This window comes from Anolis sagrei, chromosome 4 (genome assembly GCF_037176765.1).
Source record: "Anolis sagrei isolate rAnoSag1 chromosome 4, rAnoSag1.mat, whole genome shotgun sequence".
NCBI classification, from domain to species: domain Eukaryota; kingdom Metazoa; phylum Chordata; class Lepidosauria; order Squamata; family Dactyloidae; genus Anolis; species Anolis sagrei.
In genome coordinates this window covers 46,372-116,756 of record NC_090024.1, presented here as the reverse complement: position 1 = coordinate 116,756, position 70,385 = coordinate 46,372, and the positions used below count along the sequence as shown (strand labels likewise).

The following is a 70,385-nucleotide window of genomic DNA, read 5'->3' as shown; positions in this document are numbered from 1 at the left end:
GTAAATAAATAAATAATAGCTTTTCCCAAACGGAGCAGAGAGGGTTTGAGGACTGGGCCATCTCTCCGTAGGGAGACCAAGGGGCTTGTTTGTAAATTATTATTATTATTATTATTATTATTAACTTTATTTGTCCCCCGCTAGCATCTCCCGAAGGACTCGATGCGGCTCACACAGGCCGAAGCCTCAGAAACACAGTACAGCAAAACATAACACAACAGCAAAACAGAAGCAAATCAAAATAGTTAAGCAGAATAACAACAACAGTGACAATACATCAGGACGCTTTAAAACTGGGCCGGCCAGAGCAGTGGGTACAGGAATTAGAAGTGCTGAAGTGGCAGGAGGGACGTAGGATTATAGAATAAGTGCGGTGTGCAGCGATCTTAATTCTACTAAAGTGCTTCTAGGGCTTGGGGTGGGGAATTCCTAATCTGAGAAGGCACAATCGGAACAGCCAAGTGTTTAGATTCTTTCTGAAAACTGCCAAAGTAGGGGCCTGTCGAAGGTCTTTTGGGAGGGCGTTCCAAAGTCGGGGGGCCGCCACAGAAAAGGCCCTGTCCCGTGTCCCCACCAAGCGTGCTGGCGACGTGGGTGGGATCACGAGCAGGGTCTCCCCAGATGATCGGAGTGAGCGTGTGGGTTCGTAGACGGAGATGCGGTCACGCAGGTAGGGTGGTCCCAAACCGTTCAGGGCTTTGTAGGTGAGCACCTGCACCTTGAATTGGGCTCGGAAAATAAATGGCAGCCAGTGGAGCTCCTTAAACAGAGGGGTAGACCTCTCTTGATAATGAGCCCTGGTTAGCATCCTGGCTGCTGCCCGTTGGGCCAGTTGGAATTTCCAAGCCGTCTTCAAGGGCAGCCCCACGTAGAGCGCATTGCAGTAATCCATTCTAGAGGTGACCAAGGCGTGGACCACCCCGGCCAGATCATTCCCCTCCCAACCCTGCCTGCCTATGAGACGTGGACTCTCGTTGTCCCAATGCCCAAAGATCACCAGTGTCTCCCAAAGCAGTGACTCTACTCCCAACTCAAGGATGGGAAACGTAATGTTGGTGGATGATGGGGAAAGAGACTGAAAGGTGGGCTCAAAGCCAACCTTAAAAACTGCAGCAGAGACAGCAAGAGAGAACTGGAAAGCCCTGGCCCTCGAGCGCTCCAGCTGGAGGTCAGCTGTGACCAGCAGTGCTGCGGAATTCGAAGAGGCAGGAATGGAGGGCGGAAGGGAGAAGCGTGCCAAGAGGAAGGAGGCGCGTGAAGCCAGCCAACCCCGACCGGGACCGCCTTCGGCCTGGAAACCGATCTCCTCACTGCGGAAGGGGGCACATGCAGGTCACGAACGGGGCTCCACGGCCACCCACGGAGCCACCACCCTCAAGGCCCTGCCCGTGGAGGGCCCGCATCCTCGAGCTACGAGGGATGGCCTCAGGAAGGAAGGAAGCGAGGGAGCTTGGAGCCTCCTCCTCCTCCTCCTGAAGGAGAGAAATGGCTGGGCCTGAGCTCGAAGGAGGGCTTGCCCGTCTCCGCCCGGAAAGTCTGGCCAACTGGGGCCTTCCCCCCCCCCCCGGGTGTTTTGGACTCCAACTCCCAGCATTCCTGGCCTCAGGAAAAGGAAAGGGCCTGAGGCCGTGAGGAATGCTGGGAGTTGGAGTCCAAAACGCCTGAGGGAGAGAGACTGTCAATCAAAGGCACAGAGCGGCGGGCGGGCAGCCAATGGGGGCCTCCGGTGGGCGGGGCGTCCCGGCCTCGGCCAATGGGAGGGCGGAGGCCGGTCCGGAAGAGGAAGAGGCGTGGCTTCTCCTTCTCCGCCTTCCCTCAGCAGAGCCGCCATTTTGTTCTTTGTGAAGCCGGAAAGCGGCGGCGGCAGCAGCGGGTGAAGCAGACCGAGAGAGAGAAGGAAGGCAGGCAGGCGGGCAGGCGGTATGTCTCCCTCGGTCTCCCTTTCGGGTGGTCCTGGGGCCTGGCTCCACCCGGGAAGAGACGGAGCCTCCGTGTCCCCCCTCCCCCTCATGGAGGTGGCTGTGGCCCTGACTAGGCCCGGCCTTCCTCCGCCCTTCGAGGCCCACCAGTATGGCACATAACAAAGCCAGAACAAAACCAAGGCAAGCATGGCTCACCTGGGTCTCTTCCTTCCTTCCTTCCTTCCTTCGCTCCCTCCCGAGGACACGAATCCGGGGAGAGGCGGGTGAGCTCCCCCTGTCAGCTCCAGCTCCTCATACGGGGACATGAGACATGAAGCCCCCCACAAGGATTATTTATTGGTCGTGTCAGAGCGACCAGTCCATTATGTTACATCCCTAACAGAACAAAGCAAAACAAGCAGATTACTACATTTGTGGGTCTGGTAGTTGATTAAATGCCCTTTGACCAGGACCTCGCCCCTTGGAGTGCTTCCGGTGTTACTATAAGAAGGTCCTCCCTGGTGCATCATGTGGCAGAAGGGCTCAGGGTGCATTGCAGCAGGGGGTCTCTGGTTGGCTCTCCTTCTCCACACTCGCATGTCAGCCAACTCCGCTTTGTGGAATCCCCATTTCAGAAGGTTGGCTCTGCATCTCGTGGGGCCAGAGCGCAGTCTGTTCAGCACCTTCCAAGTCGCCCAGTCCTTCCAAGTCCCCCAGGAAGGGGGAGTCTCTCATTTCGTATCAGTTCTGGGTTTGAGCCTGCCACTTTTGGACTCTCGCTTGCTGAGGTGTTCCAGCAAGTGTCTCTGTAGATCTTAGAAAACTATGTCTTGATTTAAGTCGTTGACGTGCTGGCTGATACCCAAACAGGGGATTAGCTGGAGGTGTCTCTTCCTTGGTCCTTTCACTATTGGCTGCTACTTCCCGGCAGATGTCAGGTGGTGCAATACCGGCTAGACAGTGTAATTTTTCCAGTGATAATGCGGCATGTCTCATTCAGAGCCACATCCACTGTTTTAGCATAATGAGATGTGTTCCACACTGGGCATGCATACTCAGCAGCAGAGTAGCATAGCGCAAGGGCAGATGTCTTCACTGTATCTGGTTGTGATCCCCAGGTTGTGCCAGTCAGCTTTCGTATGATATTGTTTCTAGCACCCACTTTTTGCTTGATGTTCAGGCAGTGCTTCTTGTAGGTCAGAGCACGGTCCAGAGTGACTCCCAGATATTTGGGTGCGCTGCAGTGCTCCAGTGGGATTCCTTCCCAGGTGATCCTCAGAGCTCGGGATGCTTCTTGAAATGAAAGGCACATGTCTGTGTTTTAGATGGGTTGGGGATCAGCTGGTTTTCCCTGTAATAGGCAGTAAGAGCACCTAGAGGTTCGGAAAGCTTCTGTTCTACCATCTCAAAGCTCCCTGCTTGGGCGGTGATGGCACGATCATCAGCATAGATGAAGCTCTCTGTCCCTTCTGGCAATGGCTCGCCATTTGTGTAAATGTTGAACATGGATGGGGCAAGCACGCTCCCCTGAGGCAGGCCGTTCTTCTGTTTCCGCCATCTGCTTCTCTGGCCCTGGAACTCAACAAAAAAGCTCCTGTTTTGTAGCAGGTTTCCTATGAGGCGGGTGAGGTGGTCGTCCTTTGCGATATTAAACATTTTTCTCAGGAGGAGGCAGCAGTGGATCACAGTATCATAGGCTGCGGACAGGTCTATGAAGACAGCTCCTGTGATCTGCTGCCTTTCAAAGCCATCTTCTATGTGCTGTGTCAGGTTCAACACTTGCGATGTGCAGCTTTGGCCTTTCCTGAAGCCAGCTTGCTGTGGGATCAGACATGGGTCTAATTTTTCCGTAATTCTATGCAAAATAAGTCTCTCCAGGACTTTGTAGAGGTGGCACAGCAGGGAGATTGGTCTGTAGCTTTTTGGGTCATTGCGGTCCTTGCCTGGCTTCAAGATGGCGATGACTCTTGCTTTCCTCCAGATTTTGGGGATCTGACAGGATGCAGTGCAGTTGTTCATCAGCTCCAGCAGCCAGCGCCTTGCTTTGGGACCAAAGTTCTTGATTTGTTCCATCCGTAGATCATCCAAGCCAGCTGCTTTGCCATTCTTACATTTGTTGAGAGCCATGTCCAATTCAGTAGATGTAAAGGGTTCATGGAGGTTGTTGTTCTCAATCTCTGGTTGCCTGGCTATTGGTTTCTTTCCTACTTTGGTGGCAAGGTTGGGTTTCCCGTTCTTCAAGAGTTGGTGTGCTGTCTGATCTGCCTTTATGTTGGCATGGGTATGGGTTTGTGAGGGGTCGTTGCTCAACCGTCTCAGCAGCTTCCACGCCTTCTGGCTGCTCCTGCCCATGTCGACCTCTGTGATCAGCTTGATCCACTGGATCAAGCTGGATCAACAACAAAATGCAGCAATACAATTAAATCAATAAAAACATAAGAATATAACATAAGAATAAAACAGCACAAACTAAATACAGTGTAAAATCAATCCCAAGGGCGGGCCAGATGTGTAAATTAAAATAATAAAACTCAGGATGAGATAGAGATGAAAAAGAAGTAGGCGGAAGAGTGGAGACAGGCCTTCTGCTGCTGGAATGTGGCTATACAGCTCGAAAAACTCACCGCAACCCCATTGTTCCTTCCTGCCTGCCTGCCTTCCATTCCTTTAGCCACTTTTGGGATCGACCCAATGAAATCAACGTGATGTTTCAGAATTGGAAGCAGTTCCCCTTTCTTCCTCTTCTAACATTCATTCTTTTCTCTCTCCCCCCACTCCATCCCTTCTTTTCTTCCTTCTCTCTGGATTCATTCCCTTTTTTGAGAATCCATGTTTGTATTTACTGGTTTTTATGTATGTGCTTGAGACCCTGATGCCTACATTACTTGGTATTCCCATTTTCAACATGGCCCATGAATGATAAGTGGGGGGGGGGGGGGGGGGGTTGGAGGTAAATAAGGTTTCTGGCTTTCATTCTTAATCCCTTGCTTCTTTTTTCACCAGGGAAATAAGGATTTTGTGGAGCCACCTCTTGGATACAGTAAGGAAACCAATACTATAAGAAGACATAATCCTCTGGTGATATTCTTGCTGAAATCTTGACCTTACCTCCAGATAAGAAATTTAAGAAGAAGAGTCAAATATCTGTTTTGTAATTAAACACCCATATCACTCTTGACATGCAGGATAAAACATCAAAATGCTTGGAGTGTGGAAAGAGCTTCACTAGCAGGAGAGGTTTACGTTTACATCAAACAACTCACACTGGGGAGAAACCCTATACATGCCTGGAGTGTGGAAAGAGGTTCTCTCGTCCTTCAGGTTTACGATCGCATCACAGGACTCACACTGGGGAAAAACCCTTTACGTGCCTGGAGTGTGGACGGAGCTTCGCTGAGATTGGACATCTACGGTCCCATCAAAGGATTCATACTGGGGAGAAACCTTTTGAATGCCAGGAGTGTGGACGGAGCTTCACTCAGAGGGCACACCTAAATTCACATCAAAGGACTCACACTGGGGAGAAACCCTATAAATGCCTGGAGTGTGGAAAGAGCTTCACTCACCATTCAAATTTATATTCACATCAAAGGATTCACACTGGGGAGAAACCCTATACATGCCTGGAGTGTGGACAGAGCTTCACCGACGGTTCAGGTCTATGGTCACATCAAAAGATTCATAGTGGGGAGAAACCTTATAAATGCCTGGAATGTGGAAAGAGCTTCATTAATAATTCAGGTTTACGTAAGCATCAAAGGACTCATGCTGGGAAGAAACCCTATACATGCCTGGAATGTGGAAAGAGCTTCGTTGATAATTCAAGTTTACGCCTGCATCAAAGGACTCACACTGGGGAGAAACCCTATAAATGCCTGGAGTGTGGACAGAGCTTTGCTACAAGTACAGGATTGCGTTACCATCAGTGGACTCACACTGGAGTGAAACCCTATACATGCCTGGAGTGTGGACAGAGCTTCACTGATCATACAGGTATACGTAGACATCAAAGAATTCACACTGGGGTGAAACCTTATACATGCCTGGAGTGTGGAAAGAGCTTCACTCGTAATACAATTTTACGTTCGCATCAAAGGACACACACTGGGGAGAAACCCTATACATGCCTCGAGTGTGGACGGAGCTTCTCTCTTATAGGAAATCTACGTTTACATCAAAGGACTCACACTGGGGAGAAACCCTACACATGCCTCGAGTGTGGACGGAGCTTCTCTTTTACTGGAAAGCTACGTTTACATCAAAGAATTCACACTGGGGAGAAACCCTATAAATGCCTGGAGTGTGGACAGACCTTTACTCTGAGGGGACATCTAAAGTCACATCAAAGGACTCACACTGGAGAGAAACCCTATAAGTGCCTGGAGTGTGGACAGAGCTTCACTGATAGTTCAGGTCTACGTTCACATCAAAGGATTCATACTGGCGAGAAACCCTATAAATGCCTGGAGTGTGGAAATAGCTTTGCTCAAAGTGGAGTTCTACATAGGCATCAAAGGACTCACTCTGGGGAGAAACCCTATAAATGCATGGAGTGTGGACAGAGCTTTGCTCGGAGTGGAGTTCTACTTAAGCATCATCAGCGGACTCATGCTGGGGAGACACCCTATAAATGCCTGGAGTGCAATCAGAGCTTCACGTGTTGTTCAAGTCTGAATAGTCATCGAAGGACTCACACTGGGTAGAAACCTTGTACATGCCTTGAGTGTGGAAAGAGCTTCACTCACAGTAGAAATCTACATAAACATCAACATGGAGGAGAACACTGGGGAGAAAACCTATAAACACATGGCATGCGGAAAGAGCTTCTCTGAGAGATCAAATCTACATATACATAGAATTTACATTGGAGAGAACAGTGGTATTTAACCCCATAGGGACTCTCCAAGGCAGAGCTTTCCAGACTTCTCATGTTGGCAACACTCTTTTTAGGCTTGCAGCCTTTTGTGGCACAATAATTCAGTTTAACTAGCAAAACAGAGGTTAAAACAAGCCCTTATAACATTTTCAGTATATATATATTATAATATCATAATATAGGTAAGTTTCATTTAGCCTTTACTGTATAAGCTATTCTTGGGTCATTTCCTCTATAGCTCCTCATGGTGGTCATGACAAACATTGTTCTCTACAATGGCTCCCAGTATTAAAAAACTCTAAAATTACAACAGCAAAACAGCAGAGAGGAAACAACCAAGCACAGCTTAACACCTCTCAACAAAAGATTTTCCCAGGCTCAGCCAGGCCTTCAAATGCTAATGAAGGTGGTCAGTTGAAACATTCACACCTGGCTCCAGCAGAGAAGAGCTCTTGGCCCCACCCCAGCCATTCCACAGATACATAAACCCATTGCCCCAGTTCCAACAGACCTCACTCCCTCTGAGGATGCTTGCCATAGATGCAGGCGAAACGTCAGGAGAAATGCCTCTAGAACATGGCCATATAGCCCGAAAAAACCCACAAGAACCTATTGATTCCCGCCATGAAAGCCTTCGACAATACATTGTTCTCTACAGATTTTATTTTCTCAATTAGAAAGTAATCCATTTTAGTGGTAACTAGCCATGCTCTGCCACACGTTGCTGTGGCCCAGTCTAGTGATTCTGATGTTATCCTCTATTACAGTGTCCTTTTTCCTCTATTACAACCTGGGGGTTGGGACCCCTGGGGAGGTCATGAGGGGGTGTCAGAAGGGTTACTAAAGACAACAGTATTTTCTGTTGGTCATGGGGGTTCTGTGTGGGAAGTGTGGCCCAATTGTATCACTGCTGGGGTTCAAAATGCTCTGATTGCAGGTGAACTATAAATCCAAGTAACTACAACTCCCAAATGTCAAGGTCTATCCCTCCCCCCCCCCCCCCCCAACGCCATCTGTGTTTATATTTGAGCATATGGAGCATTCGTGCCAAGTTTGGTCTAGATCTTTCATTGTTTGATTCCGCAGTGCTCTCTTGATTTAGGTGAACTACAACTCCAAAACTCAAGGTCAATCCCCACCAAACCCTTCCAGTATTTTCTGTTGGTCTTGGGAGTTCTGTGCACCAAGTTTGGTTCAATTCCATTGTTGGTGGAGTTCAGAATGCTCTTTGATTATAGGTGAACTATAAATCCCAACAACTACAACTCCCAAATGACAAAATCATAATTTTTGAGTGATGGTCACTCCTTGTGTTGTGAGACATTTTGTTGCCAAATTTGGTGTGATTTCGTTTATTGGTTCTTTTGTTTTTAAGGTACTCATGACGCACAGAGCATTTTTTTATATATAGATTACCTCAATTCATTCAACACTTGGTGCATTTAATGAACGTTGTGACAGTCCCTGCGCTTGAATGCGCCAGCACTCCACTTCCGCAGCGATGGGTGTTTTCATTCCGGGGCTGGACGGCCTTCCTGACTGGCCGAAGGGGGCCGCGCTAGATTTCCTTCGTATACTCTAGAGGTGCCACCCAGAGGACTTGGATGTGTTTAGAGCGGCCAGGTATTCCTGGGTGACTTGTTCATCCATTCCACGTTGCTGAGGTTGGAGATGACTTTCTTTTTGTGGAATCTATTAACAGCTTAAATGATCTGTAGAATTTTCTTTTTAGGTTAGATGTGTTCTAGAGGATATACAGAATCTCCAATACCTTGTGTAATGTGTGTCAATGGAATAGAGATGTAGATTGAGTTGTCACAACAATAATTTTGCATAACTTCTCCCCCCTTCCATCCCCACAAACCTCATGTTTTGTTTTTTCTTTTGTCCTTTCTTTGCAACTTATTAGATATTTTTAAAAGCTTAACCGAATAAGAACAACCTTATCCTGTATCTCTATGACACCCCTTCCCCCGCCTTTCCCCAATTTCCTCCGTGTGAAATTTTTTTTACTTTGTAAATTCTTAATAAAATATTTACCACCCAAAAAAGGTTGCATTTCCAATGGGGCCAGAGTTGTGTTCCATAGGAAGGCTGGACAGTCATCTAGAAACAAAATTTGGAAGATGCGTAGACTAGATGGTCAACACCACAAGCCTAGTTTATTCTCAGAGAGAGGAGGAAGTCATTGCCCCGCTCAAGAGGAATGGCTGATGAAGATCTGCAAATGAGCAGAAATGGACAACGGGAAAGTTAGACCCCCGGACACAAGCAGAACGGAATAGACGTGTCACCAGTAAGGAAATTGAAGAGGTTGTTCATAATCTTAAGCCAGACTCCTCCCCCGGACCTGATGGTTTTATGTCTAAGTTTTACAAAATATTTCATTCAGAAATCATCCCTCAATTAGAAATTTTATTCAATGAGATATTAAAAAATAAAACCATCCCGGAAACATGGAAGAAATCTGAAATGATTACAATTTTAAAACCCGGTAAAGATGAGACCAACCCAAACTCCTATAGGCCAATTACCTTGTGTAATGTAGATTATAAAGTCTTCACAAAATGTTTTGCAAACAGGTTGACAGATATAATCCCAAATTTAATAGGGAAAGACCAAGATGGCTTTATCAAAAACAAGATTAGTAGACCTCACTACCTCTGAGGATGCTTGCCATAGATGGAGGCAAAACGTCAGGAGAAAATGCCTCTAGAACATGGCCATATAGCCCCAAAAAACCCACAACAACCCAAGATTAGTAGACCCTATAAGGAATATATTTAATGTAATTAAGCCACAAGGGAAAAAGAGAAACTTTTTACTAAAATTGGACATTTACAAAACATTCAACATGGTCGGCCACCAATATCTATATCAAGACTGTGAAGACTTGAACTTGGGGAGACAGTTTTGTGAAGTAATTAAGGAACTTTGCAAAGATAACCAGGCTCAAATACTGATTAATGGAACCAAAACAAGAACGAATAAGATTAAAAGTGAAGCAAGGTTGCCCTGCCTGCCCCATCCTTTTTGCTCTGGCAAATTTAATCAGAAACAATGTCAAAATTAAAGGCAAAAAAATTGTGACAGAAGAATTGAAAATAAATTTATTTGCGGATGACGCCATGGTGTTATTGGGGTCACCAGAGGAATCTATAAAAGAAGTTATCAATACTATACAGAAATTAGAGAACTTATCAGGGCTGGCTATCAATATTCAAAAATCAGAAATACTACATAAGAACCTGACTCTGAAAGAGTTAAAAGAAATTCAAACCATCATGGGGATAAAATTAGGGGAGAAGAAGCTAAAATATCTAGGCATTTATATTCCCCAAAACCTAAATAACATAACTCAATCTAATTACAATAATTTATGGCAAAAAGTAAACAAATGCGTAATTGGAAAAAACGAAATTGGGATATGTCAAGTAAAATTAAAATTGTCAAAATGATGATTCTCCCAAAAAATTTATTCTTGTTTCAAGCGCTCCCATATCATATTCCCAGAAAAAATATTTAAAAATTGGATACTTCAATAAAAACTTGGATAGAAGGAACAAATAAAAATAGAATTCCCAAATCAATATTTTCATAGAATCAAAGAGTTGGAAGAGACCTCCTGGGCCATCCAGTCCAACCCCATTCTGCCAAGAAGCAGGAATATTGCATTCAAATCTCCCCTGACAGATGGCCATCCAGCCTCTGTTTAAAAGCCTCCAAAGAAGGAGCCTCCACCACACTCCCTCCAGGGCAGAGAGTTCCACTGCTGAACGGCTCTCACAGTCAGGAAGTTCCTCCTCATGTTCAGATGGAATCTCCTCTCTTGTAGTTTGAAGCCATTGTCCCATTGCGTCCTAGTCTCCAGGGAAGCAGAAAGGAAGCTTCCTCCCTCCTCCTCCTCCCTGTGGCTTCCTCTCACATATTTATACATGGCCCTCATCATATCTCCTCTCAGCCTTCTCTTTTTCAGGCTAAACATGCCCAGCTCCTTAAGCCGCTCCTCATAGGGCTTGTTCTCCAGACCCTTGATCATTTTAGTCGCCTTCCTCTGGACACATTCCAGCTTGTCAATATCTCTCTTGAATTGTGCTGCCCAGAACTGGACACAATATTCCAGATGTGGTCTAACCAAAGCAGAATAGAGCATGGGTAGCATTACTTCCCTAGATCTAGACACTATGCTCCTCTTGATGCAGGCCAAAATCCCATTGGCTTTTTTTTGCTGCCACATCACATTGTTGGCTCATGTTCAACTTGTTGTCCACGAGGACTCCAAGATCTTTTTCACACGTACTGCTCTTGAGCCAGTACATGTTTGGGTATCAGCCAGCACTTCAACGACTTAAATCTAGAAATAGTTTTCTAAGATCTACAGAGACACTTGCTGGAACATCTCAGCAAGCGAGAGTCCAAAAGTGGCAGGCTCAAACCCAGAACCTCAATCCATGGGTGATACCAAATGAGAGACTCCCCGCTGGGCACACAGAAGACGGGGCGACTTGGAAGGCGCTGAACAGACTGCGCTCTGGCACCACGAGATGCAGAGCCAGCCACAAGAAATGGGGCCACAAAGTGGAATCCATGACATGCGAGTGCGGAGAGGAGCCAACCACTGACCCCCTGCTGCAATGCCACCTGAGCCCTTCTTCCACATGATGCACAAGGGAGGACCTTCTTACGGCAACACCAGAGGCACTCCAAGGGGCCAGATACTGGTTAAAGGACATTTAATCAACTACCAAACTACCAAACTCACACATTTTGTATTTTGTCTGTTTGTTTGCTTTGTTCTGTGAGAAATGTAATATAATTGACTGGTTGCCCTGACACGACAAATAAAAAATAAATAAATAAATAAATAAATTGCATAAGTTAGTATAAAACTGATAAAAATAGAAGGTGTGGCTAAATTTCTTTTGGCCAAACAGCAATGGCATTGTCTGTAGCCTCCAACAATTCCTTCTCTGTACATGAGGCAGGGCACAATGGACAAGCATACAGATCACAGAATCATAGAATCAAAGAGTTGGAAGAGACCTCCTGGGCCATCCTCCAGTCCAACCCCATTCTGCCAAGAAGCAGGAATATTGCATTCAAAGCACCCCTGACAGATGGCCATACAGCCTCTGCTTAAAAGCTTCCAAAGAAGGAGCCTCCACCACTCTCTGGGGCAGAGAGTTCCACTGCTAAACGGCTCTCACAGTCAGGAAGTTCTTCCTTGTGTTCAGATGAATTCTCCTCTCTTGTAGTTTGAAGCCATTGTTCCACATCCTAGTCTCCGTGGAAGCAGAAAACAAGCTTGCTCCCTCCTCCTCCCTGTGGCTTCCTCTCACATATTTATACATGGCTATCATGTCTCCTCTCAGCCTTCTCTTCTTCAGGCTAAACATGCCCAGCTCTTTAAGCCAGTCTTCATAGGGCTTGTTCTCCAGACCCTTGATCATTTTAGTCACCCTCCTCGTAGAATCCTAGAGTTGGAAGAGACCTGTGGGCCATCTAGCCCAGCCCCATTCTGTCAAGAAACAGGACTATCGCCTTCAAAGCACCCTCGACAGATGGCCATCCAGCCTCTCTTTCAAAGCCTCCCCAGAAGGAGCCTCACTCAACGATACTCCCTCCGATCAGAGAGAGAGAGAGAGAGAGAGAGAGAGAGAGAGAGATAATTCTGCTACTGAACAGCTCCCAGAGTGAGGAAGTTCTTCCTGATGTTCAGGTGGAATCTCCTTCCTTTCCTGTAGTTTGAAGCCATTGTTCCATGGCGTCCTAGTCTCCAGGGCAGCAGAAAGGAAGCCTGCTCCTTCCTCCCTAGGACACATTCCCCTCGCCTCTTGATCCATGGCCCTCATCATCCTGTCTCCTCTCCTCCTTCTCTCTCTTCTGCAGGCTCAACAGGCCCAGCATCTCTTGAAGCCTTCTGTCTTCCCAGGGATTGTTCCCCAGACCGCCCTGGATCCTGTGAGTCTCCCTCTTCCTCTGAACTCATTCCAACTTAGAGTCATCCTCTCCCTTCAGTTGTGGTGCCCAGAATGGGACACAACAGTGGGATTCCCTGCTCTCGATCCCGCCTGCTTCTCAAGCTCGGCTGGTGGGGACGAGAGATAGGGCCTTCTCGGTGGTGGCTCCTCGGCTGTGGAACGCCCTTCCTACGGACATTAGACTAGCACCCTCTCTAATGGTATTCCGCAAAAAGGTGAAGACCTGGATGTTTGTGCAGGCGTTTGAGTAATTAGTGCAATCTGGGAATGGAACATAGGAATGGAACAATGGACGACGAACCTGGACTACGCTTGGATGAGGAGAAGATTGGGTACGGTTGTTTTTGGTAATAATTGTGCATTGTAATTGCTTATTGGTAATTTATGGATAATGTGTTAAGTCAATTGTTCTATGTTGTATGGAACCACTGCTGTTTCTACTGTTTTTACTGTTTGTGAACCGCCGTGAGTCGCCTTCGGGCTTGAGATACAGCCGTATAGAAGCAAAGTCAATAAATAATAATTAAATAATAAATAATTCCAGGTAACGTGGTCTGACCAAAGCAGAAGAGAACAGAGGGTGGGCATGACTTGACTGGATCTAGGCACTAGGCTCCTCTTGATGCAGGGTGAGGTGATACCAAGGAATATGTGGTGATGAAGGGGAGAGGTCTTCAAGGGAAGCCCCACGTAGAGTGCATTGCAATAGTCTAGTCTAGAGGTAACTAAGGTGATGATGATGGAGGGGAGATGAGGAATAAACCTCACACAAACTCAGCACCTTAGTTATATTTGCTTGTTGCAGGTTTTAATTTTAAATATCTCTATATATGACTCTTTGCTGTGTAACCCAATACTGTAGACAGTATTTAGCTTCAATATAATATTCAGCCACCTTTCTGGAATATCACTTCAATTCTGTAACTTGACACGAGCCATTAATATATTAGTTGAAACAAATAAATGTTTATTTATGAATTCTTGTGCACATGAAGCGTATTTGTTACACAGTACTTTTCTTCAGTTCCACCTGGATAATGTTACATTCGTCTTTTGCTCTTGTGGATACATAAAGCGGTTACTACTATATAACTTTCAGAACAGCTTATCTTATGCCGACTTGGTTAGATGACTTTCTTCTCTTTCAAATGTAATTCTTCCTCAGCCTTCTGACTCTATAACTTGTACCTTATGGTCTCTTCTTCTTATCAATAGTTTCACAGCAAACTTTTTCTCAGAGAACTCTCTGCTTCTCAGTTCCACCCAGCTGAGGACTTTGACTCAAATTAATCTCTTATCTCTTCAGTACTACAACTGAAAGTATAATCCTACACAAGGATTTTCTTCCTTCTAGCTCACAGGCTAGATCTTGATTCAAAATGGTTCCTTTCTTACTTTAGTTTCACAGCTCAAGACTCAAACTTCTGAACACATCTCCACCTATGAACCGACTAGGACATTAAGATCATCTGGGGAGGCCCTGCTCTCGGTCCCGCCTGCATCGCAGGCGCGTTTGGCGGGGACGAGGGACAGGGCCTTCTTGGTGGTGGCCCCTCGGCTGTGGAATGCCCTACCTGTGGACATCAGACAGGCCCCTTCACTGCTGGCATTCTGGAGGAAGGTCAAGACTTGACTTTACGAACAAGCATTTGGCTAAATATTTATTTATTTATTTATTATTTGCTTTATTTTTATACCGCATTTTTCAGCCTAAATCGGCGACTCAATGCGGTTTACAATGCAATTTATATAACAATAACAATAGATTAAAACACAACATACACGACAGACAAAACAAGACAAAACAACGTGGTAATCAACGCCTCAGTAAAAATCAGATTCCGTTCTCATAATCCTTCTACCATTCCTTTGTTCATTTATACCGTCTTCATGAGTTCAGTTGCCTTGTTGACCGAACGCCTGTTCATAGAGCCACGTCTTGACCTTCCTCCGGAACTCCAGCAACGAAGGGGCCTGCCTGATGTCTGAGGGTAGGGCATTCCATAGCCGAGGGGCCACCACCGAGAAGGCCCTGTCCCTCGTCCCCGCCAGCCGCGCCTGCGACGCAGGCGGGACCGAGAGCAGGGCCTCCCCGGACGATCTTAACGTCCTCGTCGGTTCATAGGTGGAGGTGCGTTCGGAGAGGTAAGCAGGGCCAGAACCGTAAATAGTGCAATGGAATATAGGAAGATGGTACAACTGAACATAGGAATTGGTATAAAGGATTATGATTATGGATTCTGATTCTGATTTGTTGCTGAGGCACTGCAATTATGATAATGATTGTTTTTTGACCTTGTATGTTGTGTATAATGTGTTTTAATTACCTTTTTCGATATTGTTGTGATAACCTTTATTATGTAAACCGCCTTGAGTTGCCATTTCGGCTGAGAAAGGCGGTATAGAAGTAAAGCAAATAAATAATAATAATAATAATAAAACTTAAGCTAGGAACCTCTTCACTCCAGCTATCCTGGCCAGAGACTGCCTCATTTTTTTAAAATGTCCCTCCTTCTCCTTTTTCAGTTAGCTCCGCCCTTCTTCCTCCTAGCCACTCTAAAATGGATACGTTTCTACTGCAGAGGCTACACAACCATGGCAACGCATCGCCCAATCAGATGTAGCCAACTGCTACCTGCACTTGTCACATATTTATTTATTTGGCTTGTATACCGCCACTCCCAATTTGGCTCGGAGCGGTTTACAACAGTAGATTAAAACAATACAACCAACTTTAAAATACAATAAAAATGAGAACAGACGTATCAACACAGGCAAAACCTCCATTATAATTAGTTATTCCGTTACACAGGCCAACATCCCATTGGCTTTTTGAGCTACCGCATGACATTCCTGGCTCCTGTTCTCCTTCCTCCCTCTCCACGAGGAGAGGTCCAAGGTCACCTTTTCCACGCGTCCTGCGGCCGCTTTGCATTTCCTTTTTTCTGCCCAAGTGGAGCATCTTGCACTTGCTCCGGTTGAGCTTCATTGTGTGTGTTTTGGCCTATCGCCCATCTCTCACCTGTTGAGATCCCTTTGAGTTCTGCTCCCGTCTCCCGGGGTCTTGGCTCTCCCTTCCCAAGTAACCTGCCTGCAAACCTGGTGGTCTTACCTTTCTCTAAGTCATGAATCAAGATCCTGGGCAGGACTGGGCCCACGAAGCAACCCTGTTTCGGGCCCTCTGCTTGCCACTTCTTCCCAGGACGAAGAGGAGGAGGAGGAGGAAGCCACCTTGGCGAGATCAGGTGAGCCTGGCATGACTCGCTTTTGCTATGTTGACTGTTAGCGATGGCCACCTGGCTATTGACCAATATGAGCCATTGTAATAATCATAACACCTCTGGTGGTGCACTGGCTGAAACCGTTGAGCGGCTGAAGTTGGTGACCAAAAGGTTGGTGGTTTGAATCCAGAGTGCGGGGTGAGCTCCTGCAGTCAGCCCCAGCTCCTGCCAACCTAGCAGTTGGAAAACATGCAAATGGGAATAGCTGCATAGGTACCGCTCCAGCAGGAAGGTAAGGGCGCCCCGTGCAGTTATGCCCGCAGCCATGTGACCTTGGAGGTATCTGCGGATAACGCCGGCTCTGGCTTAAACATGGAGAGGCGCACCAGGGTTGAGCGGGACGAGGCTTCCAGTCAGCAAGGGGAAACCTAGACCTTTTTGAATCATGACGGTGCTCGCACCAGGGAGGGAGGGAGGGTGCCAGGGGAGGGAAGGGAGCGGGAGTGGCAGCAGTGCGGTAATAGTAGGAAAGCTGGGTCCGGAAGCTCTGAGCGTGACGCTGTTTCTGCTTCGCTCCTTCGGGAGTGCTATTTGTGACATCGAGGGCCCCTGCCCCAAGTTGGTTTGAACTGCAGCAGAGAGTTCCGCACTTCCTGGAAGCCACAATTGGGACAAACTGATGAAATGTGCCCCAGCAGACAGCTCAAACTAGGACTGCACTCAGCCTCTATGCCTTCCTATTACTTTCCCTAAGCCCTGACTTTGTATCTAATCCCTAATAAAAGTACTTGAGATTTGCAATTTTCAACTTTCCTGCTTGTTACTTTGTGTGTTTCACTTGCCTGAACTATCTAATGCATGAAATAAACCTTTTTCTAGGCTCCGGGGAACTGTGAGCCAGCCTGGGATGCCTTCCTGGAGTCCTGGGGACGCTGGATCTGTGTCAATTGGGACCGCGGATACGGGAATCCCCCCTTTGGATCTCGGTATCCACAAAAATCATAAAATGGCGGATCGGCTCCATTTTAATGCCATATTTTTCTGTATTAAATTCTAAATTAGACTTGTTCTGGAACAGCTGTTCCAGGAGCTCCAGATTTATTTGCTGTGTTTAAATGTTTGTGTGCAATCCCATGCTTGGGATTTTGGCAGCAGGGGGTTTCCTGTTATAATTTGCATTTATAGGGTAAGCCACCTGCCAGTTATAGTTAGGTTCCCTGGTCCCGCCCCTTTGGAGGGAACAGGAGCCTTTTTGAGTTCAGTTCTCACAGGACATAGAACGAAGTGGCTCCTGTAGAAAAGCTTCGTCTTTTACAGCTTGGCCGGGGTTATACAGCCCTACAGCTTGGCCGGGAGACATACAGCCACAGCTTGGCTGAGGGACTTCGGCCGGCCATCACAGCAACCTGAACTCCTTCTTTCTCCCTGGAGGTCTACAAAGCTCTGTTGGGGCAAGGGTCGCTCGCGGAAGCCAGACGCAGTTGGTACCGGGTGCAGGGACTCCACGCCAACAGAGGCATGCACAGACTGCCCAGATTAGAAGCTAGGATTTCCCCATTAGTTGATTACAGTTAAGAAGATAGTGCCTGTTCCCAGTGAACAAGATTGCAAGAGCCAATAGACAGTTAAGAAACCTTTAAAGTTGTTAAAACTCGTGCGCCAACTGCGACCGTACCTTGGGAAGTCTGACTTGGCCACGGTAGTCCACGCTCTGGTTACATCCCGTCTTGACTACTGCAACGCTCTCTACATGGGGTTGCCTTTGAAGACGGCCCGGAAGCTCCAATTAGTCCAACGGGCGGCAGCCATGATACTAACAGGAGAGGAGCGCAGGGAGCATACAACTCCTCTGCTGTACCAGCTCCACTGGCTGCCGATTTGCTACCGGGCTCAATTCAAAGTGCTGGTGTTGGCCTTTAAAGCCCTAAACGGTTCTGGCCCAAGCTACCTATCTGAACGTATCTCGGCCTATCAGCCCACCAGGACCCTAAGATCTTCTGGGGAGTCCCTGCTCTCTATCCCGCCAGCTTCACAGGTGCGGCTGGCGGGGACGAGAGACAGGGCCTTTTCTGTGGTGGCCCCTCGGCTTTGGAACGCCCTCCCTATAGAGGTAAGATCAGCCCCCTCACTGATGGTGTTTCGAAAAAGATTGAAGACATGGATGTTTGAACAAGCATTCGGTTAACCCGGTGCAATGAATTCTGATGATCAAAGGACTGGTAATCATGGACGATGAGATTGGATTGCGATTTTAGTTACGAGATGCAATTGGATTGTTATTGGTGGCCCAATAATTTGTATTGTATATGTGTTTTTATGCTTTTAAACTGAATATTGCGATTTTTGTGGTGTTGTAAACCGCATTGAGTTGCCGATTCAGGCTGAGAAATAGCGCAGTAATAAATAAATAATAAATAAATAATTAAAGTACCTGTTTGTTTTCATCAATAAAGAACTTTGTTGGGTTTACTTTAAGCATTCTAAAGACTCTGTTTGGGGGAATCTAAGGGCCTTTAATCTGAGGCAGCCCCGGCGTCCCGTTGGGCACACTGAATTTATGTCCTGTCTACAGTTTAATGCACAGGCCCAGCGTGCGACAGCACAAGACTGCTATCTTGCTTTTCTCATTTTGGATCCCTATGCCCGGGAAATAACCTCTTTATTTTAGAGAATATAAGTTGACAGAAAACAGCTGGTTGCCAAAATCGCCAGTTCCGTGCAAACCACCAACTCTTCCTCGCTGCCGTTCGCTCCTGCCTGGCCCCGACCTGGAGACTTGATGCGGCTCCCCCAATGAGGCTACGGAGAGGAGCCAGGGCAGGAAGCCCAGTCCTTGGGAGGGAGTTATAGTTTCCCAAGGACCAAGCTGTAGATTCGTAGCAAATCAACTAGGAGTCCATCTGTTAACCTTTACAAGACAAAAAGAACTTTCTGTTGCCTGCCTTGGACTACAGGACGCATCTATTTTCACGAACTTTCTCAAGAAAACTCGAACTCAAAGTCTTCAAATAAAAATCAATTCTTTTATTAAATATGTGTGGGATGTGGGATGCGGACAAGATCTTTCTCTGTACTATGTAAGGCTTATGTATTAATTGTATATGTATGAAATGTTATTCGCCCTTCTGTTTCACCCCTCGCTCTTTGCCCCAGAAAAATGTGATCAGGATCTAGTCAGTGCCTGAGGGAGGGCTATAGTCCCCCTGGAAACCAACCTAATCATCAAACATTTTTGCATGGACAATAGCAAACTGGAAATCCTTTGTTTTCTGAGTGGTCTGACAGACGAGGAATTTTCTTTGGACATTTTGATTTAATTACAAAGGGACGAGGCCGCCCCAGGCTCTGTTTGCTTCTTTCACAAGACCCACCAAAAGGCACACCTTATCAGATCCGGGACAGGAAAACCTTTCTTAATGCAATCAAGCTTTTTCTGGCCAGACAATGCCTCAATGCCCCAGCTGGCCGATAACATCATAATCCCCCATTGCCTTCCATTGTCCGCGCTCGTCCCGCCTCCTCTTCCCTGATTCGTCCATCCTTGGAAGCGAGAGGAGCGCCCTGATTGGCTTCCCAGAGGCGGGGAAGCCTGCTGATTGGCCCAGAGCGAGGTGGGCCACCAAGCCTCCTCCCAGCTGTTCGACCTGTCAGCCAATCAGCGAGAAGCCGGGCGGGGAAGGGCGGGAGATTTGAAATGTTTTTCTGTATTTTGCCTATCAAAATGCTCGTAAACTCTATGTTGGCATGCCTGTGGTGGAAATATTCCCACAATTGCATCCGATCTCAGCTGAATCGCTAATAAAGAGCCTCGGTCACCATCTTTTCCCGCTTTGGTGAGAATTAATTTTAATATTTTTAATCGCTGGAATTCGCTTCTCTGATCTCGCCAAGGTTAGGGACCCTCTTTGGTGCGGTCCTAGGGGTCTCCCTTACTGGGGAGACCCTCTCAAAATCAACCTCGATATATTTGTGCAACGCATTATGGAACACAAGTATTATAGAGGGAATGTCAGAGTTCTTTAATGGTAAAACCCTAACCCTTACCCTAACCCTTAAACCTAATCGTAACCCAAACCCTAATCCTAGCTCTAACCCTCCCCTCCTTTCTATCCTTCCACCAATTCAACTACAACGTATATTCCCGTCCTCAGTGTGCCGCTCTCCTCTTCCCTTATTCACAACCACCGTTGCGGAATGTGCGTAATGCTCGGAGCTGTCATACTATCACCAGTGGCACCAATCAGGGAGCAGGAGGACAGCCCAGCCACACCCCCTCCCCCCTCTTCCTCCCTGTTGCCACGCAGACTCCTTCCCTGGGCAGGCTCCCTGTCTTCTGTCCCCTCCCTCCCTCCCTCCCTCTTCTCCAAGGAGGCACCACGCCTTTCCCACCCAGGAAGGAAGGAAGGAAGGAAGAGAGAGGCCCGTTCACCCTCCCGCCTGCGACGCTCTGCAGCCCCAGGTCAAGTGAGGTGAGGAGAGCGGGGGAGGAAAGGGGGATCTCTGGAGTTTCCCTCCATTGTTGTCAATGAGCCTCCCTTGAAAGGAAACAAAACTTTCAAATCAGAAGCAGATTTTTTTTCAAATTTTGTAACATAATGTTATTATATATTTTGCAATCTTACACATTTTCTCTCTAGATTATCATCCAGCATTATTAAGAAACAAAACTCTGGTGTCATTGTAAATGTAAACTTAACAATTTCCTTCCAGGCATGTATAGAGTTTCCACTCAGTGTGAATCCTCTGGTGTGAACGTAGATTTCCACTCTGAGTGAAGCTCTTTCCACACTCCAGGCATTTATAAGGTTCCTCCCCAGTGTGAGTCTTTTGATGTGAATGTAGATGTGCACTCTGAGTGAAGCTCTGTCCACACTCCAGGCAGGAATAGGGTTTCTCCCCAGTGTGAGTCCTTTGATGTGAACGTAGACTTCCACTCTGAGTGAAGCTCTTTCCGCACTGTGTGCATGTATAGGGTTTCTCCCCAGTGTGAGTCCTATGATGTAAACGTAGATGTCCACTATGAGTGAAGCTCTGTCCACACTCCAAGCATATATAGGGTTTCTCCCCAGTGTGAGTCCTTTGATGTGAACGTAGACTTCCACTTTCAGTGAAGCTCTTTCCACATTCCAGGCATGTATAGGGTTTCTCACCAGTGTGAGTCCTTTGATGTAAACGTAGATGTCCACTCTGAATGAAGCTCTTTCCACACTCCAGGCATTTATAAGGTTTCTCCCCAATGTGAGTCCATTGATGCAAACGTAGATGTCCACTCTGAGTGAAGCTCTGTCCACACTCCAAGCATGTATAGGGTTTCACCCCAGTGTGAGTTATCTGATGTGAACGTAGACCTGAACGATGAGTGAAGCTCTGTCCACACTCCAGGCATGTATAGGGTTTCTCCCCAGTGTGAGTCCTTTGATGTGAATGCAGACCTGAACTCTGAGTGAAGCTCTGTCCACACTCCAAGCATGTATAAGGTTTCTCCCCAGTGTGAGTCCTTTGATGCAAACTTAGATGTCCACTCTGAGTGAAGCTCTGTCCACACTCCAAGCATGTATAGGGTTTCTCCCCAGTGTGAGTCCTATGATGTGAACGTAGATTTCCACTATGAGTGAAACTCTGTCCACACTCCAAGCATGTATAAGGTTTCTCCCCAGTGTGAGTCCTTTGATGTGAATGCAGATGTGCACTCTGAGTGAAGCTCTTTCCACACTCCAGGCAGTTATAGGGTTTCTCCCCAGTGTGAGTCCTTTGATGTGTCTTCAGATCTCTATACTGGTTAAAGCTCTTGCCACATTCAATACATTTATATGCTTTCTCCTCCATGGTGACAGTGTTGTTATTGTTCATTCGTTCAGACGCTTCCAACTCTCATGGACCAGCCCACGCCAGAGCTCCCTGTCGGCCATCACCACCCCCAGGGTCTCCTTCAAGGTCAAGCCAGTCACTTCAAGGATGCCAGTGTTATGTTCATATAATTGCAATATTGACACTTGACTCTTGTTTTTCCCTTTCTGATCTAAAGTGAGTTTAAGAATTCAGCAAGATTGGCCCCTTGAGATGATTTCCTTTTTCAATAGGACTGGTTTCCTTACTACACTCTGGTTTCCAAATTGTTCAATATCCACTGGAAGCTGGTTTGTTTCTCATCACGCCAGGGGTAGCTCCACAGAACCTCCATGTCCCTGGTCAAGAAAGAAGAAGCGAAAGGTTAAACATGAAGCCCCAAAGCTCCTTTGCCTCCAACATTTCCCTCTTTTCTTCACTTCACTTCACTTTATTTCTTAATTAGTCGCTCTCCACCAAGGTGCTCCGAGCGACTTACAGTCTAAAAAACATTTACACAATATTAGAACATTAAACATAAAAACATTCCACAGTGACTATTTGGCAAATTAGATCTGATGACTTAAATACACAACCAAACAGCCAAGTCTTGAGTGCCTTTACAAAAGGTCGCAACTCCGACATTGCTCTAATGTATGGAGGCCATGAGTTCCACAGAATTGGAGCATTGATTGAAAAAGCTCTACGATGCCTTGTAGCTTCCAAATGTGCCTCCCTCCCTCCCTAGGGCCTGGGATGTATAGGGGATTTTCCTGGGTGGATCAAGGTGACCACTGATGGGGAAAAGGAATGAGGCGGTCCCTAAGGTATAAAGGTCCTTGGCCATTCTGAGCTCTCAATGTCAGGATCAGGATCTTGTAAGAGATCCGATGTTCTATTGGTAGCCAAGGCAGTTGCTGCAGAATTGGTGTAATACGGGAGCTTACAGATGATCCCGCTAGCAGCCTGGCCGCTGCATTTTGGACCGTCCGAATCTTCTGGGTTGTTGACTTCGGAAGGCCAGCATATAAGGCGTTGTGATAGTCCAATTTCGTGGTGACTGTTGCGTGGATTACCATTGCCAATGCTTTTATTTATTTATTTATTTATTTGCTATACTTGTATACCGCCGTTTCTCAGCCTAGCCGGCGACTCAACGCGGTTTACAACAACTTATAACAAACAACAGTATACAGTTTAAAAGCATAAAAACACGATCCACAATACATATATCAATAAACCATCCAATTCATCTCTTGACTAAAATCGCGATCCAGTTTCGTCGTCCAAATTGCCAGTCCTTCAATCATTAAACTTATTGCACTGAGTTAACCGAACGCCTGCTCGAACATCCAGGTTTTTAGTCTTTTCCGGAAAACCATCAATGAGGGGGCTGATCTTACCTCCATGGGGAGGGCGTTCCATAGCCGCGGGGCCACCACAGAAAAGGCCCTGTCTCTCGTCCCCGCCAGCCGCACCTGTGAAGCAAGCGGGATAGAGAGCAGGGCCCCCCCAGAAGATCTTAGGGTTCTGGTGGGCTGATAGGCCGAGATACGTTCGGATAGATAAGTTGGGCCAGAACCGTTTAGGGCTTTAAAGGCCAGCGCCAGCACTTTGAACTGGGCCCGGTAGCAGATCGGCAGCCAGTGGAGCTGGTGCAGCAGAGGAGTTGTATGCTCCCTGCGCTCCGCTCCAGTTAGTATCATGGCTGCCAAGCGTTGGACTAGCTGGAGCTTCCGAGCCGTCTTCAAAGGCAACCCCACGTAGAGAGCGTTGCAGTAGTCCAAACGGGATGTAACCAGAGCGTGAACTACCGTGGCCAAGTCAGACTTCCCAAGGTACGGTCGCAGTTGGCGCACGAGTCTTAACTGTGCGAATGCTCCCCTGGTCACCGCCGAAACCTGGGGTTCCAGGCTCAGCGATGAGTCCAGGGTCACACCCAAACTGCGAACCTGCGTCTTCAGGGGGAGTGCGACCCCATCCAACACAGGCTGTAACCCTATGCCCTGTTCGGCCTTGCGACTGACCAGGAGTACCTCTGTCTTGTCTGGATTCAATTTCAATTTGTTCGCCCCCATCCAGACGGTCACAGCTGCCAAGCACCGGTTCAGGACCTGAACAGCCTCCTTAGTAGCAGGTGGGAAGGAGTGACAGAGTTGGACATCATCTGCGTACAGATGACACCGCACCCCGAAACTCCGGATGATCTCACCCAGCGGCTTCATGTAGATGTTAAACAACATGGGAAACAGTATTGAACCCTGAGGAACCCCACAAAACAAAGGTTGTGGGGTAGAACTGGAGTCCCCCAGTGACACCTTCTGAGACCGGCCCTCGAGGAATGAGCGGAGCCACTGTAAACAGTCCCTCCAAGACCCATTTCTGCGAGGCGCCCCAGAAGGATACCGTGGTCGACGGTATCGAAGGCCGCTGAGAGGTCGAGCAGCACCAACAGGGACACACTCCCCCTGTCGAGCTCCCGCCGCAGATCATCCACTAAGGCGACCAAGGCTTCTACCGAAAGGTCGGATACCAATTTCCTTGCCTGGCGAAGATGAAAAAAGGCCTGCTTACTTATGGCCGGGATCTGGGCCTCCCTCGTCAGCGATGAGTCCAACACAACCCCTTTAAGGCTTTTTCCCTTCATGATCATGTTGAGAATGGAAGTTCCAAGAAATAGAGGCATGAAGTGTCTCAAGGATGCACACAGAAACCTTTAAAAACCACCGCAGGAAGGAAGGAAGGAAGGGAAGGGGGACCGCCTTCTGTGTTAGAGGGCCACACTGAATTCATTGGGTCAATCCCAAATGTGGTTTAAAGAAGAGAGGCAATTATTCATTCTGGATAATGTGTTTCGGTGAAGAGCCAGCATGTGCTAAATGCTCGTTTCATTATAACTGCATTTAGGTGAATCTAAACCCACTTTTTGACTAAACGACCATGCCAAAATTGGGGTGCACATTCCATTCACGTGATACAGTAAATGCGCACCGGTCTCCCTGCTTGCCCCAAGTCACCCCCCCTCCTCCGCTTAATGGGGTCTGCCGTCCCGCCCAGTTGTAGGCGACGGGGGCAAGGAGAGGGGGCTAGAGCAGGAGGAAGGGGGGCACTCATGACCCTCACCCCCACACAAGAGGAAGGAGCTGAAGAGGAGCCCTGGCCAAGTGCGTGAGGGCCGAATGGCCGTGCTACAGGGGGAGGCAAGGAGGGGGGCCCATGCCCAAGGCCGCCCCCCCTCCCCCCACTTTCTCCTGCTCCTCCTCCTCCTCGGATGGAGAAGGAAGAGGAGGGATGAGGAGAGACCGGCACCCCTGCTTCTGCATCGCTTTTGCTTCTCTTGCATTCTGACCCTTCCCACTTTCCATAGCGATCTCTCCAAAACGAAACCTCCCAGATCCTAATGCAAAGCTCTGCCTTTAATGCTGTTCCTGCCACTGCTAGGCTGACACTTGCAAGAGGAAAAAGACAAAGATCAGCCCTGGCCGAGAGAGCTGGAGAGAGAGAAGGAGGGAGGTCTCCCGCCCAAAGTCAGCCCCCCCCCTCCTACTCAGATGGGGAGGGAAGAGGAGGGATGAGCAGGGAGCACCACCACCTGCTTCTGCACCACTTCTGCTTCCTTGTCTTCTTGTATTTTTTTTACTAACTTGAGGACCCGGTGCTGCCCGGGTTATTTGAGAAAGGAATGGTGTGTCAAGGCTGGTCTTTATCAGTTATTTATCAGTGGTCTCAGGAAGTTAGTGAAGGTACTGCGAGTCCCATCATCTGTGGTCCATCGTCCTCCAAACTGCACCAGGATGGAGAGTGGGTCATGGGGGCTCTGTGTGCCAAGTTTGGTCTTGATCACTGATTGGATGAGGGTTGCAGTGCTCTCAGAAAGTGAGTTATGGTACTGCAAGTCCCATCATCCATAGTATGTTCTCCCCTAAACCTCACCAGAATGTTGAGTTGGCCATGGGGGCTCTCTGTGCCAAGTTTGGTCTTTCTTGGTATTTGGATAAGTGTCGCTGTGTTTTCAGGAAGTGAGTGAAGGTACTGCAAGTCCCATCATCCATCGTCCATCCTCCTCCAAACAGCATCGGGATGTAGAGTGGGTCATGGGGGCTCTGTGTGCCAAGTTTGGTCTTGATCACTGATTGGATGAGGGTTGCAGTGCTCTCAGAAAGTGAGTTATGGTACTGCAAGTCCCATCATCCATAGTATGTTCTCCCCTAAACCTCACCAGAATGTTGAGTTGGCCATGGGGGCTCTCTGTGCCAAGTTTGGTCTTTCTTGGTATTTGGATAAGTGTCGCTGTGTTTTCAGGAAGTGAGTGAAGGTACTGCAAGTCCCATCATCCATCGTCCATCCTCCTCCAAACAGCATCGGGATGTAGAGTGGGTCATGGGGGCTCTGTGTGCCAAATTTGGTCTTGATCACTGATTGGATGAGGGTTGCAGTGCTCTCAGAAAGTGAGTTATGGTACTGCAAGTCCCATCATCCATAGTATGTTCTCCCCTAAACCTCACCAGAATGTTGAGTTGGCCATGGGGGCTCTCTGTGCCAAGTTTGGTCTTTCTTGGTATTTGGATAAGTGTCGCTGTGTTTTCAGGAAGTGAGTGAAGGTACTGCAAGTCCCATCATCCATCGTCCATCCTCCTCCAAACAGCATCGGGATGTAGAGTGGGTCATGGGGGCTCTGTGTGCCAAGTTTGGTCTTGATCACTGATTGGATGAGGGTTGCAGTGCTCTCAGAAAGTGAGTTATGGTACTGCAAGTCCCATCATCCATAGTATGTTCTCCCCTAAACCTCACCAGAATGTTGAGTTGGCCATGGGGGCTCTCTGTGCCAAGTTTGGTCTTTCTTGGTATTTGGATAAGTGTCGCTGTGTTTTCAGGAAGTGAGTGAAGGTACTGCAAGTCCCATCATCCATCGTCCATCCTCCTCCAAACAGCATCGGGATGTAGAGTGGGTCATGGGGGCTCTGTGTGCCAAATTTGGTCTTGATCACTGATTGGATGAGGGTTGCAGTGCTCTCAGAAAGTGAGTTATGGTACTGCAAGTCCCATCATCCATAGTATGTTCTCCCCTAAACCTCACCAGAATGTTGAGTTGGCCATGGGGGCTCTCTGTGCCAAGTTTGGTCTTTCTTGGTATTTGGATAAGTGTCGCTGTGGTTTCAGGAAGTGAATGAAGGTACTGCCATCATCCATCATCCATCCTCCTCCAAACAGCATCAGGACGTAGAGTGGGTCATGGGGGCTCTGTGTGCCAAGTTTGGTCATTAGATGAGGGTTGCAGCAGTCTTGGGAAGGGAGTGGAGGTACTTGAAGCCCCATCATCCATGGTCTGTCCTCCTTGAGAGTGCACCAGGATGTAGAGTGGGTCATGGGGACTCTGTGCCAAGTTTGGTCTTGATCAGTCATTGGCGAGGGTCTCAGTGGTCTCACTTTTCTATTTCCTATCTCACCCAGGGTTTTAGCGTTTTAACATTATCTTGTGATGGATTTTATTATGTTATTTTGCATTGTCTATTTTATTGTGTTAAATTATGGATTTTGTTATGTTTAACTTTCTGTTTTTTTGTATCTTACTTCATTGTACTATTTTTGGGCTTGGCCTCATGTTAGCCGCGCCCCAAGTCGCCATTGGGGAGATGGTGGCAGGGTATAAATAAAGATGATGATGATGATGATTATTATTATTATTCTGCATAACATGATTCATTACAGAGAGAAATAGCAGGGCCAGTTTTTCCAATAGGCTTGGTTTTAACACAGCTGGCTAATCACCAGCAGCATTGGATCTTTACCAACTGACAGGTTGGCAGTTCGAGCCTCGATCAGGGTGAGCACCCAACCTTCAGCCCAGCTCTCTGTCCACCTAAGTAGTTCAAAAACAGCTGTGAGTAGAGAAAGTAGGCACCGCTTAAGCAGGGTGGTATTTTACGGTTTTACAAAGAAGAGGAGGAAAAGTCTATGATCAAAAGGCTCATCGTCATAGAGGATAGAGTAACAGCACCCCCTTGTGGCTGAATCGAGCACAACCTCCAGGATGCCAAAGTTGGAGAAATGCCGACAAAATACCTCAAATATCTGTTGTCTGTCCTGTATGTATAATGGCATTGAGTGTTTGCCGTGTATATGTTCTATGATCTACTTTCAGGGTGAGAAGGGCGGAATATAAATGCTGTAAATAAATTAAGAAACACGGGTATGACTTAGAGTACTACCCTATCCTATCCTATTTGTCATCAATCCACTCCTTTGGGCTTCACGCAAATCTATCTGTTTACCTCTCCGAACGTATTCTCCCCTATGAACCATCAAGACCACTAAGATCGTCTGGAGGGGCCCTGCTCTCAGTCCCTCCGCCTGCACAAGCACGGCTGGTGGGGACGAGGGACAGGGCCTTCTCGATGGTGGCCCCTCGACTTTGGAACTCCCTGCCATTAGAGATCAGAACTGCCCCCTCCCTCATGACGTTCAGGAAACTAACAAAGACCTGGTTGTGGAACGCGGCATTTGACAACTGATTTAATTCTTTACCTTTTGCCAAAATATACAATCCTGTGTTTTTCTTTTCTATTTCTTGCCGAATACCTTAACCATTGCAAGGTCTGCTCAAAGGGTGCTTGGGGTGTCTTCTTGGTATCCAGTTCCTTAGTCGACACGTCCACCAGTTGTCTTTTGTTTGTACTCTATGCCCTGCCTTTCTTCTTTTTGCCTCATACATTTTATTGACCACGTCCCATATCCCGTTTTTGGGACGCAGCTCTTTATAGCTGACTTCATCTCATATGTGTCACTCCACGCGTCCTTCTTCCCATCGCTCTCTGAGTCACCGCCAGTTTTTCCTCCTCTCACTGTGTTGTTGCCCACGTTTCAGATCCATATAGCATTGTCGGTAAAACTGTAGTGTTGAAGGTATCTGCTCTGATCTTCACTGGCAGCTTATCATCTGCGTTTATACATTATAACTGTAGTCTCAATTCGTTTCCAACACAATAAATAAGGAATCTGTTACTATTATTCTATTAGTATTATTGTTATTACAAAGGCTGGGTGGCCATCTGTTGGGAGGATTTGATTGTGCCTTCTCTGCTTGGAGGCGGAAAGAAGGGGGTTGGGCTGGGAGATCCTGGGGTGGCTTCTATTACTACTACTATTACAATTACAACGGCGGAGTGGCCATCTGTTGGTGGTGCCTTGATTCTGCCTTCCCTGCATGGAGACAGAAAAAAGGGGGTGGGGCTGGGGGGCCCTGGGGGTTGCTCCTGTTACTATTACTATTATTATTACAAAGGCTGGGCAGATTTCATATATATATATATATATATATATATATATATATATATATATAATTAATTAATTTAGAGCACTTCTACCCGGCCCTTCTCAGCCTCGGAGGAAGATCAGGACGGCTTCCAACAGGCAACTATTTGATGTTGACACAATATAATAACATAACATAAACATAGAATCAAAGAGGGGGAAGAGACCTCCTGGGCCTTCATCCAGTCCAATCCCATTCTGCCAAGAAGCAGGAATATTGCATTCAAAACACCCCTGGCAGATGGCCACCCAGCCTCTGTTTAAAAGCTTCTACAGAAGGAGCCTCCACCACACTCCAGGGCAGTGAGTTCCACTGCTGAACGGCTCTCACAGTCAGGAAGTTCTTCCTCGTGTTCAGATGGAATCTCCTCTCTTGTAGTTTGAAGCCATTGTTCCATTGCGTCCTAGTCTCCAAGGAAGCAGAAAACAAGCTTGCTCCCTCCTCCTCCCTGTGGCTTCCTCTCACATATTTATACATGGCCCTCATCATATCTCCTCTCAGCCTTCTCTTCTTCAGGCTAAACATGCCCAGCTCCTTAAGCCGCTCCTCATAGGGCTTGTTCTCCAGACCGTTGATCATTTTAGTCGCCCTCCTCTGGACACATTCCAGCTTGTCAATATCTCTCTTGAATTGTGGCGCCCAGAATGGGACACAATATTCCAGGTAAAGTGGTATAACCAGAGCAGAATAGAGCATGGGGAGCATGACTTCCCTGGATCTAGACACTAGGCTCCTCTTGATGCAGGACAAATTCCCATCGGTTTTTTTTGCCGCCATGTGGCATTCCTGGCTCATGTTCCCCTTCTTCCTGTCCACGAGGACTCCAAGATCCTTTCCACACGTACTGCTCTCGAGCCAGGCCTCATTGTCCCCCATTCTGTATCTTTGCATTTTGTTTTACAACTAGCATACATTAAAAACAGTTATAAATGTACATTAACACAGTTTTCCAGTTGAAATCGTCATCCAAATCAGTCCGTGGCGTTCCACTCAAACCTGACCGTCACCTGTCAATCCGTCCAGTCTGGAATCGCCAGATCCCTCCGCCAGGATCTGAGTCTCTTCTGGAAGGTCAGGAGGGTGGGAGTGGGATCTGGTCTCCTTAGGGAGGGGGGGGCACCACAGGAAATATTTTACGATTATTATTTCCCCCCTCACCCCCTCCCCTCCCCAACCCAATTCTCTCCCTATTTTTATACACTTATTTTCTTTCTCTTTTTTCTTTTCTTTCAACTTCTCCTCTCCTCGTTTCATTAATTTTTTTATTAATTTTTTATTATTACAATAGTAAGAACAGAGAAGAAAAGAAAGACGAGAACACACTCAACGAAAAGGACAAGACGAGATAAAGACAAGTACGACATACATTAACGCACAGCAACGAATCTCTAAACTAGTGACATTCTGACATAGCACATAGACTACATATATAAAGTTTCGTTGAAAAGGCTCGCCAGCCTCGGCATCCCACCTCCCCTCCCTTCTACCCTGGCATTTTGGGGAGTGTCTCCTCCCTCTTTTTTCTGCTCCCTTGATTCTTTACTTGCCTTTTTCTTCTACTAATACTAATGTATCCTACGCATCTACAGGTTCATACCTAATAGTGTTTAAATATTAGTCTTTTCGTACCCAAGTATAACTTTATTCTCCCAGGTATCTACATTTAATATTTTCTTATTTGTCCTTTCTCTTGTTTCATTATTTACCTTGAAAAAATATCAATACAAATTAATAAAAAAGAATATGTTGTTGTTGTTCATTCGTTCAGTCGTCTCCGACTCTTCGTGACCTCATGGACCAGCCCACGCCAGAGCTCCCTGTCGGCCGTCACCACCCCCAGGGTCTCCTTCAAGGTCAGTCCAGTCACTTCCAGGATGCCATCCATCCATCTTGCCCTTGGTCGGCCCCTCTTCCTTTTGCCTTCCACTTTCCCCAGCATGATTGTCTTCTCTAGGCTTTCCTGTCTCCTCATGATGTGGCCAAAGGACTTCAGCTTTGTCTCTCGTCTCCTTCCCTCCAGTGAGCTTTAGTCGGGCTTTCTTTCCTGGAGGATGGACTGGTTGGATCTTCTCGCAGTCCAAGGCACTCTCAGCACTTTCCTCCAACACCACAGCTCAAAAGCACCTCTCTTCCTTCGCTCAGCCTTCCCTAAGGTCCAGCTCTCACCTCCGTAGGTGACTACTATGGGGAAGACCATGGCTTGGACTAGGCAATGGGTCTTTGTTCTGAGGATATTTTTGTGAGTATGTCTATCAGTATATATTTAAGGAACGTTTTGCAACTATTTTTATGAGCAGGAGGAGGACACCAGGGGCACAACCCCCCCTCTCTCCCTCTCCCCTCCCCCAAAAAAGAGAGGAGACCCCTCCCCCCTTTACCTCTCCTCCTTCTCTCTCTCTCTCTCTCTCTCTCCGGAGACATTGCGGCTCTCCGTTCCCCCTCCTCCGGAAGTGACCTCAGAGTGAGCCGCGTCGCCCGAGCACTTTTCGGTCTCTCTAGGAAGCCGAGGCCGCCCCCTCGCTGTACTTCCGCCCGGCCCAAACATGGCGGCCACGGGCAGGCGCCCAAAGAGAGGCGGGGCTTCGCGTTAGGAAGCTGGAACTGGAGCCCCTCGGCTCTCATCATGTCTCCTCTCAGCCTTCTCTTCTTCAGGCTAAACCTGCCCAGCTCCTTAAGCCGCTCCTCATAGGGCTTATTCTCCAGACCCTGGATCATTTGAGCCACCCTCCTCTGGACACATTCCAGCTTAGAGTCAATATCTCTCTTGAATTCTGGTGCCCAGAATTGGACACAATATTCCAGATGTGATCTAACCAAAGCGGAATAGAGCATGGGGAGCAGGACTTCCCTAGATCTAGACACTATGCTCCTCTTGATGCCTGAGGCCAAAATCCCATTGGCTTTTTTTGCTGCCACATCACATTCCTGGCTCATGTTCACCTTCCTTCCTCCCCACGAGGACTCCAAGATCTTTTCCACACGTCCTGCTCTCGAGCCAGGCCTCATCGTCCCCCATTCTGTATCTTTGCATTTCGTTTTTCCTGCCAAAGTGGAGTATCTTGCATTTGTCCCTGTTGAACTTCATTTTGTGAGTTTTGGCCCTTCATCTCTCTAATCTGTCAAGATTGTTTTGAATCCTGCTCCTGTCCTCTGGACTATTGGCTATCCCTCCCAATCTGGTCCCGTCTGCAAACTTGATGATCCTCCTTCTAGCCCTTGCTTGTCCAAAGCAGGCGGGGGAGGGTTTGTGAGGCCAACATGACACGCGAGTGCTGCACACTGTCCTTGAGGACTAGCGGAACCTTTGGACTTGCTAATCGTTCTTCTTCGCAAAGAACACTTCCTCCCTGCGAGGAGAAGGGAGTGTCACCGCTTCCCAGGCAATGGCATTCCCCCTTCCCAGTAAAATGGACCAGCAGGCCCCATCAAGACACCACCCTGGGATGATGGGCTGGCTCCGAGGGGCCAGGCGGAAATGTTTCAACTCCTCATGTCAGTAGCCAGGCTGGGCTTGAGGGCTCCCAGCAGTCGCCCAGATCATCCATCAACAGGTTCCGGAAAGGGCCAGTCATAATCCCACCATTCAGCATGTCATACAGGACGTGGGTCTCTGCGGCTGCAGGCCTGAACCGGGGGGGGGGGGTGCCAGGCCCCCCTTTGGGGTGGCAGAAGAGAAACCCCCCCCCTTTGTCAGGGCCCTTGGCTCCCTCTTTCTCAGGCCCCAGCCCCCACCCACTCCTCTGAGGCGGGCCATGGAGAGGGGATCAGCTTCGTCTTGGGTGGAGGGGGGCGTCCTTCCTCACTTGCAGGGGGTGGGGGAGCCCCCGGGAGAGTCCAAAAGTGGCAGGCTCAAACCCAGAACTGATACCCAATGAGAGACTCCCCCTTCCTGGGCACACAGAAGAAGACGGGGCGACTTGGAAGGCGCTGAACAGACTGCACTCTTGCCCCACGAGATGCAGAGCCAACCTCCAGAAATGGGGATTCCACAAAGGGGAATAATCCACGACATGTGAGGGTGGAGAAGAGCAAACCAGAGACCACCTGCTGCAATGCACCCTGAGCCCTTCTGTCCCATGATGCACAAGGGAGGACCTTCTTCTTGCGGCAACACCAGAGGCAGCACTCCAAGGGGACAGCTACTGCTCAAAGGACATTTAATCAACTGCCAAGCTTGCAAACTTTGTGCTTTGTCTGTTTGTTTGTTTTGTTAAAAATGTAATACAACTGTCTGGTTGCCCCGGACACGATAAATAAATAAATCAATCAATCAATCCCGAGACGAGCAAGGCAGGGCTCGTGCGCCTGGACCCCCCCCCCCCCGCTCTTCCTCCTCCTCCTCCTCCTTCCTTCTTCGGAGCCAAGAAATCAGCGCAGAAGAGGAGTCCCCCCCTCTCCCTCTCCCGGCCCTCCCCTTCTTTCCCGGGGGAGGGAGGGAGGCGAGGAGGGGCGGGGTCTTTTCCTCGGGAGGGAGAGAGAGAGAGAGAGAGAGAGAGAGAGAGAGAGAAGAGGGCGCGATGCGAGCGGCGTGGGTCCTGCTGCTGCTGGGCTTGGCCCTCGTGCCCTGGGCCCCGGTCCCCTCGGGGGCCTCCGCCGGCGAAGAGGGTAATGCCTGCTCCCTGCTTCTTCCCCGCCTTGCGCCCCCCTCCTCCCCCTTTGTGCCCCCCCCCCGCTCTCTCTCTCGTTGCCTTCCTCTTCTTCGGAAACCTTCAGCTTGAAAGGCTTCTCCGCCCTCAGTTCAGAGGGGCAGGATGAGGGTCAGGGAGGGGCGCAGAAGGGGCGCCTGCGGGGAGGGGCTGTGGGGGGGGGGCAGGGTCTTGGCCACCCGTGGGGCACCGGGCCGAGCAGTGAATGGGCCCCTCCCTTGCCAGGACCCGGCGCCCTTCTGCCTTCCGCCCAGGTCCCCCCCCCCCCCCCCCCGCAGAGACCCCTCTTCCTCGGGAGCCTCCAGGGTGGCGCAACGGGTTCAACCCTGCGCCGGCTGAACTGCTGACCTGGAGGTCGGCGGTTCGAGTCCCGCCTGTCAGCCCCAGCTCCCCATGCGGTAACAGGAGAGAAGCCTCCCTCAGGTGGCAACACACCCTGACCACGTCCCCTGGGCCACGTCCTGGTGGAGGCTCCTTCTTTGGAAGCTTTTAAACAGAGGCTGGATGACCATCTGTCAGGGGTGCTTTGAATGCAATATTCCTGCTTCTTGGCAGAATGGGGCTGGACTGGATGGCCCATGAGGTCTCTTCCAACTCTTTGATTCTATGATTCTATGATTCCTTGCAGTCGACCAATTCTCTCTCACCAGAAGCGACTTGCAGTATGTTCTCAATTCGCTTCTGACAGGATAAAAAAGCCCCCCCCCCTTCGGCGGGGGCTGCTTGGGACTGGCCTCCCTCCCACACCAGGGGGGGGGGCGCAACTGGGCAGGGCAGGAGGACCCAAAGCCCAGCGTGGAAATGGAGCACGTGGAACACATTTGCGGGGCGGGGGGGGGGGGGGCTGTATCTGCTTCTAAAGCAAGGCCCTCTTCATTACTTCTCGCCGCTGTGTAGAGGGGTTCAGAAGCCAGCCTTTGGGGGGCCTCAGGATGGGCCTGGTGGAACAATAGGGGCAGCAGGAGAGCGGGGCCAAGCCGGGCCAAGGCAATGTGGCCGGTTGTGGTCAGCAGCCCCGCCTGCCACTCCGGCCAGAGGGTGTCACCTTGAGAGGCAGCGCTGGGGTTTGGCCTGGACCAGCCATTGTGCTGCGCTGCCTTGAGAGGCCGGTTTGTTTATGCTTGTATTTATTTATTTATTTATTTATTTATTTGGAGCCTTTGAATCCCGCCCCCCCCTCAACCCCCCAACCCCGAAGGGAGACTCGGGGCGGCCTTCCATTCGCAGCCATTAGATGCGGACAAGGAAACAGGGCACAACAATTAACATGAGCAAATCAACAGCAATAAAACACATGAAGACATTGGCCCTTAGAAGATTAGCACGACCAAGCCTGAGTCCGCAAATCCAAACCAGAGTCCAGAGTTCCATTCCAAGGTCTCTTCATTAACCATTCTCACGAGTCATTACAGACGTTGCTTGGCCGGCTGCCCGAACGCTCGGTCCCAAAGCAAGGCCTGAGTTTCTTCCTGAAGGAGAGGAGAGAAGAAGTCGCCCTGAAGGGAGGCACCACCGAGAAGGCCCTGTCTCTCGTCCCCTCCAGTCGCGCTTGCGAGGGAGGCGGGGTCGAGAGCAGGGCCTCCCCCAATGATCGTAAACCCCAAGGTGGGTCGTAGAGGGAGACAGGTTCGGACAAGTAAACTGAGCCGGAACCGTGTCGGGCTTTTCTCCCTCCCTCCCGGGTGACTCAAAGCATTGTTGTTCATCCGTTCAGTCGTCTCCCACTCTTCGTGACCTCATGGACCAGCCCACGCCAGAGCTCCCTGTCGGCCGTCACCACCCCCAGCTCCTTCAAGGTCAGTCAAAGCATACTCCAGGGCAGGGGTCAGGAACCTTCAGCCCTCCAGGTGTGGTGGACTTCAACTCCCACAATTCCTTGAGGCTCGGCATTCGCCCCAAAGGCTTACCTTGGCCTCAAGGAATTGTGGGAGTTGAAGTCCACCACACCTGGAGGGCCGAAGGTTCCCCATGCCTGCTCCAGGTCAAAATTCAATGCCTCACGTGTATAAATCATCACAGTAGATTGAAACCATTAAAACTATAACAACAATCACCGACCCAAAGGAAAACCTTCACACCTTGCCTCGATCCCGGAGGGTCTTCAGCTACTTCCAGACTGCATTGTATTCTTCCAAAGACTTCCCATTGCACCCAGCATGTTGCGTGCATGTGGGGGTCAGGCTGGACCCAGGAGTTGGTCTGAGGCCAGAGGCCCTCCTCGTCCGCCCCGGAGCCCAGGACAGGAGGGCAGTTGCCCTTCCCCGCCGCTGCCCCGCCCCCCTCTGGTCGTGGCCCCTTCTGCTCCGAGGTTGAAGCCCCCAGTTCTGTGGGGAGGACCCTCACGGCTCTCCTGTCTCTGCGTCCAGGTCCCGGAAGCGCCCGCCCGACCGTCTCCACCCGACTGGGGCGCCTGCGGGGGACCCTGATGAGCGTGGAGGGCGCTGCTGGCCCCGTCCAGGCCTTCCTGGGGGTCCCTTTCGCCAAGCCCCCCCTGGGCGCCCTCCGCTTCGCGCCGCCTGAGCCGCCTGAGCCCTGGACCCAGCTGAGGGAGGCCGCCTCCCAGCCCCCCATGTAAGGAAGGAGCGCACGGGTGGCCCTCTCCAGGCCGGGCCGGGGCCACCCCCCCTGGACCCGAAGGGGCTTGAGGTGCGGCGGGGGGGGGGGGGACGGGACAGCAGGGCCAGGGATTCACACGTGTGCTAGGGACAGAGGAGACATTTTGAGGGTGATGGGGGGGGGGCGGTTGGGGTCAAGCCAGCCCCCAAAGTGATGCAATGGGTGAAAAAGCAGCAGGGAAGCCGCAGTTGGGACCCAAAGAGCCCAGCAGGCTGCCTTTCCAGACTGGAGGAGTCCCGTTGTGGGCGTCCTAAAATAGACTCGTAAATATCGATCCTTGTGCTGAATTGGGAAAGGACACAACATCAAGTACTCTGAAGTATTATCCTGATCTCGTGCTGCTGGACATCATGGAGATGCGTGCTTGGTTTGATTTCGTTGTTTCCCTTCAAATGGACTCCCTTCCTTCCCCTGCTCGGCTGCCAGACTGGGAAGAGGGGCCCCTGGGGGTCTCACCAGACCATCGTGCCTTGGGGGCCCCTTCCTGTTGTGCAGGCCAGGGAGGCGGGGGTACTGGCCCCCGTGTTCAGCTCTGGGGGCCCTTTGGAGGGATCCCTTCACAGGCTGCCGCCTCGAGGGAAGGAGAACCGGACAGGCAAGGGAAGCCTGGGGAGCGGGGCTGGTTCCTCACAGGGGTGGAAAGGGGCCTCTCTTTGGGGGCTGCTGCCCCACAGGAGAGACTGAGCCTGTTGTCTCCGGCCCCAAAGGCACAATGGCTTCACGTGGCAGGCAAGGGTCAGCAGAGGGGGCACAGAGAGGCCTTGGGCCCCCTCCTTCAGGAAGAGCCTGGCCCGCTCTGTGGGGGGGGGGGGGGGGGATGGCTTGGCTGCCTCACCCGGCCCCTCCCTGCCCTGTCTGCAAGGTGCCTGCAGGACCTGAGCTGGATGCAGGAGATGAGCCAAGCGCTGAACGTGACGCTGCCCGACATGGCCGTCTCCGAGGACTGCCTCTACCTCAACGTCTTCACGCCGGACACAGAGGCCAAACTGCCGGTGAGACAGGCGCTGCCCCCCTGGCCATTGCTGTGGCTTTTTGGCAATGGGTGGCCCCTGGTCCTTGGGGCCCGGTGCTGGGGGTCTTCTCTTCTGATTTGCACTTTGGCCCCAAAGAGCTGCCCCCTGGTCAGTTTAGGGACCCTGTAGCCTTAGGGCTGGAGGCGGTCCAGAGGGAAGCAAGGCAACCGGCATGCCCCCCCCCCAATGTTTGGCCATGAGCCCCGCCCTCCTCTGTGTCCCTCTGCAGGTGCTGGTCTGGATCCACGGCGGGGCCCTGGTTGTGGGGTCCGCCTCCCCATACAACGCGCCCAGCCTCTCTGCCTTTGAGGACGTGGTGGTGGTGGTCCTTCAGTACCGGGTGGGGATCCCGGGCTTCTTCAGGTGAGGAAGGAAGGCCTTTGACCGTCTCACACGACAGCGGCCCCTTGTCCTCTTGACCCTTCTCTTCCCTCAAATGTCTCCGAGGCCCCTTCCTTCCGTACTGCCCCATATCCCAGGATCGGATTCCAGATTATATGGCAGTGAAAACTCATATAATCCAGTTCAAAGCAGATAACCTGGGATCACATCCTGGGGTATAGGGACAGTATGGAAGGGCTGGAGCAGGGGTCCTCAAACTAAGGCCCGGGGGCCGGATACGGCCCTCCAAGGTCATTTAGCCGGCCCTTGCTCAGGGTCAGCTTAAGTCTGAAATGACTTGAAAGCAAACAATAACAACAACAATGCTATCTCATCAGCCAAAAGCAGGCCCACTCTTCCCATTGAAATACTCACACATTTATATTTGTTAAAAATGTTCTTTATTTTAATTATTGTATTGTTTTTAAGTGTTTTTCCCTACAAATAAGGTATGTGCAGTGTGCATAGGAATTCATTCATGCTTTTCAAAGTATCAACCGGCCCTCCAACAGTTTGAGGGACTGTGACCCTCTGTTTAAGAAGTTTGTGGGCCCCTGGTCTAGAGAAAGGCCTTCTTGTTGCGCTTTGCTTGACCGGCCAGTCTCGGCCCATTCGGACCTTTTGTTTATCCTGTTGTGACATGCTGCCACACCCAAGGAAGGAGGCTGACAGCGCATGTAGTTTTTCAGAAAGAGCTTTTAATGGTGACATACCACAATTTTAAAAAAAATCTTTGGATGCTTTACTTTCTGAATGATGAAGATGTCGGCAGAAGGTTTGGATTGATTTCTCTTATCAGCATTTCTAAACCATCTTTTTATTTTATGTCACTAGTCATTGGCCTGTCAATATTTTTCCTTTTGGCTTTTATTTAGAAGTTTTATCCCCAAACTCTGCTTCGATCTATTTAGAAGTATTCATTTTGAGTTTTCGTGCTTATTGGCTGTTGCAACAAAACTGTTGAGGCAAAGCTTGTTTATTTATTGTCGAAGGCTTTCATGGCTGGAATCACTAGGTTCTTGTGGGTTTTTTCGGGCTATAGAGCCATGTTCTAGAGGCATTTCTCCTGACGTTTCGCCTGCATCTATGGCAAGCTTCCTCAGAGGTTGAGAAGGTCTGTTGGAAGTAGGAAAAATGGGTTTATATATCTGTGGAATGGCTGGGGTGGGGCAAGGAGCTCTTCCCTGCTGCAGTTAGGTGTGAATGTTTAGCTGATCACCTTCATTAGCATTTGAAGGCCTGCCTGAGCCTGGGAAAATCTGTTGCTGGGAGGTGTTAATCTGTGCCTGGTTGTTTCCTCTCTGTTGTTTTGCTGTTATAATTTTAGAGTTTTTTTAATACTGGTAGCCAGATTTTGTTCATTTTCATGGTCTCTTCCTTTCTGTTGAAATTGTCCACATGCTTCTTGTGGATTTCAATGGCTTCTCTGTGTAGCAACAGATTTTCCCAGGCTCAGGCAGGCCTTCAAATGCTAATGAAGGTGATCAGCTAAACATTCACACCTAGCTGCAGCAGAGAAGAGCTCTTTGCCCCACCCCAGCCATTACACAGATATATAAACCCATTTTTCCTACTTCCAACAGACCTTCTCAACCTCTGAGGATGCTTGCCATAGATGCAGGCGAAACGTCAGGAGAAATGCCTCTAGAACATGGCTCTATAGCCCGAAAAAACCCACAAGAACCTTGTTTATTTATTTACTTTATTTATTTACTTTATTTATATACCGCTTTTCTCAGCCCTCAGGCAACTCAAAGCTGAAAGACCTGGGTGTTCTGCTTCGCCTTCGACTAGGCAGTGCCTTGGAGAGCTGGTCCTAGTCAGGACACACACACACACACACACACACACACACACACACACACACATCTGTCCTTAAGCACTTCAGCACTGTTATGTTTCAACCTTGACTGATAACTTTTCCTAACCTTAATGCTGCTATATGATACACGCACTTTACTCACTAGCTCTGTCCTTTATGGTTGTGGCACCAGTCTGCCCACCCACGACAAGACGCTGAATTTTACCTTTGGTTGTTGGCCTTCACGTTTTGTATTATATGTTGCTTAATGTTATTGGTTTTTTATTTTGTTACATTGCTTCTGTTATTATGTTGCTGATGAGATTGTAATGTGTTTTGTTTTAACTGTACCATCGTTGGGCATGGCCCCATGTAAGCCGCCCCAAGTCTGACTACTGCAACGCACTCTACGTGGGGTTGCCTTTGAAGACTGTTCGGAAACTTCAATTAGTCCAACGGGCGGCAGGCAGATTAATCACCGGAGCGTCATACAGGGAGCACACCACTCCTCTGTTACGTCAGCTCCACTGGCTGCCGATCCAGTTTCGAGCACAATTCAAAGTGCTGGTTTTGACCTTTAAAACCCTCTACGGCTCCGGCCCAGTGGACTTGTCCGAACGTATCTCCTCCTATGTCCCACCACGGAGTTTAAGATCTTCTGGGGAGGCCCTGCTCTCGGCCCCACCTTTATCACAAGTGAGGCTGGTGGGGACGAGAGACAGGGCCTTCTCAGTGGTGGCCCCTCGCCTGTGGAATTCACTCCCCGGGGAAATTAGGTTGTCAGCATCCCTCCTCTCCTTCAGGAGAAAGCTGAGGACGTGGATATGGGACCAGGCTTTTGGGTAGTCTGGCAGGGTAACATGGTAATGATGACTAGAGCTGGAAATGACTATGGCAATGCTAAACGGATTGACGGATTTTAGAACACGATGAACGCAAGTTTTTAAAGTGGTTTTTAGTTGATATTGTATTGTGTTATGTTGTACTGTATTAATTGTCTGTTTTTAATCTATTGTGTTTTACTATTGTATTCTATTGTAATTGTGGGCATCGAACTGTGCCGGATGTAAGCCGCCTTGAGTCCCCCCTGGGGGGTGAGAAAGGCGGGGTAGAAATGACCGAAATAAATAAATAAATAAGTCCCTTCGGGGAGGTGGAGGCGGGGTATAAAAATAAAGTTATATATAAAGTTATAACTCTCCAGGCTCTACCATTGCCGTTTATTATTTATTTATTTTGGGCTTTTCTACCCCGCCTTTCTCCAATGGACCCAAGGCGGCTTACAGCAATTACTGCATTCCTTATCCTTTCCCCAATCGAGTATTGTAATAAGGTGGTCACTCAGTTATGGGAGTCAAATGCTGCTGGGTCGCTTGACCAGCTCTGCTTCGTGCTGTGGCTCTCTCTTCCAGCACCGGGTCCAAGGAGGCGCCTGGCAACTGGGGCTTGCTGGACCAGGTGGCAGCCCTCAGGTGGGTCCAGGAGAACATCCAGGCCTTTGGAGGAGACCCCGCTTTGGTGACCATCATGGGAGAGTCGGCCGGAGGGTTCAGCGTGGGGGTCCAGGTGGGTCATGGTCGGCCAGCCCACGGAAGTTGCAAGGGCCCACGGTTTTGGCCAGAGAGAAGCCTCAGGGACACCTGTTCTGGGTGCCTCTCAGCCCTTTGTTTCTGCCTCCTCCTCCTCCTCCTCAAAAGTGATGCTTTATCAACAACTGCAGCAAAAAATGTTTTTGGGACCTTAATGACTGAAACCATTCTTGCAGCATAATTCAGTGTTCAAAGCCCAGTCAGTCCCATGTGCCCAGAAGGGAAAATTCTGTATGCAGAACATTTGGGCTTGGATCCCAGCAGAAATCTGGGCCTGGACCCCAACAGAGATCCATTGAGAGATCTCCCATCCCAAGGGATCTCTCCAGGCATGCAGCCGGGGGGGGGGGGCTTGGGGGGCTTCAGCCCCCCCCCCCAAAATTCTCATGATGGTCTGCGAAAAGGCCTCACTGGTACATTATTTAAACTGTTATGTTTATTCATATCATGATCTGAATATATCTCATATGCATGATGGGGGTATTGGGGTAATGATACAAAAGGTTTGCTAGGGTAGACCCTCTTTCACTCAGACTCAGTCCCCCCCCCCCCCCCCCGAATCAAAATCCTGGCTACGGGCCTGAATCTCTCAATGTGTTGGCTTATCACCCAACAATTGATCCCATGGGATGGAAGCCACCATTTCCTTCAGGCCTTTGTTTGGTCACAAAAGTCCTGTTTCCAAAGAAGTCTATCAATAAAATAGCAAAAACAATAAAACATTGAAGACAACAAAGGCCACATTCTCTGCAAGGACAGATTGGGTGCCATTGTCATTTTGGTTTGTTTTATTTCTCAAGGTTGGAAGGAGAAACCAAGGCCCTCGAAGGCACAAGCCCACCTGCCTTCTCTTGCCCAATTTCTGTCCTTTTTCCGGTGCAGGTTTTGTCCCCCTTGTCCAGGGGCCTCTTTCACAGAGCCATCTCGGAGAGCGGAGTCGCCCTCCTGTCCAGCCTCTTTGTGAGGAGCCCCGGAGCCATGGTCCAGGTGAGTCCATGACTCAGGTGTGTCCATGGCCATTTATGTTCATAGCCCAGGTTTGTCCATTGCCAAGGTGACTGCATGGTCCAGGGGAGTCCATGGCTCAGGTGTTTCCATGGTCCAGGTGACACTATGGCCCAGTTGAATCCATGGCCCAGGAGAGTGAGCCAGCAACCCTTCCAGCTCTTACTGCTCTCCTCAAGTGCAAGGAGGAGGAGGAGGAGGAGGGCCATCTTGCTGCCTTCAGTAAATTCTTAGCAGTTTCTCCCCTCTTCTTGGCAGCACGAATTTGGCGGGGGGGGGGGGGGGGGCACCTTTGCTCAAGAGATGCATTGCCGCTTCTCCTCCTCTGTGTATTCCCCTGTACACAGTGGTTGTTTTTGTTGTGTTGTCTTCTTAATGCTTGAAGACAGTTGCCAATGTCTCTGGCTGTGAGGCCAGCAGCCCAGCTGCCCTGGTGCTTTGCTTAAGGAGCAAGACGGAGGAGGAACTGGCTGCCCTGAACACCCAGCTGTGCCAGGTGAGAAGCCAGGAGCCCAGGAGCCATTGCCCTGCCATTTCTGCTCGCTCTGGACCCTTTTTCCATTATTTCCTTTTGGGGCAAAAGTGGGGGCGGGGTTGTGGAGATCATTGAGGGCTAAAGTACTTCAGCTTCCTTCCCATTCAATGGCCTCTTCCTTTTCTCCTGCTCCAAAACCTTTTCCATTCCCAACTTTTGGCTCCTTAGTCCCTTCATATTTCTGGAGACAGCCCTGCAAATACAGCCTCTCAGTTGCCACACCAAAGCAGACTCTTCTTCATTGGGTTTCAAATTTGTGAATGCTTCCAGAATTCCTGGCTTTGCTTCATGTGACTTCCTTGCAATTAATTTTAGGAAGAAACCACTATATCTCTATCTATCTATCTATCTATCTATCTATCTATCTATCTATCTATCTACCCCGGTGGTGTAGTGGGTTAAAGCACTGAGCTGCTGAGCTTGTTGATCGAAAGGTCGCAGGTTCGATTCCGGGGAGCAGCATGAGCTTCCGCTGTCAGCCCTAGCTTCTGCCAACCTAACAGTTCGAAAACATGCAAATGTGAGTAGATCAATAGGTACCGGTCCGGTGGGAAGGTAACGGCGCTCCATGCAGTCATGCTGGCCACATGACCTTGGAGGTGTCTACGGACAACGCTGGCTCTTCGGCTTAGCAATGGAGATGAGCACCACACCCCAGAGTCAGACATGACTGGACTTAATGTCAGGGGACTACCTTTACCTTTACTATATATATATATATATATAATGCCCAACCAAACAGGTCCTTGGAATTGTCCCTGCTGTGGTTGATGGGGAGTTCCTTCCAAAGACGCCAGAGGAGCTACTAGCTGTGAAAGAGTTCAGCAATGTACCGTATCTAATCGGCATCAATAACCACGAATATGGGTGGATTCTCCCTCAGGTGAGCAGGACATCCACAGTTTTTACCTTATCCTTATGTGTTGGGCCAGGGGTTTGGGTCCTTCACTTGGCAATGGAAACGCACTGGGGCCCCCAGGGCAAGTCACACTTTCTCAGTCTCAGAGGAAGGCAAGAACTATAACTCCTAACATTGTGAGTCAATTCCCTATAAACTGTGCCAGTATTCAAAGTTGGTCATGTTTATTTATTTATTTATTATTCAAACTTATATGCCGCCACTCCCCTGGGGCTCGGAGCGGCTTATAAGAATGGCTAAAATCTAACACAATTTAAACACAATTTAAAACAATTAAACAGCAATATCAAAAATCAAAGGCCTGTCAAAACAGGTATGTCTGACATGCCCTGCGGAAAGCTGATAAGTCCCGCAAGTTACGGACTTTGGGTGGCAGAGTATTCCAGAGTGATGGCGCCACTGCTGTGAAGGCTCTGCGTCTGGTTGCTGTTAGACGCAAGGTCTTGACATTGGGAATTTCCAATAGATCTTGGTCCTCAGAACGGAGGGATCTCTGGGGTTGGGAGGGGGTGAGGCCCCAGACCATGCAAGGCCTTAAAGGTGAGTACCATCACTTTGAAAGTGATCCGGTGCTCAATTGGTAACCAATGCAGCTGTAGTAAGATTGGTGTTATGTGGCATCTCATTGGAGCTCTTGCAAGAAACCGAGCAGCTGCATTTTGTACCAACTTGAGCTTCCGGATCACGGACAGAGGAAGGCCAATGTAGAGGGCGTTACAGTAGTCCAGTCTTGAGATGACCATGGCCTGGATCACCGTAGCCAGGTCATCCCTGGACAGGGAGGGGGCCAGCCGTCTAGCCTGCCGCAGGTGAAAAAAAGCGGTTCTGCTAACGTCCGAGACCTGGGCCTCCATCGTCAGCAGAGGGTCCAAAAGGACTCCCAGACTCTTGACCAACAATGACGGGTGTAGCGCCTCGCCATCCAGGGTAGGCAGCTGGATATCCCCACTGTCTGGTTGACCCAGCCATAGGATCTCCGTCTTTGCTGGATTCACCCTCAACCTGCTGGCATGCAACCATCCAGTCACGGCCTCAAGGCACTGATGGAAACAATTGGGTACAGAGTCTGGTCAGCCTTCCATCTTCAGCACCAGCTGAGTGTCATCGGCGTACTGATAACACTCAAGCCCAAAACCTCGAACCAGCTGAGCAAGTGGTCACATGTAGATGTTAAACAACATCTGTGTGCCAAGTTTGGTCCAGATCCGTCATCACTGGGAGCCACAAGGTCCTCTGGAAGGGGGTGCCATATTGGAAATCATACTCCAACATAGATACATAACTAAATACACAGGGGCACATAAGCATGTTTTAACTTTTATTGTGTATCTAGATGAGTTCATGGTGGTCAAGGTGGCCCCAGCAGGTTGGAGGCAGGCAAATGCAATCTGCAACCGCTGGCCCCTCAGATTGATGCCAAAACTCGGAAGGTTCTGGAAAAGATTGTGAATCAATCACTCAGTAGATATTTAAGAAAAGCTGACCTTGAAGCCAGTGTCAGGCATGCAGGAAGTGTGGTGTGCAAATTCACTCTGCCAGAAGCCCAGCTGACCAACTGGAGCCCTTTGGGGCCCTGCTTATGAACTGTGTCCCAAAGGCATTGAGTGGAGGATTTCAATTGCCAACTGAATATTGCATTTCCCCTGTAGACCCCTCTCTTCCCTTCCATCACGGAGAGCATGGACCGGGAAGCGGTGGCAGCTGCCTTCCAGCAATCGGCATCTTTCCTGGTAAGAGAGCGCTTGGAGCCTTCTCCTAGACCAGTGGGTCTCAACCTGAGGGTTTTGGCCTACAACTCTCAGAAATTCCAGCCAGTTTTACAGCTGTTAGGATTGTTGGGAGTTGAAGACCAAAACATCTGGGGACCCACAGGTTGAGAACCACTGTCCTAGGCGTATCAGTCCTGGAGTGAGATAAGGAAGGGAGTGTGGGGTGGGACCTCGCCCTGAGAGAGGGCTCTGGCCTCCACCCTTGTCTGCAGCCAAGCCAGTGGGGTCCATGCACCGACACCTTGGGAGCTCTTTGGGGTGCCCTCCTGGAGGCCACAAAGAGCCTGGAAGAAGAAGGAGGAGGACAAAGGCCTCTCCTCCCTCCCGCAGCCAATGTATAAAGGGGACCCTGGGCCAGAGGGCAAAGCAGCCTCCCAGGCTGGAATGCAAAGAGGGAGACATTCCAGTTTGAGGGTGCAGAGGGGGCCCGGTCCTAGTGGCAAATGCTTCAGAAACCATTTCAGAAACGTTGCATTACTGGATCCCCCAAAATGTGCCACAAAGCTCTCCAGAGTGATAAAATGCTGTGTTCTTTATCCACGGGAGAGGCTTTTGCAACTAAGGTTACAATGGTAGGGATATCCCTTCGTCTTGCCATTATGAGAAGCAATGGGCATCTCTTGACAGCCTTGAAAACGTTCCCCCTCCGTCGGGCTTCGTGGAAGGAAGGCAGAGCAGCCCAGGTTTCAGGGCTCAACAGACCAGTGCCTTCCTCCCAGGGCTCTTCCAGGGCAGGGAGCCTTTCCTGCCCCACTCCCAGGCTCCTTCTCTATGTCTCTTCTGGGGGTGAAGGTAGAAGGCGCCTCCCCGACCCCCTTCTCCAGTGTGCCATTGCTCTTCCCCACGCGGACTGATCCTTAGAATCATAGAATCATAGAATCAAAGAGTTGGAAGAGACCTCATGGGCCATCCAGTCCAACCCCCTGCCAAGAAGCAGGAATATTGCATTCAAATCACCCCTGACAGATGGCCACCCAGCCTCTGTTTACAAGCTTCCAAAGAAGGAGCCTCCACCACACTCCGGGGCAGAGAGTTCCACTGCTGAACGGCTCTCACAGTCAGGAAGTTCTTCCTAATGTTCAGATGGAATCTCCTCTCTTGGAGTTTGAAGCCATTGTTCCGCGTCCTAGTCTCCAAGGAAGCAGAAAGGAAGCTTGCTCCCTCCTCCTCCCTGTGGCTTCCTCTCACATATTTATACATGGCTATCATATCTCCTCTCAGCCTTCTCTTCTTCAGGCTAAACATGCCCAGTTCCCTAAGCCGCTCCTCATAGGGCTTGTTCTCCAGACCCTTGATCATTTGAGTCGCCCTCCTCTGGACACATTCCAGCTTAGAGTCAATATCTCTCTTGAATTGTGGTGCCCAGAATTGGACGCAATATTCCAGATGTGGTCTAACCAAAGCAGAATAGAGGGGTAGCATTACTTCCCTAGATCTAGACACTAGGCTCCTTGGGGAAGCCCTTTCCCCTCCACAGCTCCGTACCAACTCAGTCCCATTCCTCTCCCAAAGAATGGTAGGGCACAGTGACCCCTCCCTTGAGCTGGCTGCCAATTGGGCTCCTGAGCCAGACTTCAATGGCCCGGCCCATGAGGACAGCTTCTGCACCACAGCTGTGGCCAGCAACAGGAGGGCGAAGGTGAGGGGGGCAAGGGACTGTGCTGTGGGGTGGCTGGTGAGGCCTCCCCTTCTCTCTCTTCCCACAGAGGCTCCCAGTGGAGGCCACGCAGAGAGCCATGGAGGAGTATTTGGGGGAGACGGAAAACCCCCGGGAACTACGGGGGCAGTTTCAAGAGTTCATGGGAGACGCCATCTTTGTCCTTCCTGCTCTTCAGGCAGCTAGAGCTCATAGAGGTGAATTTGCACACAAAGCACATTGTACTGCTGTGGCATTTGATGTTTGGGAGGAAATCTATCAGACCGCAGTGGGGGAGGGCAAGGGCTGAGGAGAAATAGGGGCCTGAACTCCCTAAATGCCCTACAAAGGTGGCTCCCAAGGACCCCAAGGATCTCCTTGGACCCCAAGGAGGCCTTTCCGTGACCTAGGAGCAGGGAAGGTGCTTGGGGCCTTGGGACATCCCTACCTGGCATGGGACCCCAGGGATCTCATCCACGGATCGAGTCAAAGTAAGCTTCTTATTTATTTATTTATTTATTTACCTTACTTCTATACGGCTGTTCTCAGCCCGAAGGCGACTCACAGTGGTTCACAACAAATACGAACAGCAAAAATTCAGTGCTACAGTATAGAAACAGTTAACAACCTAACACATTACACAATGAATAAACAGTTACTACACGACCCATTCACTGTCGTCTCGTCATCAAAAACATGTTCCAGATTCGTCATCCATTGTTCCATTCCAGTGTTCATTAACCAATCATTGCACTAATTATTGGAACGCCTGCTCAAACAGCCAGGTCTTCACTTTTTTGCGGAATACCATTAGAGATGGTGCTAGTCTAATGTCCGTGGGAAGGGCGTTCCACAGCCGAAGAGCCACCACCGAGAAGGCCCTATCTCTCGTCCCCACCAGCCGAGCTTGAGAAGCAGGCGGGATCAAGAGCAGGGTCTCCCCGGAGGATCTCAAAGTCCTGGTGGGTTCATAGGCAGAGATGCGGTCAGATAGGTAGCTTGGGCCCAAACCGTTTAGGGCTTTAAAGGCCAACGCCAGCACTTTGAATTGAGCCCGGTAGCAGATCGGTAGCCAGTGGAGTTGGCGCAACAGGGGGGTTGTATGCTCCCTGCGCTCCGCTCCTGTTAAAATCATGGCTGCTGAGCGTTGGACTAGTTGGAGCTTCCGAGCTGTCTTCAAAGGCAACCCCACGTAGAGAGCGTTGCAGTAGTCTAAACGGGATGTAACCAGAGCGTGGACTACTGTGGCCAAGTGGCTTCTTCCTGCTTGTTCATTTGGTTTCTGCATAACTACAGGCGGTGGCTTCCTCTCTATCTGTTTTGTTTTCTTAAAACAGATTCTGGTGCCCCCGTCTACTTCTACGAATTCCAGCATCGCCCTTCGATCTTCAGAGACACAAAGCCGGATTTTGTAAATGCCGACCACGGAGACGAAGTCGCCTTTGTTTTGGGAGCACCTTTCTTAAGCAGCAACGACTCCCCATTTGGTGAGTCGCAGGGGAATGAGCGCCTTTGGGATGAGAACAGGGGCAGGAAAGTTTAGGGGGTCTCTTTTCCATTTTCGGCTTGAAAGGAGGCAGCTAAACTGAATCGCTGCTCCATTTCACGAGGGAACACTCAAGGGTTGGCAAGACCCCAGCAAGCACAGTCTATGCCACAGGAACTGTTCACCAAGTAACTGGGCGCAGGGGCTCCCAGCAGCCCCTTGATGGCCAAGGGTCCCAGAAAGTAAGGGGCCCCAAAGACTGGGGCTGCGTGCTGGGTCCCCAGCAGAGCCCAAGGGGCCCCTCCTGCCCTGCTCCAGAGCGGCCAGTGCCAAGGCAGGCCAGGCCGACCCTGCGCCCCACTGGTCCTGGTCAGGGCCAAGCTCCTCTCCTGTTTTCCTCCCCAAATGTGTGGGTCCCCTTGAGCCCTCCCTTTGGGGGCCCAGGCTAAGTGTGCATGGAGTGGCTGAGGGCCTCTTCCTTCTGGCCTTTGCAGGGGGATACACGGAGGAGGAGAAGCGGCTCAGCAAGACCATGATGGGATACTGGGCGAACTTTGCCCGCAGCGGGTGAGGCTCCCTTGGCTCAATGCTGCTGTGATGTTGTGATTAGCAAAGTTGCACAAGGTCTCACCTCTGCCTGCCTCTGGTGCTTCCAGGAACCCAAACGGCAAAGGGCTGGTGGAGTGGCCCCAGTACGACCAGAAAGAGGGCTTCCTGGAACTGGGCTTGGAGCAAAGAGAAGCCGAGAAGCTGAAGCAGAGGAAAGTTGACTTCTGGCTGAAGACTCTGCCGGAGGAGATGAGGGAGAAAACAGCAGCGGAGGAGAAGGAGCAGAAAACACACCAAGAGCTGTAGGCAAGGGAGGGGTGGCCACAGAGGAGAGCGCTGCGTCTCTAGGGAGGAGGGGGAGGAGGAGGAGGAGGAGGGGAGGGGGAGGGGGGAGGAGGGGCACCTTCAAGAGCAGAGCAGTTTATACTGATATTATTACACAAATGGTTGTGGGCACGGAAAGGGCTCAGTCGCTAAACTGAGGCAATGAGCTAGGCTGTTGAGCGAGAGCCCACCTTCCTTAAAGCATTACCTAAAAGCAGAGGTTTAAAAACTGAATGCGCATACAGCGGGAAGCTTGAGCAGGAACAAGATAAAAAATGCAGGCAGAGGCAAAAGCGCTCACTTAAAACAATTTGATCACAAGCACCCCATAAGAATGCAATAGGAAATAAACCATTCAGAATGCCAGAAACTGATTGATGTAATAAAAGCAGTTTACTCACAAATCTGGAATGAAGAGTGGCACATGGTACGGCTTAGTTGCAGGTCTATTGATTGATTGACTGAGTGATTGATTTACAGTATTTCTATTCCGCCCTTCTTCTCACCCCGCAGGGGACTCAGGGCGGATTACAATGTACACATATATGGCAAACATTCAATGCCAAAGACACACAACAGATATAGACAGACAGTCAGAGGCTATTTAACTTTTCTGGCCGCCGGGGGAGCTGTTGCTTTCATCGTCCATCTGCGACACTGATGAAGTACTTCCGCATTCCCCGCATGCTTTTGCTGGAGTGCTTTGCCAGAGTCTTTTTTTATGGCCTCATAAATTAGTTAAATTAGCCTCCCCACACATAGGTGGTACCTAATTTTCCTACTTGACAGATGCAACTGTCTTTCGGGTTGCAAAGGTCAACAGCAAGCTACATAATTGGTCAGATGCTCACTCCGACCCGGGCTGGCTTCGAACTCATGACCTTTTGGTCAGAAGTGATCTTAATGCAGCTGACACTCAGCCAGCTCCACCACAGTCCCGGTGCTGTCAAAAATACAATCCAAAGATAGTAAAAAGAAACACGAGGCCCAAAAGGCATACAGAATTACATTGCCCAAAAATGCAGAAGAAAAGTTCACTCCATGCAAAGAGTAAATAGAGACCAAATCAATTCACTAGCTCTGCAAGCAAGAGACAAAGAGATGTCCCTTTCTTTATTACTTTTCTGGAGTTCAAAGGGAATTCCAACATGTCCTACAAGCACGTCTTCAATGGCGAATGCTTGCTGAGCCCCTCATGCAAATCCTAAATGAGGATCGTACACTTAGGAATGTGAAGAGGGCTAGGTTACAAAAAATAACATGCAGACTTCAAACCATTTCAAAATGTGAATGCAGGAGACTGCTGGTTATTTATTATTTATTTATTTATTTGCTTTATTTCTATACCGCATTTTTCAGCCCAAACAGGCGACTCAATGCGGTTTACATGGTACAATTATCAAACAGTGTCAGTGCAATTAAAACATAACAATGCAACAAACAGGATCAACAACATCAATCCACAACAATTAACAAATCACAACAAGACAAGGCAACAAAACGAAACATAACGCCTCAGTGAAATCAGATCCGTTCTCATAGTCCTTGTGCCATTCCTATGTTCCATTTACCGTCTTCCTTTGATTGGTTGCACTGCTTAACCAAACGCTTGTTCATAAAGCCAGGTCTTAACCTTTCTCCAAAACGCCAGCAACGAAGGTGCCTGTCTGATGTCTGCCGGTAAGGCAGACACCCAGTAGTTGAGTTGCCTCTCATGGTGAATCTTTTGGGGAAGTAATTGGCAATGATTTGGGTGAGGAAGAATCCTGGTGATTCATCAGAAACCCTTTCCATTGATTTGTCAGGCAGCACTTTTTCATGCTGCGTATATTTCAAAGCCGACAGACAGTTCTGCCTCAGGGAAGCATCCCACCCTCCCGCCTCTGCTGCCTGAGGTGGCCATGGAGATGCTTCCCCTCTGTGCCCTCCTCTTGTTGAAGTCAATACGGACTTCTGGAGGGTCTCCCCAGTAAGAGAGACCCCTAGGGCCGCACCAAAGAGGGTCCCTGACCTTGGCGAGCTGTCCGAGAAGCCTGATTTCAGCAATTTTATTAAAATTAATAATTAGAATGAGACTCTTACCAAGGCGAAAAAGCGGCACCGAGGTTTATTGTGCGATTCAGCTGAGTTAGATGCAATTACGGGGATAGCTCACCCACAAGCATGCCATTACAGAGTTTTGCAAGCATTTTATAGACAAAACACATACAGGGATTTCAAATTTCCCGCCCGCCCTTCCCTGGCCGGCTTCTTGCTGATTGGCTGGTGGCCCGAACAGCTGGGAGGAGGCTCGGCGGCCCACCCTCAGCCCGAGCCAATCAGGAGGCTTCGCCGCTTCTGGAGAGCCAGTCAGCGCGCTTTTCTCGCTTCTGGGGATTGACAAATCAGGGAAGAGGAGGCGGGACGATTGCGGACAATGGAAGGCAATGGGATTATGACACCATCGGCCAGTTGGGGCATTGAGGCATTGTTTGGCCGGAAAAGGTTGATTAAATTAAGAAGAGTTTTCCTGTCCCTGACCTGATAAGGTGTGTTTTTGATGATTTTGTGGATGAAACAAACAGAACCGGGCAAGGAGACCCCTGGGGCCAGTCTCGCCCCTTTGTGATTAAATTAAAATGTGGCCAGCAAATTTCCCTGTTTACCAGACCAACTCAGAAAATAAACAAAAGAATTTCCAGTTGCTATTGTCCACGCAAATGTCTGTGATAAGGTTGGTTTCGAGGGGGACAACAGCCCCCTCAGGCACTGAGCGTTTCTTGGATGCTTTTCTGGGGCAAGGGTGAAATAGAAGGGTAAATAATATTTCATAGGAAGATATACATACATTTAAAGCATAACCATTTCATGGCAACAAAGATCCCATTCCTATCCCACGTCCCAGCAGAAAAGTTCTTGGCTTTGCAAAAGTTAGCAGATGGGGCTCTGGCTGAGCTGACATGAATCCACGCCTCGATCCTTGGGAAACTATAGTCCCTTCCCAAGGGCTGGGGCCCCCTGGCAAGGCTCCTCTCCGAAGTCCCATGGGGGAACCGCATCAAGTCCCCGGGTCCGGAGCTAGGCAGGGGCGAGGAGAAGCTGAGTGGAGCGGCACGGAAGAAATGGAACCGGCATGTTTGACAATCAACAGTTCCTGGTCAAAAAATACTCTAAAAACTTTAAAGATTATTTTCCGGGTGTAGGGATCCATAGTGAGAAAAGTGAGAAAGCAGATAGGCTTAGAATTTAGTCCAGAAAAATATGGCATTAAAATGGAGCTGATCCGCCATTCTATGATTTCGTGGATACCGAGATCTGAAAGGAAAAATCCCGTATCCGCGGTTTCATAGAACGCAGATTCGGCGTCCCCGGAACGTCAGGAAGGCATTCCGGGCAGGCCCTCGGTTCCCCGGAGCCTGGAAAAGGGTCTATTTCATGCAATTTGCTGGTTCAGGCAAGGAAAGACACAAAGTATCAAGCGGAAAGGTTAAAAGTTGCAATTTTCAAGTATCTTTATTAGGGAGTAGCTACAATGTTAGGGCCAGGGGGAAAGTGATAGAAAGGCATAGAGGCTGAGTGCAGTCCTAGTTTGAGCTGTCTGTTGGGGCGCATTTCATCAGTTTGTCCCAATTGTGACTTCTAGGAACTGCAGAATTCTCCACTGCGGTTCAAACTAACTTGAAGGCGGGGGCCTCCGCTGCCCTCGATGACATTGTGGGCCATGGCTCCTAGCCCTAGCAACAAACCCATAGGCACCTAGGACGGTGGGTCTTTGTTCTGGGGAGGGGCAGCAAGTGGGCCACCGGGGGGGAGGGTCTACTCTGAAAGAGCAGGGCCTGTCCCTGGAAGAGCTGGGCTCAGGGTTGTGCACAGGGTTCCTTTCCTTCCCTGAAGGCATGTTGATCTTGTACTAGTCAAATAAACACCCTTCCACTTTGCTGCCAGGAGAGTCTGGGCGTGCAATGCCCCTTCCTGCAGAAAAAAGCCTGCAAACACAAAGCTATGTGCCCTGCCCCGAGCCAAAGTCCACAATTGTTGAGCAGATTGAGCAATCGCCAGAGAGGAGCCAGGTATCCCTTGCTGTGTTGGCAAAGGCCAGAGTCCTCTACCATTCTGTGCCAGGCTGCGCCCTCTGTGCCACTGTTTTATGACCAGGGAGTGGGGGGGGGGGGGGAGTCCATCCTGGCAGGGCTTTGCCTGCACATTCTTTGAGCGCTATAGGCCCCTGAGCATGGGCAGAGAGTTCACCCACTGCTTCCAGGCAAAGACTAAGCAGCCGCTGCATCAAGTGTGGCTATTCATCGGCTGAGAGGCACCTGCCATATGGCTTTCTTCCAGCAAAGCTCCAGATGCTTCGTGTGTGTGTGTGTGCGTGCATGCTGGGGGGGGGGGCAGGGCGGGGAAGAGTAGAATAATAGAACCATAGAGTTGGAAGGGTTCCTAAAAGTCATCCAGTCTAACCTTCTGTCAAGCTAGAAGGCACCATTTCAGATGGCCACCGGCCATCTGTATGAAGAAAGGAAACTCCACTGGACTCCAAGAGAGTCTGTATTCCATGGGAGTTGGGAAGGCCCCCAGAGGCCATCCAATCTGATCTATCAGTCACATAGTAAAAAGGAAATGCTGACTAAATAATGGGAAAACCATATAGAATCTTAGAGTGTTAGTGACATCGAGGGCCCCTGCCCCCAAGTTGGGTTGAGCTGCAGCAGAGAGTTCCGCAGTTCTTGGAAGCCACCATTGGGATAAACTGATGAAATGTGCCCCAACAAACAGCTCAAACTAGGACCGCATTCAGCCCCTATTACCTTCCCCAAGCCCTGACTTTGTATCTAATCCCTAATAAAAGTACTTGAGATTTGCAACTTTCAACTTTCATGCTTGTTACTTCGTGTCTTTCACTTGCCTGAACTATCTAATGTATGAAATAAACCTTTTTCTAGGCTCCGGGGAACCGCGAGCCTGCCTGGGATGCCTTCCTGGTGTCCCAGGGACACCGGATCTGCGTCAATTGAAACCGGGGATACAGGAATCCACCTTTCGGACCCCGTATCCGCAAAAATTACAAAATGGCGGATCGGCTCCATTTTAATGCCATATTTTTCTGTGATTAATTCTAAATTAAACTGCTATCTTGCTTTTCTCATTTTGGACCCCTACACCCGGGAAATAACCTCTCTATTTTTGATAATATAATTTGACAGAAAACAGCTGATTGTCAAACTCGCCGGCTCCATGCAAACCACTCGATTGCTCCATGCTGCAGCTCGCCCCTGCCTAGCCCCGGACTTGGGGACTTGATGCGGTTTCCCCCAATGGGACCTCGGGGAGGAGCCAGGGCAGGGAGCCCCAGTCCTTGGGGAAGAATTGTAGTTTCCCAAGGACCAAGCTGTGGATTCATAGCAGATCGACTGGGAGTCCATCTGCTAACTTCTACCAGACCAAAGGACTTTCTGTTGCCTGCCTTGGACTATAGGACACATCTATTTTCATGAACTTTCTCAAGAGACATTGGACTCAAATAAAAAATCAATTCCTTTATTAAATATCTGGGATGTGGGATGGGGATAGGATCTCTTTTGTACTATGTAAGGTTTATGCATTAATTGTATATGTATGAAATATTATTTGCCCTTCTGTTTCACCCCTCGCTCTTTGCCCCAGAAAAATGCGACCAGGAACTATTCAGTGCCTGAGGGAGGGCTATAGTCCCCTTGGAAACCAACCTAATCACCAAACATTTTTCATGGACAATAGCAAACTGGAAATCCTTTGTTTGTTTTCTGAGTTGGACTGACAGGTGAGGAATTTTCTTTGGACATTTTGATTTGATTACAAAGGGACGAGGCCAGCCCTGGGGGTCCCCTCACCCCGGCTCTGTTTGCTTCTTTCACAAGACCCATCAAAAGGCACACCTTATCAGATCTGGGACAGGAAAACCTTTCTTAATGTAATCACGTTTTGCCAGCCAAACAATGCCTCAATGTTCCAGCTGGCCGGCAAAGTGATAATCCCATTATTTCCCATTGTCCACAATCATCCCGCCTCCTCTTCCCTGATTTGTCCATCCTTGGAAGCGAGAGGAGCATCCAGATTGGCTCCCCAGAGGCAGGGAAGCATGCTGATTGGCCCAGAGGGGAGGGGAGGGGAGGGGAGGGGGAGGAGCCTCCCTGGAGGGCACCATTCCCCAGCGTGGCCACTGAGCGGCGCCCTCCCGAGAGAGAGAGAGAGAGAGAGAGAGAGAGATGCCTGCTGCTGATGCTCTTGTGACGTCAGCAGGCCCCGCCCCTGCCCTGCCCTGCCGCAGCAGCCTCTTAAGTCCGAGGGGCATTCGGTTCCACGTGGGACCGTGTGGCGTGAGGACAAAACCCCCAAAGGCCAGGATCACGCTGTGGCCTGCGAGTTCGAGCCCCGCCTGCTGCCCGCTGCCGGCTGAAGCCAGGACTAAGGCCCAGCTACTCTCCGGTCGTTGGGACTTGGCCTGGCTGCTAGGACCGAGTGCCAGCTGCTGACCAGTGGCCGGGACTCGGCTTAGAACCCGGCGAGGGCCAGCAGGCGAGGCAAGGCTCCAGGCCTAGAAGCTTTTGGCCATTCCTCATCCAATCAGGAGATCCTACAAGAAAGACAACCAGGAGAGGAAGCACCCCTCGCTCTTGGAAGAAAGACAACTCATCTCATCAAAAATCAGGTCAGAGCTTCAAGATGGAAGAAGAAAGAGAATCATCCATTTTATACTGGAGTCAAGGTAGAATAAGAAGACAACAGCGGCATCATCAAATACATCATATTACAATATCCTAATACTGTTGTCGTCTATAATTTTTACAGTATTATGATAATATAACACATGGATAATAATAATGCAATGTACCCGTGGAATCATGGGCAGGCGAAGCAGCACCCCTCCCCTTCAGGGGACCACGTGGTTTTTAAAAGGGAATTTTCATGTTTGCAACAGATTCGCAGGTAAGATGGATGCATGAAGGGACTCATGGTCAGAGAACAACAGACTACAGTTGCGTTCTACTTGTGTCCTTGCGAGGATCCCACGCGGGCTGTCATGTCAATCAGAATCATCAACCACTCAGGAGCAACTGTACAGCTCGCTGAGACAAATGAAAGGATTTCTCTTTGGGGACCAACGGAAATGTATCTTCCATTTACTACCAAAGTGAGAAAAGCTCTGCAGCCCCCTCGGGGGTTGCCACAAAGCTTTGGATTGCCTTCCTGTGTGCTTGATTGTCATGATTGCCATGGCCTGGCGACAAATAAATCATTCTTGCCATTTGAAAATGCAACGTTGCCCTGTGTGTGGACAGAGCTTCACTCGTAGTTCAGATCTACATTCACATCAAAAGACTCAGACTGAGGAGACATGGCCGGAGTGTGGACAGATCCAACCTCAAAAACTCTGGCATAGGCACTGAGAACTGGGAAGCCCTGGCCCTTGAGCACACTAACTGGAGGTCAGCTGTGACCAGAAGTGTTGCGGAATTCTAAGAGGCACTAATGGAGGGTGAAAGGGAGAAACCCTTGACATGTCTGGAGTGTGGACAGAGCTTCACTCATAGTTCAGGTCTATATTCACATGATCAAAGGACTCACACTGAGGAGAAAATCTTTACATGTCTGGAGTGTGGACCGAGCTTCACTCGTAGTTCAGATCTACATTCACATCAAAGGACTCACACTGAGGAGAAACCCTTGACATGCCGGCAGTGTGGACAGACCTTCACTCGTAGTTCAGATCTACATTCACATAAAAAGACAGACTGAGGAGAAACCCTTGACATGCCCAGAGTGTGGACAGAGCTTCACTCATATTTCAGGGGTCCATCTACACTGGAGGGTGTAGGCAGTTTGCAACCACTTTCATAGCCCTGGCATTCAGATTGTCCGAATGCCCGATCACTATCTCCCAAAGCAGCTACTCTACTCCGAACTGAAGAATGGAAAATGGAATGTTGGTGGACAGGAAAAGAGATTTAAAGATGGGCTCAAAGCCAACCTCAAAAACTCTGGCATAGGCACTGAGAACTGAGAAGCCCTGGCCCTTGAGTACACTAACTGGAGGTCAGCTGTGACCAGCAGTGTTGCGGAATTTGAAGAGGCACCAATGGAGGATGAAAGGGAGAAACGTGCCAAGAGGAAGAAGCTGCATCAAGCCAACCCGGACCGGGACAGCCTTGCGTCTGGAAACCGATGTCCTCACTGCGTAAGGGGGAACATGCGGATGAAGAAGAGGGCTCCACAGCCACCTACAGACCCATCGCCAAGACACTACACTTGGAGAACCATCATCCTCAGACTACGAGGCATCGCCTAAGTATTTGAATTGAACTGAATCACTTCATTGTTTTTGTACATTATACAGTGACATTAAATTCCTTGCGTCCATGTCTCCAGGACAGTAGAACACAAGCCTGCTCTCTCCTCCCTATTTATTTATTTATTTATTTATTTATCTATTTATAGCATCTGTACTCCACCCTTCTCAACCCCCGGAGGGGGGGGGGTGAGGGTTAGGTCAGGGTCGGGGTCGGGGTTAGGGTTTAGGGTTAGGGTCGAGGCTGGGGCCTGGGGGCCGGGGGGCGGGGGGCCTGGTTAGGGTTACGCGTTAGGGGTTAGGGTTTTTAGGGTTTAGGGTTTAGGGTTAAGGCTTTAGGCTTTATTTATTTATTATTTTATTTAGCAATTTTGTATACCGGTCTTCTCACCTCTGTCGAGGGACTCGGGCCGGTTTCCAACAGTAATATCACAAACAGTCATTAAAACATCATATTACATATTAAATTAAAACATTAAAATAGCAAAATGCTTTAGGCTTTAGGGTCAGGGTCAAGGGTTAGGGTCAGGGTCAGGGGTTAGGGTTTGGGGTTAGGCTTTGGGTGTAGGGGTTAGGGTTAGGGTTAGGGTTAGGGTTGTCATCGAGGGCAGCGGAGGCCCCCACCTTCAAGCTGGTCTGACACGCAGCGGAGAGTTCTGCAGTTCCTAGAAGCCACAATTGGGACAAACTGATGAAATGTGCCCCAACAGACAGCTCAAACTGGGACTGCACTCAACCTCTATGCCTTTCTATCACTTTCCCCCAAGCCCTAACATTGTAACTATTCCCCTAATAAAGATACTTGAAATCGCAACTTTTAAACTTTCCCGCTTGATACTTTGTGTCTCTCCCTGCCTGAACTATCAAATTGCATGGAAATAACCTTTTCCAGGCTCTGGGGAACCGCGACCCTGCCCGGAATGCCTTCCTGGCGTTCCGGAGACGCCTGATCTGCATTATTTGAAACCGTAAGATACGGAGTCTTCAGATCCCGGTATTCGCGAAATCATAAAATGGTGGATCGGCTCCATTTTAATGTCTTATTTTTCTGTACTAAATTCTAAACCTATCTGCTATCTCGCTTTTCTCATTTTGGATCCCTACGCCCAGGAAATAACCTCTCAAATTTTGAGAATATATTTTATTAGAAACAGCTGATTGTCAAAAGGATCGAGGATCTCCCTCTACGTCCCACCTTGAAGTTTAAGATCTTCTGGGGAGGCCCTGCTCTCGACCCCGCCAGTGTCACAAGTGAGGCTGGCGGGGACGAGGAGCAGGGCCTTCTCAGTGGCGGCCCCCCGCCTGTGGAACTCACTCCCCGGGGAGATCAGATCGGCGACTTCCCTTCTAGCATTTAGGAAAAAACTAAAGACCTGGATGTGGGACCAAGCTTTTGGTCACTTTGACAACTAACTTAAGGACCTGGCGATAGACAAGGACAAACGGAATAGAATGGATATATGGACTCTGATATATGTACTCTGACATGAGATTGTTTTAGGATTTATGATTTTATTATGTATTGATGTTTTAATTTAACTGCTGAATTGTTGTATTTTTGGATTACTTGTTGTGTGTTTTGGGCATCTAATTGTGCCTTCCCTGTAAGCCTCCCTGAGTCCCCCTCGGGGTGAGAAGGGCGGCGTATAAGTGAAATAAATAAATAAATAAATAAATAAAAAATGCCGGCTCCATTGCTCCTCGCTGCCACTCGCCTCTGCCAAGCTCCGGACCCAGGGACTTGATGTGGTTCCCCCATGGGACTTCGGAGAGGAGCCTGGCCGGGGGGCCCCGGACCCTGGGAAGAGATTCTAGTTTTCCAAGGACCAAAGTGTAAATCCATTGCAGCACGGCCGGAGTTTCATCTGCCAGCCTTTGCAAAGATTGAGGACCTTCTATTGCCTGTCTGGAACTTCAGAAAACTTTATTTCCCCATGAACTTTCCTCAGAAGTATTGGACTCAGAGCCTCCAAATAAAATTAATTCTTTTATTAAATATACTTGGGATGTGGGACAAAGATGGGGTTTTGTTGCTATGAAATGTTTATGATTTGAATGTATGTGCCCTCCTATGAATTGTCTTTTGCCCTTTTGCTTTGCCCTTGACCCCCTTGCCCAACCTCAGTGAGGCGACCAGGAAAACAATCCAGTGCCTGAGGGGGCTGTTGCCCCCCACAAAACCAACATTCCACGTTTGCATGGACAATAACTAAGGAAGTTTTCTATTGATTTTCTGAGTTGGTCTGAATGATAGACGCTTCCCAAGGGCAAGTTCTGATTATTACAAACAATGCGGGCCAGACTGCCCACCAGGGAGTCTTTGCCCGGTTCCGTCTTCCTTTACCCGGCACACAAAGCAAACTTCTCTTATCAGATTGGGGACAGGAAAACTCTTCTTAAATCAATCAACTTTTTCATCAACAAGACAATAGCTCAATGCCCCAGCTGGCCGAATCCCCCCGGACGCAGGGACACGTAAGTTTTAAGATGTCATAATCCCATTACTCGCCATTGTCCCTGATCGTTCCGCCTCCTCTTCTCTGATTCGTCAATCCCCAGAAGCGGGGAAAGCGTCCTGATAGGCTCCCCAGAATCAGGAAAGCCTTGTGATTGGCCCAGGCTGAGGGCGGCCAGCCAATCCTCCTCCCAGCTGTTTCGGCCACAGCCAATCACCAACAAGCCTGGTGGGGGAGGGCGTGTGGGAAATTTGAAATCTCTGTATGTGTTCTGTCTATAAAAATGCTTGCAAACTTTGTACCGGCATGCTTGTGGGTGAGCTATCCCCGCAATTGCATCCGACTCAGCTGAATCGCTCAATAAAAAGCCTCGGTCACCATCTTCTTCCACTTTGGTGAGACTTTTATTATTTTTAATATTTTTATTGCTGGAATTCGTCTTCTCTGTCCTCACCAAGGTTGCGGGCCCTCTTTGGTGCGGTCCTAGGGGTCTCTCTTACCGGGGAGACCCTCCTAAAGTCTATACTGACTTCACCTTCCTTCAACCATGGCCTTCTACTCTCATTTGAAGATGTTTTGGTGCTCATGCACAGGCAGGGGAGCCAAAGCAAGGATGGAAGGATGGATGAAGGTTTGCACCTGTGAATCCATTTTTTTCATGTCAGGAGTGACTTGAGAAACAGCAAGTTGATTCTGGTGTGAGAGAATTTGCCGTCTGCAAGGATTTTGGCCAGGGGACGCCCAGATGTTTTGATGTTTCATCAACCTTGTGGGAGGCGTCTCTTATGTCCCCGCATAAGGAGCTGACAGAGGGAGCTCATACACACTCTCCCTGGATTTGAACCTGCAACCTGTCAGTCTTCAGGTTTGCCGGCACAGGGGTGTAACTGAATCCGTTGAAGGCAAGGGGGAAAAGGCTCCTGCAACATGGGACTGAGAGTGGCTCAGCAGCATCAAGAGGGAGAGGAGCAGCAGAAATCCCAGCATTAGTTTTTTCTTTATACATAATTTTAATTTTCTTATCTCTGTATCATGAAAATATGCAATAAAGATTATTTTTTAAAAGGAGAAGGAGCAGAAATTCCACCAACTGCAACTCGCAATTGTCAGGGTCTATTTTCTCCAAACTTCAGCTGTGTTCAAATTTGGGCATATTGAGTGTTCATGCCAAGTTTGGTCCAGATCCATCATTGTTTGCGTCCACAGTGCTCCCTGCATGTAGGTGAACTACAACTCCAAAACCTCAAGGTCAATGCCTACCAAACCCTTCCATTATTTATTGTTAGTTATGGGAGTTCTGTGTGCCACGTTTGGTTCAACTGCATAAAGAACTTTGCTGGACTTCCTTTAAGCCTCTACAGAACTTTGTTTAAGGAAATCCAAGGGCCTTTAATCTGAGGCAGCCCCGTTGGGCATCCCGTTGGGCACACGGAATGTACGTCCTGTCTACAGTCTTATGCACAGGCGTGCGACAGCACAACAACTCCAAAACCTCAAGGTCAATGCCTACCAAACCCTTCCATTATTTATTGTTGCTTATGGGAGTTCGGTGTGCCCAGTTTGGTTCAATTGCATCATTGGCGGAGTTCAGAGTGCTCTTTGTTTGTAGGTGAAATACCAGCAACTACAACTCCCAAATGACAAAATCTATCCCACTGCAACTCCAGCAGTATTCAGATTTGGGCGTATCGGTTATTTGTGCCAAATTACGCCAATTAATTTGAAAAATAGGATCCATGTTAGTGTTATTTAACTCACATCAATCTCCACTTTGTGCAAGTGATAAACGTTCTAATAGTATCATCTCCACTGGAACAAGAATTCCAGCTTTCCACTTCTGTAGGGAGTAAGTTTCTCTGCTGGCTGGAGGGGGCTGGACCCAATTCCCTTTGGGGGTCTCTGGCATCTCATTCCCTGGAGCTACATAAACAGGCCGGATGGCCGTCTTCTGGGAGGGCTTTCCCTGGTCTTCCTTCCTAGCCGAAAGGGCTTGGGCTGGGTGGCCTTAGTGATTTATCACACGGGTGTCCTACTGTTCTTTCCATAGACACAAAGTCCTCAGTCATTCCAGAAACAGGGACATTCCAGAGCAAATCCCCCACATAGAGACACCAGAGTATCAGAAGAACGTTGGCTACCTCTCACTGAATGGTCCAATAACCATAGAAACCTTAAAGTCTTTAGAATGATAGAATAACTTTATTGTCACTGTACATTGTACAATAAAAGGAAATGAATTCCCCAACAGGCATCACAAAAACAACATACCCATCCCTCCACACTTCAAGCACCAACCACCATTGCAGAAGGAAGGTCTGTTTCTGTGCATGGGTTGCTCCCATTTTGACACAACATCACACAACATCAGTTCTTAATAGCAAAATACTCAGTTTATTTCTTTGTTTTTAGTCTCTTCCTTTTCAGCTGCTCTTACATTTCTTTGAAGAAGAATCTATAACTTGAATTCTGCAAGTAGACAGCTGAAGAGTGGCAGGAAAAGGGAAGGGGAAGGGGAAGGGGAAGGGAGAGGGGAAGGGGGGGGGACCGGAAGGGGAGGGGAAGGGAGGGGAGGGGAAGGGAAGGGAAGGGGAAGGGAAGGGAAAGGAGGGGAGGGGAGGGGAGGGGAGGGGAGGGGGAAGGGGAAGGGTGGGGAAAGGAGAAACAGAAGGAAAGAAAGAAAGAAAGAAAGGAAAGGGAAAAAGAAAAATAGAAAGCAAAGGATACGGAAAAAGAGAAAGAGAAAAGAGAAACAGAAAGAGAAAACAAAAGAGAAGATGGATGTAAAGAAACCTACCGCTCAATTTCAGTATTGAATATTGATTATAAATTATTTGCTAATATCTTGGTAGAAAGACTAAAGCCCTTTCTAATGGATAAAGGAAGAACAATGGGGCTTCCTCCCGTAACGAAGGATGAATGATAACGTCAGAACCACGACAAACGTCATTCTGAAAAGAACAACGATGAAGAATGTGCGTTCTTAGCGCTAGACGCGGAGAAGGCCTTCAACAACATAAATTGGAAGTCCTTCATCTAACTCATGCAAGAATTCGATATGGGGCACTACTTCATAAATGCCATAAAATCGGTATAGAATAATATACCGATTTGTAAGATCCTCCTTGATAAGAATTTGGGGAAAGTAGAAAAGCAGATTTCATTTTTTAAAAAACCTCTGAATACCCACCGTGGAAGCGGTACAGAGGAGAGATCGAGGGTGGGAAAGGTGGCTCAGAGACAAAGAGAGACAGTGAACCCAAACAATAGAAGATTGCTTCACAAAGTGAGCAGCAAATATTGGACACACTACATGAATGACTGCTTGGGAAAAGAATTTGGAACAAGAAAGTGAAATCTACCAACTCTTACGACCTAGGCGAGAATTGGATCAAAGTATGAAACTGAGGTGAAGAAGAGGTAGACTGAGGCGTGAGAGGGGCCTGAGAAAAGAAAGGAGAAGGCCAAAAGAGAAGGAGAAAAGAAAAAGTGAAGAGAGAAGGGCAAAGGGAAGAGGGAAAGGAGAGAGACGAAAGGAGGGAGAAGAGACAGAAAGAGGGGAAAGAGTTAAGAGAAAGGAGGCAGATGAGTGAGAATGTGAGGTATGTGAGATGTGTAGAGTGTGTGAGAAGAAAAAGGTAAAAGAGAGGGAAAAAACCAGAAAAAAAGCAAAATATAAAAAGAAAAAGGGAGAAAAGAGTGATGGGTGATCTGAGATGGGCAACGTGTGTGAGATGTGCATGGTGTATGTGATGTGTGTGCAGTATAATGTGCACAATTTGTGTGGTGTATGAACTGTGTGTACTATGCGTGTGGTATGTGTTCTGTGCGATGTTCGTATTCTGTGTGTTGCATATGATATGAAATGGGTGATATGAAATGGGCATGTTCATAGAATCCTAGAATCAAAGAGTTAGAAGAGACCTCATGGGCCATCCAGTCCAACCCCATTCCGCCAAGAAGCAGGAATATAGCATGTTGTGTGACATGTGTGTGGTGTGTGGTGTGTGATGTGTGTGGTTTGTCTGGTGTATGAGGTGTGTGTATTATGTATGACCTGATGTGTGTGTTCTGTGTGATGAAGTGTTCTGTGTGATGTGTGTGGTGTGTCAGGTGTAGGGAGGGGAGAAGGAAGGGGAGGGGAGGGAGGGAGGGGGAGGGAGGGAGGGGGAGGGGGAGGGAGGGGGAGGGGGAGGGGAGGGAGGGAGGGAGGGAGGGGGAGGGGGGAGGGAGGGAGGGGGAGGGAGGGAGGGGGAGGGGGGAGGGAGGGGGAGGGGAGGGGAGGGGAGGGAGGGAGGGAGGGAGGGGAGGGGGGAGGGGAAAGGATGGGAGGGAGGGGGATTGAACAGTCAGACTTTTGCCACAACTGAACACACATCTCAAGTCTTTGGGATTTCAAACTGGTGGGAAGAATTAAAAAACAGGAAAAAAGAGGACGGTTCAGCCTGTCTTCCTTCAACCATGGCCTTCTACTCTCATCTCAAGATGTTTTGGGTTCAGTTCTGTTCACGACTGGTCAATGCTGTGATTTCCTGTTGAGTTCAAATCTAGCCAGAAGTGGATCCAACATCCAGGCGGTTGAGGAGAGGAACATTGGGCATTGGGCAACCCATCAGGAAGAAGAAGAAGAAGAAGGCCAAATGCCGCCTTGGCGTAGTCGTGGTTCTCTTGCTTTCCTCGGATTCCACCTGGCTCTCACTCCTGGTGCTGTTGTCTCCTGTTGTCTACGCAAATTCACCTTTCTCTCCAAGTCTTTGGCACAGAGTATGTTTCCGACCGGGCTTGATCCGGCTGAAACCCTGGCTGATATCTCTGCCATATCCCAACACTTGTGAGGCTTTTCACCTGAGGAGAATGAGAAGAAGGACATCACATGACACACGGCAGCTTCACCAGCTTGGTGAAGGACCCAATTTTGGGCCCAGATGTAAAACATGAGGATGCCTGTTGCCCCCCACCTGGCTCCCTTCCCAGATCAGAAGTCCAGCAGGGAAGAGGAGTGGAGACCCCATGCCGGGAAGCCAGCCAGACCAGTTCAAACTGCTTTAATGAACCAGAGAAGGAAATGCAAAGACTACCAAAGACTTCTAGAACAAACTTTGTCCTGTGCTGCCTTTGACTCACCTGAGGAGGAGGAACGGGGCAACCCAAGAGCTCTGGTGTCAGTTGGGAGCCACTTGCAGCATCCTTCTCCTTGCATCGTTGGCCACCAAACAGGCCTGGGTCTTTCTCAGCCATACGTGTGAGCATTTCTTCATGATACAGATCTTCATGGTACCACTTATCCAGACATACTTGTCCCATGGGAGGCGGGGTGGGTGTTGATGTGCCTGGAGCTTTGCCTGAAAGCTTGGCCTCACCCTTGGTGTGTCTTGTGGGGCTTGTAGTCCAAGCTGTGCTCCTGCAGAAAGAAAGAAAGAAAGAAAGAAAGAAAGAAAGAGAGAGAGAGAGAGAGAAAGAAAGAAAGAAAGAAAGAAAGAAGAGAAAGAGAGAAAGAAAGAAAGAAAGAAAGAAAGGGCTTGAGTCCACGGCACAAGGCGTCTGGTTCCCAAAGAGCAGTCCTGCTGCTGACACGAGGGTTTCACCCTTTGCGCCACTGGCTGGGGGCTCCGTCTCACAGAGTCATTCTATGGGACTTCTGAGCAGTGTGGGTCGCATCGATTAGGAGGATCGCCTTAGAGTTCTGTTCCTGGCTGTCATTTAGTTTTGCATATAGAAAAACATTTTTGTCTCTTCCTCTTCCTTTGCAGAGTCTTTACTCTGCTTGCTTGCATGTTTGTATTTCTGTTCTTTTAAATAACAATTAATGTAAAAGATGCCAAATGTTTCCACTTTACTAAAATATAAAGCACTAAAAACTTTGGGAAAGGTTCCTTCTTTCCCAAATCACGGGTCAATTAACCAGGAACGGATCAGAAACGTCACAAAGGAAATGTCATACTTCCAATTTGGCCACAGTGGGACATCATCATCCTTTGAGTCACCACCACCACCACCACCACCATTTCTTGGGGGCCATGGAGCTCTGCGCGACTGCCTGCCTGTCACCAATCGAGTCTGCTAATGTCAGAATGAGACTCCCATGCCATAGGGAAGAAGGAGCATCCCCAGACTTTGCCTAAATGGGGCAAAGTAGCATTCAACCGGGAAAACCTGGAATACTCACCAAAAATACATGTGCATAGCAGATAAACTCTGTGTTGAATTCAAGGTACATCTGGGTTTTCTATGTAGTGTAGTCAAGCCGCATATAACCGCATCTGTAACGGATCCAAAGACACAACTGGACAGGAGTTGGCTGCCTGGCAAGTGGCCAGCCTCTCTCCCTCCCAGCTGCCCCCTCTGCTCAGACCTGAAGGTCATCCCGATAGTGACCTCATCATCATCACCATTCATGGCATCAGAGTGTTTGTGATCAGCTGAGGCTGCCTCCATGTCAACAACAGTTTAGGCAACCTTTGCCACCAGGCCCCATCTGCAATACTATAGGATATCATTGAACTGCTTTGAACTGCATTCTATGAAGCTACGTATGGCAGAACGCATGATGGCGCCTCGGGTGTTCTTTATTGGAAGTTACATAATTGGTGTAGAAGAGTTTAACAGGAAGCACTCCCTCACTAATCCAAAAGGGTCGGTTACGCACATATTGTGAACAGATAATTGGTAATATTGGTAAAATACATATTTTTTTTTTTTACATTTCAGTTGGAAGATGAGCAAGTGAAAGACTGTATGATAAAATGGGATGTTTATCGACCAGAAGTTGATGGCAAAAGTGACTAGGAGGGTGATATTGGAATCCTAGGATAACAGAGTTGGAAGAGACCACATAGATCATCATTAACTGACCCAAATAGTACTTTTTCTGTGACTTTTGTGAGTGTTGACTATAAAAGTGTAGCTCAGAACTGTCACAGTTAGTTTCTCATCACAATATTACGACTATGCTATAAAGGTGCCAATATATGGGAGATGATTTCCCAGCCACGGAGTAGAGATACCACAATACAATGTATTTGGATCTCCAATATGTTTTTTTGGTATATGCAAGGTCTACATCAGTGGTTCTCAACCTGCAAGTCCCCAGGTGTTTTGGCCTTCAACTCCCAGAAATCCCAACAGCTGGTCTACTGGCTGAAATTTCTGGGAGTTGTAGGCCAAAACTCCTGAGGATCCACAGGTTGAGAACCATTGGTCTACATTTAGTCAGCTAACATTGGGAACTTGTATTAACTGACCTAAACATGGATGGGTTATGGATAGATAAACCAATAAGCAAATGGGTGCTAAATACCGATCCTCTGATGACATTTACGATACGCCTTCCGAGATATGTCAACCCTGGCTAGGTGACTCTGATGTCTATCTGACCCCGAGGAGGAGCCCTGGACCCAGCATCGATGTCATGAAGCTAGAGCTGTTACAGCCTTAGAGGTGGATCCAGAGTGGCCTTCCTTCCTGCCTGTGGAAGGAAGGAAGGGCTCCATCTCCTTCCATAAAGGACGTTGTGTCCCAAGGACGTTCCTCCGGAAAGAGAGGCAGAAGGTGCATTTCATTCATTTCTCTGTGTGACTTGTACACACACAGCAACAACAACAACAACAACAACTCTATGCTTCCGTTCTGTATTCGGATCTGTTACTTAATAGAGATCTCAGTCGCTGTTACAGGAGACTAGTCACTTACTTACTTACTTAGGCGATCCCTCACTTTCCGAGGATGATTGTCTTCCAATATTCTTGTGGGTCCGTATGTAGCTGTGGAGCCCTATTCTTGCTCTGCATCTTCTTCCGCAGTGAGGAGGGCATTGGTTTCCAGGTGGAAGGCGGTCTCGGCCGGGGTTGGCTTGACGCGCCTTCCTCTTGGCACGTTTCTCTTTTTCACCCTCCACTCGTGCCTCCTCAAATTCTGCAGCACTGCTGGCCACAGCTGACCTCCAGCTGGAGCGGTCAAGGGCCAGGGCTTCCCAGTTCTCAGTGCCTATGCCAGAGTTCTTAAGGTTGGCTTTGAGCCCATCTTTCAATCTCTTTTCCTGTCCTCCAACGTTCCGTTTCCCGTTCTTGAGTTCGGAGTAGAGCAGCTGCAGTTGGGGAGGGGAGGGAAGACACGTTCGGCGCATGGCAGCGTGGGGCACACGCACAGGCAGGGGAGCCAAAGCAAGGACAGACAAAGGCTTGCACCTGGGAATCCATTTTTTTCATGTCAGGAGTGACTTGAGAAACTGAAAATATGCAATAAAGATTATTTTTCAAAAAGAGGAGGAGGAGCAGGAGCAGAAATTTGAACAACTGCAAGTCCCAAATGTAAAGGTCTATTTTCCCCAAACCTCACCTGCGTTCAAATTTGGGCATATTGAGTGTTCATGCCAAGTTTGGCCCAGATCCATCATTGTTTGCGTCCACACTGCTCCCTGCATGTAGGTGAACTACAACTGTTCTGGAACAGCTGTGCCAGGAGCTCCAATTTTGTTTGCTTTGCATTGAATGTTTGTTTGCAGTCCTAAGTTTCAGAGACTCTGCAGATAGGTGGCTTCTTTTGGCTGCAATCATAGGGCAAGCCACCTGTCAATTAGAGTTAGGTTCCCTGGTCCCGCCCCCTTTGGGTTTTTGGAGGGAATAGGAGCCTTTTTGAGTCAGTCCACACAGAGCAGCTTTCCATACAGGACACGAAACCAAGAGCTCCTGTCGAAAGCTTCGTCTTCTACGGCTTGGCCGGGGAGATACACAGCCTACAGCTTGGCTGAGGATTTTACCACCTTACAGCTCCTTTGCTGAGGGACTTCAGTCAGCCATCACAGCACCCTGAACTCCTCCTTTTGCCCTGGAAGTCTACAAAGCTCTGCTTGGCAAGGGTCGCTCGCGGAAGCCGGACGCAGTTGGTACCGGGTGCAGGGGCTCCACGCCAACGGAAACATGTACAGACTGCCCAGATTAGAAGTTAAGCATTTCCCCATTCGTTAGTATTTTTATTTATTTATTTATTTATTTATTATTTAAACTTCTATGCCGCCACTCCCTTCCCTGGGGCTCGGAGCGGCTTACAAGAATAGCTAAAATCTAACTAAGTTTAAAAGCAATTTAAAACAATTTAAAAACAACAGTATCAAACATTAAAAGCCTGTCGAAACACGTATGTTTTCCATGCCCTGCGGACAGCTGGCAAGTCCCGCAGGGCACGAACTTCAGGTGGCAGAGCATTCCAGACTGATGGCGCCACTGCTGTGAAGGCTCTGCGTCTGGTAGCCGTTAGACGCAAGGTCTTGACACTGGGGACTTCCAATAGATCTTGGTCCTCAGAACGGAGGGATCTCTGGGGTTGGGAGGGGGTGAGGCGGTCCCTCAGATACATTGGCCCCAGACCATGCAAGGCCTTCAAGGTGAGTACCATCCCTTTGAAAGTGATCCGGTGCTCAATGGGTAACCAATGCAGCTGTAGTAAGATTGGTGTTATGCGGCATCTCATTGGAGTTCCTGCAAGAAGCCGAGCAGCTGCGTTTTGTACCAACTTGAGCTTCCAAATCACCGGCAGAGGGAGGCCAATGTAGAGGGCGTTACAGTAGTCCAGTCTTGAGGTGACCGTGGCCTGGATCACCGTAGCGAGGTCGTCCCTGGACAGGGAGGGGGCCAGCCGTCTAGCCTGCCGCAGGGGAAAGAAAGAAGGCGGTTCTGCTCACGGCGGAGAGAGACCTGGGCCTCCATCGTCCGCAGAGGGTCCAAAAGGACTCCCAGACTCTTGACCAATGATGACGGGCGTAAGGCCTCGCCATCCAGGGTGGGCAGATGGATGTCCCCACTGCCCGGTCCACCCAGCCATAGGATCTCCTCCGTCTTTGCTGGATTCACCCTCAACCTGCTGGCACGCAGCCATCCAGTCACGGCCTCAACGAGGCACTGAGGGAAACAATCGGGGACAGAGTCCGGTCGGCCTTCCATCTTCAGCACCAGCTGAGTGTCATCGGCATACTGATAACACTCAAGCCCAAAACCTCGAACCAGCTGAGCAAGTGGTCGCATAGAGATGTTAAACAAGAGAGGGGAGAGAATGGCCCCCTGAGGAGGAACCCCACAAGAGAGAGAGAGGGGACCTCTCAGAGACCAGGCCTCCCCTCTCCACTTGCTGTCCACGGTTGTGAAGGAAGGAGGACAGCCAGTTCAAAGCTCTCCCCCTGATTCCAGCAACAGCAAGGCGGTGGGTCAAGAGATTGTGGTCGACTGTGTCAAATGCTGCTGTGAGATCCA

At 49.1% G+C, this 70,385-nt stretch overlaps 3 protein-coding genes across 4 annotated transcripts; 2 read left to right on the top strand and 1 right to left on the bottom strand.

The window, feature by feature from the left end:
- Positions 1–1,835: 1,835 nt before the first annotated feature.
- Positions 1,836–10,875, top strand: LOC132775216 (zinc finger protein 420-like). Its single transcript, XM_067467164.1, has 2 exons — positions 1,836–1,920; positions 4,905–10,875. The coding sequence occupies exon 2, from the start codon at positions 5,081–5,083 to the stop codon at positions 6,602–6,604; it is 1,524 nt and encodes a 507-aa protein (XP_067323265.1). The 5' UTR covers positions 1,836–1,920; positions 4,905–5,080; the 3' UTR covers positions 6,605–10,875.
- An 8,107-nt stretch (positions 10,876–18,982) lies between these two features.
- On the bottom strand, positions 18,983–31,573 carry LOC132775226 (oocyte zinc finger protein XlCOF6-like). Its single transcript, XM_067467174.1, has 2 exons — positions 31,496–31,573; positions 18,983–22,164 (listed from the first exon to the last, which is right to left on the bottom strand). The coding sequence occupies exon 2, from the start codon at positions 21,827–21,829 to the stop codon at positions 20,672–20,674; it is 1,158 nt and encodes a 385-aa protein (XP_067323275.1). The 5' UTR covers positions 21,830–22,164; positions 31,496–31,573; the 3' UTR covers positions 18,983–20,671.
- A 2,021-nt stretch (positions 31,574–33,594) lies between these two features.
- LOC132775213 (cocaine esterase-like) lies at positions 33,595–49,452 on the top strand. 2 transcript variants are annotated; one of them, XM_067467159.1, is made up of 13 exons: positions 33,601–33,722; positions 36,130–36,334; positions 37,242–37,371; positions 37,622–37,755; positions 40,987–41,140; positions 42,046–42,150; positions 42,554–42,664; positions 43,446–43,586; positions 45,272–45,352; positions 47,098–47,245; positions 48,365–48,514; positions 49,008–49,080; positions 49,170–49,449. In XM_067467159.1, exons 1-13 carry the CDS (start codon positions 33,635–33,637, stop codon positions 49,366–49,368), a joined length of 1,719 nt encoding a protein of 572 aa, XP_067323260.1. In that variant the 5' UTR covers positions 33,601–33,634; the 3' UTR covers positions 49,369–49,449. The 2 variants fall into 2 exon arrangements, with proteins under 2 accessions (XP_067323261.1, XP_067323260.1); XM_067467160.1 differs by lacking the exon at positions 49,008–49,080 and having other exon boundaries at positions 33,595–33,722; positions 49,170–49,452.
- Positions 49,453–70,385: the final 20,933 nt, after the last annotated feature.

Bases quoted from the DNA above. Each gene is read 5' to 3' on its own strand.
- LOC132775216 (XM_067467164.1), top strand. From the start codon at position 5,081: ATGCAGGATAAAACATCAAAATGCTTGGAGTGTGGAAAGAGCTTCACT.
- LOC132775226 (XM_067467174.1), bottom strand. From the start codon at position 21,829: ATGAACAATAACAACACTGTCACCATGGAGGAGAAAGCATATAAATGT.
- LOC132775213 (XM_067467159.1), top strand. From the start codon at position 33,635: ATGCGAGCGGCGTGGGTCCTGCTGCTGCTGGGCTTGGCCCTCGTGCCC. The intron at 36,335-37,241 runs GTAAGGAAGGAG...CCTGTCTGCAAG, and splicing joins GCCGCCTCCCAGCCCCCCAT to GTGCCTGCAGGACCTGAGCT. The intron at 42,151-42,553 runs GTGAGTCCATGA...TAATGCTTGAAG, and splicing joins GCCCCGGAGCCATGGTCCAG to ACAGTTGCCAATGTCTCTGG.